We start from the raw sequence: 60,320 nt of genomic DNA, 5'->3' as shown, positions 1-60,320 counted from the left end.
CAATGCCGTCGCTGTGAGTTCAAGTCCATCTCATGCTGGCTTCCTCTCTGGCCGTACGTGGGAAGGTCTGTCAGCAACCTGCGGATGGTCGGGTTTCCCCCGGGCTGTGCCCGGTTTCCGCCAACCATAATGTTGGCCGCCGTCGTATAAGTGAAATATTCTTGAGTACGGGGTAAAACACCAATTATATAAGTAAATAAATAAATAAATAAATAAATAATCGGCGAGGTTCCATTTCTCGTAGGTTCACGCCTGAAAAACTAACCTCACCTTACGTCATAGTAGCTGTCATGTAACAAGGGAGATAATTCAGATCAGGCCTATTATGAAACTGTCATTTATTTCTATGCCACCGACCAAAGAAGTCCAGCTGGGTTGACTAACTGTGAAACTGTCATTTATTTCTAAAAAACTTCAAAACTAATCTCATTTTACTTCATCGTAGCTGTCATGTAACAAGGGAGATAATTCAGAGCAGGCCTATTGTGAAATTGTTATTTATTTCTATGCCTCTGGCCAAAGAAGTCTAGTTTGGTTGACCAACTCTGAAACCGTCATTTCATTCTATGCTACCGGCCAAAGAAGTTCAGCATTGTTGACTAACTGTGAAACTGTCATTTATTTCTATGCCTCTGGCCAAAGAAGTCTAGTTTGGCTGACCAATTGTGAAACTGTCATTTCATTCTATGCTATCGGCCAAAAAAGTCCAGCTGGGTTTACCAACTGTGGAACTGTCATTTATTTCTATACCATCAGTCAAAGAGCAGCAGTCGAGTTAACGAAGTGTGAAATTATTATTTTTTTCCCTACTACTCACCAAAGAGAGGATCTGTTGAGCTGACGCTGACGAATCGTGAAAAAGTATGATTTTTGTGTCAGTTGAACACTAAACTGCAAGGGATCAATATGTCATCACTGATAAGTTATTACACGGTATTCCACAAGTCACGATCCCCCCCAGATCCCAAACAAGTCAGCTTAATGCATGTTGTGTTCTGGATGATAGAATTTCATGTGGAATTTATGCTGATCCACTCAGCCAGCACCATATTCAAACCTCAATTTATTTTATTTATTTCATTGGTGTTTTACGCCGTACTCAAGAATATTTCACTTATGCGACGGCGGCCAGCATTATGGTGGGAGGAAACCGGGCAGAGCCCGGGGGAAACCCACGACCGTCAGCCAAACTAGACTTCTTTGGAGAGGAAGTTCAAACCTCTAACAATAATAACAAATCAAAATGAAATACTTTATTCGGCATATTGTACCAAGGAAAACCAAGACAAGAGCTGGACTTGGATATACTAAACACTGATAGTATTCCTAGACTAAACTTAACGGAATCTGAATCAATAAGGAGATCTAGTAAAAGGGAAATGCTGAAAGCACTCAAAAAGTCTAAAAGAGGGAAACGTCCAGGATCTGATGGGTTCATCGCTGATTTTCCCCAATTTTTCGGGTTAGATTTAAATTATATTTTTTAATAAAAGTTGCTAATTATGTTTACAAAAATGGTGAACTCTCTTCAAATCAAGACAGGGTTTCATAACCTGTATTCTCAAAGGTGAAAAAAAACCTCCAGTTATCTAGTATAAAATTAATTCCTTTTGGATAGCGGACAGAATAGAAAGATACTTGGATAATTTAAATAAAAAAGTATTCAGACCTCCCGAGAGGTAGCTTACCGGGAAGGAAAACTGAAACCTACATTCGGATAAAAGGGATGTTCAAGTAGAGAAGCGAATAATAACGAGTATCAAGTAACACGTAACCCGGGTACATTGACACTTACACTACCATAGTGACATGAATACGTGCATCATTCGGTGTTTACCATGTAATACAGGCCTATCTAACAGATTTCGTGGAAATAATAAACAGGCTGATGGAAAACTACATACCTTATAGTGTATGTTGGAAATGTGTGGTCTTCAAACATTTTAGCGGAAATTTCGACTTGGGCCATACAAAGAAAGAATGAAAGATTCTGAAGGCGTGTGTCATGGACGTGCTTCAATCGACGATTGCGACGTATCTCTGTCTTGTTATACATGGACTGACATTAAGTGGATTTTATGCTCCTGTTTAAACGTACCTGTACATAACGCCCCGTATGGAACCACCGACCCAAATACCATGATATGGGCCATGAACACACTCCACAAGGCTAGCGTTTGGGTTTGGGCAAAATTTAAATTCTACACAGAGTTTTATAATATTTTATTCGTTTATTTGCAACATACATTTATCTGTCCATGTATTTGATTGGCTCAGTAATTCAAGAATGTTTCACATCAACGTCTGCGGTCAGATTTTTATAGATGAAAAAAAAAAATAGGCAAACCCCTGGGGAAACCTCGGTATACCTGGTCGTGCACGAAACAAACGAGTTTCCTGAAGAAACCCGGAATAAAGGTTTAGTGTCAAATATATGCGGTATAGAAAAACTTTAGGTAAAAGTACATTTTCACAATATTGTATAATTATTGCCGAACATAAATTTATTCAGTTGATAAATGTTTTCTGTCATATATTTCAATTGAGTGAAGAGGGTGAGGTTTACTGATGGACGTTTACCGGGGAGAAACCTCTGCACTTCACGTCACGTCTTGAACCTCACAAATCCCGTGAGCTAACCGAAATTACAGGTTTATTTTTAATTTTTTATCGTATTCACGGCGTGCCTTTAATAAGTGTGTGCCCAAAATGGTAAAAGTCTGCAGTCTTCAAACTGCGTCTTGTGGGTAAATTAAAACTGCATAAAAATAGAAGTCCATACATGTATTCAAGCGAGGAACGTGTACAGACTGAAGATTTCCATGAGATGATAACGATGGTTTGTTTGAATGTCGGCTCCATTCTAGTGAGCGATGTGCGAAAGGGCTAGACGTAAGTTTAATAAACTTAAAGAGAGAAACATTTTAAAGGACAGAAACTGTAAACATCTACCAGTGAAGTACATCACATAGTTACTAACGCGCTAAAACCGCAGAATTTTGTCATTTACTTGGCTAAAGCTTAAAGGCGGTGATTACATATATTGGTCCACGCGTTCTGTCTCTAATGGAAGGGTGCTACAGCCGTTAAATATGATCATGCTCACAGACGTCTCAGATGTCAGTTTCAGCTAGGTATCCCCATGTGTCATCACTGGTAAATCTGTACTGATATTGATATCGCTTGTATTCGTGGTTCCCTCATTGTGAGGGGTTTACCTTCAAACACGGTGGATTGAAATTTGTCATATTTTAAAAGAGGTTTAAGCTCGTGCAGATTTTTTTTTTTGTGGTCTCATTCAGTGGAGACAGCACGCGAAGTACACAGGTGTTCAAGGTAAGCATATGAAACGGACAAAGCTGTGATAATATATGTAATCATAGCTCAACAGAGCTATTAGTAACATAGCCTAGGCACAGGCCGAAGCGTCACCACACAAGGGTCTTTAAAGGACAAGACCAACGAACTAGGTAATTTATAATCAGATGACAAAAAAAGGCCTATAAAATAATACGGCGCACTGGAAGCGAGATTTCCAACAGGTGGGCGATTAGTACTCATCGGCACAGTTTCAGGACACGGTATAGTACAGAAAAAGACGACAAACTTCCAATACACAGAATGACGTAACCTCAAGGTTTGATATCTCACATACATCAATGGATTTAAATATATGCATTTTTTAATTTATTTTTCAGTACGTTTGTGGATTTTAGTACGGTATCGTCTGATTATGTATTTAATCTATCTGGGACAAACTTTTTTTTAAGATTTAATTTTGTCGCACATCATTCATTATAATTGAGCTGCCATCAAAAGAAATCATCTTCATCACTGAAGATATCATATATATATATATATATATATATCATGATAATTTAAAAATTGTAGGTGAAATAGTATTAAAACAGCTGCATTTTTTATCACTTGAGTGACAGATTGACAAGAGAATTGATTTATTTTTTTCATTGCTGTTCTACCCTTTAATATTTCACTTATCCGACGACAGATGACCAATCAACCGATTGATTTCTTTCTGCCTGACAGTGTACATTTCAGACATGCATTTTTATCGTTGTGGATTCTCTAACAATATATTTCACCTGTGACTATAAATTTTTCTTTAGAAATGGTGCGTAACATCCAGTAAATAATAGTTGTACAATATCAAACTTTTTTTACTATAGCAAGGGAAGCAACACATCACAGAGAACTTTCAGAACTGTGGTTACAGTCCATGGACATTTCACAAGGTGTTCAAATCGTTCATACCAACTACACCCCGAACCGATCATAAAACCAAAGTCTCCACCCTTAATACATTTATGAAAAGTCAGAAAAACTGAAGCGCATCTTTCAACAATATGAAACACAGACCTTATTAAAACCAGTCTTGGTAAAAATCGGCAGGCCGTTGCACATGTAAATGAAAAACTAGCACAAACCAAACAGAACAATGTTTGTATGAAATTTATTTATTTATTTATTTATTTATTTGATTGATGTTTTATGCTGTACTCAAGAATATTTCATTTCATACGACGGCGGCCAGTATTATAGTGGGAGGAAACTCGACCATCCCGCGAAACCCGCGACCATCCGCAGGTTGTGTATGAAATTAAGTATGGAAATGTTAACTATGAAGAAATTTACATTGGGTGAAACACAACAGCCGCTACATTTGCGTGTTTGCCAACATACAAGGCCGGGCAGTAACGGAAATGATTCTGCTGTGTTCTCACACCTCAGTCAGAGTGGCCATGATATAAAGAAAATAGATGTTTCAAGGAGAGCTCATACCTTTGAGAGCCGCCTGAAGTAAGTCATACTGGTGAAGGCTATGAGGCTAAAGAGATGGTGGTCTGCGATTTAACCCCCCCCCCCCCCCACACACACACAAGGGGCAAAAATATCAAAACGCTAAACAATAGTCAGAAAACTTAAACTGCATGGTTTCACCTTGAACTCTACACGAGTTTGTGCCCTTGATTTTTACTCATTGATTGTTATTATACTCATATATACCGTGTCTGTACTGTCACCTCACTCCCTGTTGAGAACACTTTGGTGAGTCTCGCAGTTGTTTAAACATTTATCCGGTTGACCACACTCAGTGTTTCTTTTCATAATTTTAAATTATGGCGTACTTATATAACAGGCCGGATATAGATATTTCTTGTCCATTCGATATAGCTGTATAATTATACCTCTGTGACTTCGTACTATATATATACCAGTACATCCGGGTCGACGTCTCATAGGTGGGTTGACAATAAGTGGATTTTCGTCCCGCACCTGTTGCGAATCTCCTCGTCCCGTATGGAGACTCCGACCCAAATACCTTGAGAGCCATACCTGCTATAATCCACGTACACGCTCCACAAGGCTAGCAATTGAGTGAGCTTTCATGTATAATGTATTTTCATGTATATATAATCAGATATATTTTTTGATTTGTATCGTACGCCCTTTTCAAGAATTTTTCGATCAGGTTTGTGACAGGGCAAAACCCGGGGGAAACTTCTTTATACCTAGTCATGTACGAAACAAACGAGTTTCCTGAGCAAAGCCAAAATAAAGACTTAGTTTTAAATAGTTACGCTATAGAAAAACTTTTGGTAAAATGTATATTTTCACAATATTGTATGATTATTTCCGAAAATAAATTTATTTATGGAATAAATTTTTTCAGTCTGTTATTTTTATTTTAGTGAGACCAGTGCGGTTTATGGATGGAAGAAAGCCCGGGCGAAACCTCTGCACTTCACGCCACGTCGTCAACCGAACATATCCCGTAAATGAGTAGAAAATACAGGTTTATTTTCCAATTTTCCTCCTTTTGCGCGGTCTACCTTTAACAAGTGTGTACCTAAAATGGTATAAGTCTAGTCTTCAAATTGCTTCTTGTGGGAAAATTTAAACTGCATATATGTACGAAATATAAGTCTGGACGTACGTTTAAACACACTAGCATGAAATACATGTCACACCGACGTGTGAGCTGTCAATTCCGGTTGGGTATCCTCAAAAGAGGAAAAGCCATCGCTCACATCCGGTCGGTCGTCACATAGGAAAACCATCGTCGCAATGTGATCGAAATACATGTAATAATGGAAATAAACATAATAGCCCACTTAAGCATTACATCCGATTACCGAACATAACGTAAGATGGGAGAGGAAGGGATCTAGTTTTGAATACATCTGACACAAATACTAAGTATGTTCTTATGGGCAAACGCTCAGACGGTACTCTACTGGTACAACTAGGAACTCCTGCAACCTGGTCCCTTGGCATTGTTTTGAATACATCTGACACAAATACTAAGTATGTTCTTATGGACAAACGCTCATACGGTATTCTACTGGTACAACTAGGAACTCCTGCAACCTGGTCCCTTGGCATTTTTTTGAATACATCTGACACAAATAGTAAGTATGTTCTTATGGACAAACGCCCAGACGGTTTTCTACTGGTACAACCAGGAACTCCTGCAACCTGGTCCCTTGGCATTGTTTTGAATACATCTGACACAAATAGTAAGTATGCTCTTATGGACGAACGCTCAGACGGTATTCTACTGGTACAACTAGGAACTCCCGCAACCTGGTCCCTTGGCATTGTTTTGAATACATCTGACACAAATAGTAAGTATGTTCTTATGGACAAACGCCCAGACGGTTTTCTACTGGTACAACTAGGAACTCCCGCAACCTGGTCCCTTGGCATTGTTTTGAATACATCTGACACAAATAGTAAGTATGTTCTTATGGACAAACGCTCAGACGGTGTTCTACTGGTACAACTATGAACTCCCGCAACCTGGTCCCTTGGCATTGTTTTGAATACGTCTGACACAAATAGTAAGTATGTTCTTATGGACAAACGCTCAGACGGTTTTCTACTGGTACAACTAGGAACTCCCGCAACCTGGTCCCTTGGCATTGTTTTGAATACATCTGACACAAATAGTAAGTATGTTCTTATGGACAAACGCTCAGACGGTACTCTACTGGTACAACTATGAACTCCCGCAACCTGGTCCCTTGGCATTGTTTTGAATACATCTGACACAAATAGTAAGTATGTTCTTATGGACAAACGCTCAGACGGTACTCTACTGGTACAACTATGAACTCCCGCAACCTGGTCCCTTGGCATTGTTTTAATGTTATTGTTTGTCAAATGTGGCCAGAACACAGCAGTTTATTCTAGATTAGTGGTATATAATACATTGCTATTAAAATGCCTCCTAAGGTTTTTTTACCTTATCGTGTAACCATAATTCTAGGGTTTGTATACGTTACTACTGCATCAACACTTACATAAACTGTTAGAATAAAACTTTGACTGAAGTAAATTGTCAAGAGGCGTATTTCAGCTGTTATTAGTAACCATATGGCAGTTATCACGCTGGTCTTACTCTATAAACTGTAGTGTTTTTATGTTTGTATTATGGTTTCGCCTTTTAACCGTGCGTTATAAACCAGTTATAAACCAGAACGCTTTCGCTTTCTCTCGGAATATGATATGACTCATGTTGACTCTGAGTGAAATCTTCGAGAGCTGGTTTGATAATGTGAATGCATCACAAATCAAGGTGTCGTGACATATATTTTAATGGTACTCCTGTCGTTATTTATTTATTTGATTGGTGTTTTTACGCTGTACTCAAGAATGTTTCACTTCAACGAAGTTGGCCAGCTTTATGGTGGGAGGAAACCGGGAAGAGCCCGTGGGAAACCCAGGTTGCTGTCAGACCTTCCCATGTACGGCCGGTGGCTGTTATACCTTTTATAATCTCAAGTTATACGCAAAGCCTTTATACGGTATGTTGAGGTGGATTTGTTATAGCTGCGAACAACCAGATCTCATATGCTTTTGCGCATAATGGAATAACTGACGCCTACATCATTTGTTATTCTTGCATTTCGGTAGTACAGTTAAGAAGGTTCTTCCGTGTTTGTAGTAATTATATAAATTCGTGAATTTCTCTTCCTGTTGAAACTTTCCTAGATGATTGTGATGGAAACAATTTTCAAAGTTGCGTGGTACACAAAACTTACGTATCAAGTAGACTAAAAGAAAACTGTCAGCAGGTGTTAGTTTGTTTAAATGGGGATTATTTCGGTCCTGATATGATCACATAATGTCCATTTGGGCTAGAAACTGTATATTCACGTAGGAACATTTGCAATCAAAGCGCAAGTTAGATACATATTTTATTATTGACCACTTACATACTAACATGGTACACCATTTAAGTACTGATTTCAATCATTGCCTGGAAACTACCGCCTTCCAACTTCAGTGAAACTGTTGACTGCTTCTGATTGCATGACCCCGTCCTATTTTCGTACTTTATATACTTTCTTAGTTCTTTGGTGGTTTGTCATAAACGTCGTTTTTGGGAATAGGCCTTGCGATTATCGACCTGGAACTTGAATAATGATTGAGAGCTGGTAGACGAATTTTCTGTTTCGACGCATAAATTTATAACTTTCTTAGTTCTACTGTTGAAAACTATATCACATAACATCGCGAATTCCGCCCACAGTTTTCGGCCTTTCGCACACAGCCACAAGGCTATACCACACAGCTTCAGGACACACGCCCACAGTGTACTGCTTTCAGTTTTCGTCTTAATCGCGCTTTCCAGGAAACAGAACCCAAGGACACTACCCAATAAATACAATGTACTGATACCATGGCCGAACTCTGCATGACTTTTTCTCCTCCTAATAAGGGGTACATTGACATGTCGCCACCGGCCCGGATAGCACAGTTGGTAGAGCGTCCGCTTCGGGACCGGTAGATCCAGGATCAATCCTTGATCGAGTCACACCTAAGACTTTAAAAGAGGAAGTTGTAATTCTTCGCTTAGCGTTCAGCATGAAGGGGATAGTGCAACGACTGGTTGATCCGTATCAGTATAATGGCTCGGGTGGGGCGAGCAAGACTTACTTGCCTTCGGTCGTCTCAGTGAAGCAGCACTAAATAAAAGAGCGATGGAAATCCGTCCTGCAACAAGGAGGCACATTACACGTACATGCACCCTAACGATTCCTTCGTCGTCATATGACTGATAAATTGTTGAGCACGACGTTAACCCCCAAGCACTCACTCACTCACTCACTCAGTGACATGTCCTATTGCCTGAGTGGAACGGGGTACCTGCATGTCGAACCAATCGAAATCAGAGATTACAACATTGCACTTAAACAATTGAAGGTAATGGCAACTTCTGACTAAATGTATATGTTCTTCGTTAAAATATTCTACATAAAGCATAAAAAGCCTAATTTTCTGTCTTTGTGACGTTGCCTAACCGAGATATCGCAGTTTCAATGTAGGAAAAATTGAGAATTCGAAAGCGCCGGCATATCATAGTTTTATTTATTTATTCATTTTTTTATGGTGTTTCAAACCCTTACTCAAGAATATTTAACTTATACGATGGCGGTCAGGATTGTAATGGGAGGAAACCGAGCAGAACACTTGGAAAACCACGTCCATCTGCAGGCTGCTGGAAAATCTTCTCATGTGCTGCTGGAGAGGAAGCCAGCAAGCATGACTTGAACTCACAGTGGCTGCATTGACGAGAGGCTCCTGCATCTTTGCACCGCGCTGGCCCGCTAACCACTTCGGCCATGGAGGCCTCAGTTATCAGTTCTGATCAGTCAGGGCGTGAGTTATCTCTATAGCCCAAGAACGGAAACCCGACCCTAGTTTGCATTTTAACCATATGTGCGTGGGGTATGCGAGTGCATGACGCGACATGTTGATTTCGGTTGCCTTAACATAAATTGTTATATAAATTGTTGTATTGGGGTCCTGGAATGTCCGAAATAATTTTGCAAAGTAAACACTCAAACGTCAATAAATTAATATTACTGAAAGGAAATGTGTTATATTCATATACCAGCATTAATGATCAAGGCGTATCTGATCAAAGCATTTCTCCTCAGGAAATACCATACCATGCATACCAATCTAGCCATGCATACCATGCTAAAACTTTTACCACATTTAAAATCTTCGTCATTGGGTTTGTAAATCCAGTTTATTACAGGAAATTACTTTGTGCGCACGCGCTGTTTCAGCAATCCTCGATCAGAACATGCAAACAGAGAGTGACTATCATCTACAAATATGGGGTAGATTTTGGCAAACATGCCCAGTTACCATTGCCTAGGTATTTTTGAGAATTTTAAGCCTATATAGGCCTAGCTATTACAACATTTTTTGCGATGAACTGTTTCGTGGGGATTTGTTGCTGAAGTCGTCGACACATTGCTCTCACTACTGATTTATGTTATACGAGAACTTCCTCTGCAGACGGTTGCTCACTGTCGTACAGTTGAGGCATATCTGATAAAAGAACTTTTCCTATTATGTGTTACGTCCGACGAAGATTCCACGTAGCCATTTCTGATTTCAGTCAGTGGACCTAAGCATTCGTCATTACCATAACGTTGTGGCATTGCGCTTAATTTGCGAAATGGACGTGTTTATGCGCAGCTCTATTTACAGACATATCGCCGTCATATCGTCGTCTGCTCTTACGGTTTGTTTGTAACTTTGTTTGACAAGCTGGGTCGGAAAGGCAAACAGCACAGTATGGGTGAGAAAGAAATGATCGTAAAACCTCATCTCATACTCCATGTAAGTCAGAGCTGGCGCGTGTGGTGGGTTTCCAAGGACTACAATTTCATGTAAATTTCCGAGCAGAGGGTAACGTTGAAAAAAAAAAAAGCCTCGAAGCGGAAGGGAAAAATGTTCACAGTAAGCGATCACGCATCTTTTATTCGGCTTGTGAAATGTAGCAGAAGATTAAGTTGACATACGTGACCAACAAGTTAAATGAGGGGAAGGCTCGTCAATTTTGTCAGAAAACTGTCAAGAAAATTACAGGAAGCGGGTACACAAGAAAATGACGGTTCGCGGGCTGAACAAGCAAAAGCGTGTAAATGGAGTAAAGAAAAGAGGAAGTGGACGAATGATCGAGAGCGGAAAAATTATGATATTTTCTGATCAGAGTCAAGTTGTGATAGGGACGGATAATCGCGTGTATGTATGGAGAAATTATACTGGGAGTCAACAGTCCCATCTTGTCTGCCCTCCATCTCAGAGGAAAATAGCTTTGATGGTATGGGGCTGTGTCTGTTATAATGGTGTTGGAAGATCAGTGGCGGTAGATGGTACCATAAATGGTCAGGAATATATTGATATGATTGATAATAATTTATGGTCTGTTATAGCCCGCCATTTTCCTAATAATGATTACGTTTTCATGGATGATAACGCACCTGCACACAGAGCTCGCGTAGCCGTGAATTTATGGAAGAAAATGAAATTGAAAACTACTGAAAGGCCAGCACAATGAGCGATCCTCGATCCAAATATCATCGAAAATTTTTGGCTTAGACTAAACGAGACCTTCAAGCAGTGGGTACACACATCGTCAATGGAGACCAGCTGTTCGATGAAATCTACCGGCTGTGGCAAAACATACCTCTTGAGTACGTCAGAAATTCATTTTCAAGTATCACAGGTCGAATTCAGGAAGTGATACACATGAAAGGCAATCTGACTAAATACAGAGACTGAAGTTACCGATAAACTGAAACTGAAGTTACCGATAAAAATTTCATGCAGCGAGACGTCATGTTTGAAGTGGTGAAATACTTATGTCCATTGACTGTAAATTACAAAATTTGAAATACATTAACTTTAGGCGCGTATTTTAGAAAATTCAGAAATAAAAATTTTGACCTTCTCGTAAATTCTATTTTAAGATAAATGAGTCAGTCAATTTTAGTGCCAAAAACTAAGCATTGTGACAAGCACTTTAATTTTCACCAAAATCAGAAATTATTTTATGAAATCGGATGATGTTCTTTGATACAAAGAACATCAAGTCACTCGTGTTACGAGCTAACGCCATGTCAGGTTGCGTTTCATGCAGTATGTGTTTTACACCCATGGGAACCCTCACAAAGTTCTCGGTCACAACGACCTGTCGCGCGTGCACAGCTGGCCGTCACACGTCTACCTGCAGAACTTTATATCCATGGATACATCGATCCTAGGTCTATTTCTTAGAATTCATGGAGCAGAAATCCAAAGACTCGTGGAGTCACAGCTGCATGTATGTTATGCAGGTTTACGTGAAAGCCCCCAAGATGTCAGTAACGCATATCGATGCAGCTTTCAAGTGTGACCTAGTTTTTGTGTCTATAACTACCTATAAATAGAGCTTGAAACGTTGAAACTTCAGAGATTCCCTGCATGCCGACGGACTATCCAGAGGCCTTCATATTCCAACCCACCAGTAAGTATATCCATGCTTTCCGATATTCGTGACACTGTTTGTAATGAGGCCCTACTTGTTCTGAAATTATTGATTTCAGTAGTCATGTTTTTTCATCTTATTATTTAAACACATATTGGCAAGAATTTGTGAAATGGCCTCAACTGGAAAGCACAGCTCAGAAAAAATTAAAATTGAAAGGTTGGAGAAGTTTTACAACGGACATGCTGCATTCTGCGGTAGGCCTAAGCCAGGTTAAAGGATAGCTTGTAACATTTTTGTCTTCCAAACGTTTTTAAAACTCGAAAATATCAAATCTATAGATCTCAGAGCAAACTTTTGCGAATATAACAGAAGTTAACCTAAACTAGACTTTTTGAGTTAATAATCTCATGTCCAATTTACGAAAATAACAAGCATCCCTCGGCGACTCGTTTACCTCTGTCATTAAAAGCTTAAAGCAGTGGATCAAACTGACCCATATTATGATATAGCCTATACACTAAAATGATGTGGATATAATTCCTCCTTATGCCAAAAAAGAAGAAGGAAAAAAAAACCCAACAAATTTGTGAAACCTTATTTTCAAGTAAGTCAAAGTACTTTTAAATGTATTCCAGCTAATATAATGTCGTACATGGTTTAAGACACGTTACCTGTCTAAATTTAGGAATTTTTTTCCAGTTTCGGCTATAAGGGTTGTCGTTTTACAAATGCTGTTGAGCTAAAACGTAAAGCCTATCCCAACTGGAGCATAAACTGGCACAGTTTTGCTTGATAAGTAATGTAACAAGCCTAGAAAGCGGTACATGCATGCACGTGCAGGAGAATGGACGGGTGGCCCATACTCCCTTACAGGGCAGTTGGAGGCTTAGCACTGGTGTCCTCGCGCGGAACTATTTAATCAGCAGTTACCAATAAAACTGGTTAATTTGTTGGTTAGAATCATAGTGTGCTTGTTACAGAGAAAGAGAATTTAGGCGTATCAATAGTTAATAGAAATACAAGGATGACCCCAGTCACCCCATTGACCTTGGGGTTGTTCATGATTGGTAACAGTGATCTAAGGCGAAAGTAGAGAGCGGCACGTGCTCTGTCTGTGTGTGGCCTAAAATCGCAATTGAGGACACGTATGGAAGCCGATAGATGACTTTTCGCTACATCGCTACCCCTACCACTATATATTAAAGCACGGCAACGCGGGTAACGAAGTAGAGATGTAGCCGGACAGCCAGGTAACGAAGTGAGGTAGCAAGGCGAATCATTTCCCCACCTCACTACCTCGAACGCTGTAGAAAGCTAACCATCGAGGTAACGAGGAAGCGATGTAGCCAGACAGCCAGGTAGCGAAGTGAGGTAGCAAGGCGAATCATTTCCCCCACCTCGCTACCTCGCTATGTATACCACTGTGGAACAAAGCAAGGGGTCAAGGTAACAAGGCAGCAATGTAGCCAGTCAGTCAGGTAACGAAGTGAGGTAACGAGGTCACAAGGCTGCCGGCTGCCCGATTACCCCGTAGGCGATGAGTCATACACTGTGAAGAAAAAGGGGATGAAGTTGAAATTTGTGGAAATCAAGACAAACCAAAAGGGAATGACAAAAAGCATAAGCTACCAAAAGCCATCTACACGCATTAAAACTGCCAGCAGGAGTATTTACGAGTGTGTCAGACAGAATTGGGATAAAATTCAGTATGATATAATCATTTTATTGGTATCGGTGAAGTGTTTGTGTCAGTTGTTGGCCTGCGTACCATTATTTCATCCGATCATCCGTGGAACACTACACGCTAAAAAAGAACCTAATGACTTGCCGACTAACAACAAAATCGCATGACGAGATAAGCTGAATGTTTTCAGACCTGCAACACAACATATAACATAATACTGTGTCATATTCAACATAATATTCTGTTAGGCTATATCACAGAATCTTTATTTTGAAGTAGTAAAATATGTGTGGTATATTTAACAGAATAATCGGTTGCAATAGTAGAATACATTCAAGCATCACTTAGACAAAATACTTTCTGTTAAAACTGACTGATTAATTTTTTTCAGTGTGTATCCGGCTACAACAAGACATGGTTGTTTTGTAACCGGTATCGTGTTGAAGGAGACGGCAAAACTAAATCAACGGACAGATGGTCTGTTTCAACACGACTCGGAACTTTGACTGAACTTTATGCTTTTGTCATGACAATACGTACAAAATTTTAAGTAGGTCTGGACCAGTTGACGTTTATTGATTTGCATTTAACATCATTGCATTTCTTTAACTATAATGCTTCTTAAGCTGTGATGCTAGGGGGTTATATAATACTATTATATAATCATGTGCGTGAAAGGTTAGAATAAAATTGAGGTAAATCGACAAAGGGTTGTATTTCACCGGTTTCGTATGACCAAATTGCCATCTGTCACACTGCCGTCGCTGCGCTGGCTTTACCCGCTTTCATATTTACTCTAGCTTTGTATTTACTTTTGTATTTAGCAGCTTAAGTATATTTTTGCTTCCTGTAGACGGCCTAACGCTCCTTCGTCGATAAGCTTGCTAACCACTGGAGCCTTTCACGTTCGTGACACAAAAGTCCATATAGAGGAGGACCTTTTGGAAAAACGACAACAATAAACCTAGCCGCCATCGTATGAAAAAATTTAAGCAAAGGTGAATAGTTGGATGAAGTATGAAAGCGTGCTGATAAAGAACCAGAGATGAGTGTTCATGTGTATTGTGTAGGAATTGATAAATAACTATCCCCCAAAGAGCATAATTTTTCAGGTATACATTAGTGAAATATTATTCAGATTTTTTTGGTTGAGTTTGATATTTATGTGATTCATGTGGCTTTCATAGAGTTGAATCAGAGGCGGATACTAGAGTTCTGTGTCCAGACGGCATAACGCATGCGTGGGTTTTGTAATTTGTTGGGAAGTTGCGCGACACCGTTCAGTTATAATGGCGGCCTACACTTCTTAGCTACACTCTACATATACTCAAAAAATTAATCTATTAGTTGTTATCTGAGTGATGTTAGAATGTAATCTGCTATTTGCAGCAGATTGTTCTGTTAAATATAACACATTTAACATAAAGATTCTATTAGAGGAACAGGATATTATGTTGAATATTACAGAATGTTGTGTTATAATACATAATATATAACAACAGACAATAACAATAAAATAAACAGATTAACTTTTACAGTGTGGTGAAATGACCTGACAGTGTTTACCTAGTTCTTGTTATCTACAGGTTTTTTGAATAAGCGCAACCGTCTGGCTTACCTTCTACCCTCTCCTACCCACGCAAGACTGCTAAACAACGTTGTATATACTCTTGCGTTATATATATATATATATATATATATATATATATATATATATATATATATATATATATATATATATATATATATATATATATATATATATATATATATGGCAGTTCTATCTGTTTACAATTACTTAGTACTTTTTGTGTGACTACTCACTATAGGAATAGGCTAGATTAGATTACTTGTGAGTTACATCCCTATCAGTAGAAAGCGTAAGTTCTCTCTAACCACAATGTATTTGCAGCGTTAAGGCAGACTTATTTTGTCCAATAAACCCACAAGGGCCTTCTCTTCTGTTTTCAAGTGTATATTTGCATGTAACAAACTATGTAGCACTGATTGTATGCTAAATATTTGTTATGTATATAAATGGTTACCTGAAAGTCCAAATGTGTCACGTGATGGTGAAATGTTTAATCTGAATTATGTGACTTTATTACGATAAATGTCATGATGTGTTGCCACTCACATTTGTCTGTTTCTTCGGTTGTCATGATAACCTGATTGCCATGGTAACCAGATTTCCCTTTCTCTGATATCTGCTGTATACAGCTCGACGTGAACTTCGTGTCCAGGCTACAACTCCAATTGTTTTGCAGTTTTGATTTTTGGTTGATGCATTGGCACGGATGTGATGTGTCGCGCCTCACGTTGATCCATTTTTATGCACCCGGTGCTATTAGGTAGATCAGATTATGGTACAATAATTTTGTCCATCTGTTCGTCCCCTATTTGTGTCCAGTATAATTATTTATACTGTCATAATGACGTCACATTTATGATGCTGCCTCACTAAAGCAAATGATCGAGTCATTAATCTCAACGGTATAGTTTTTCTATATGGACATAACCATGTGAGCACCGAAAAAATGATAGCAACTGACGCGAAGCTCTGATATAAACATCTGTAGTTCTTCCCATTTTATGTAGCCACAGCATTGATGAAATACAGCGAAATATTACTAAAACACAGCACAATTTGCTCAAATACATCACAGTATTACTGAAATACAGCTCTATATTGCTGAAATACAGTACAATATTCCTGAAATACAAAACCTCAAACATTCAAAACTCCAAACATTCATTCAGTAACATTCAATATCCAAAACAGTTATCTTCCTGTCAGCAAGGTTGATACTTGCTATAGGTTTCGTAACCATGTCGGACATCGTTACCTTTGATTAAGTGAAGATGAAAATAATGAGCAATATGTACACTAGGAACATTTCTTTTAATTTAAAGAAACCATTTGTCTGGCGGTGCAAGGCATGTTGATTGAAGGTTCGTTAAAAGTGAAAATGAAAGTATTTATACCTGCAAATTGCAGTTTGTATTTATAGTAACTACCGTTACGACGTACGTCGTTATTACTTGTGTTTCAAATGTGTTGGTTGCTAGGGCATTTACAATCGATACTCGAACATAAATGCTTCCATTTAGGCCGTGCGTGGGAAGGTCTGGCAGTCGTTTGTTCATCAGGGTTTCCCCCCATCTCCCAGTGTAATGCTGGCTACCGTTGTAGAAGTGAAATATTCATGAGTACGGCGTAAAACACTAATCAAATAAATAAATAAATAAAAGCAGTACAACATAAATGTAATACAAAAAGCTGCATCATATGGAGTAAATCCATAACATCGGCCATACTGTGATTGCTGGCAAATTGTCTCACGCAACCTCTGAAACACGGCCTCTTGTAAGCTTTTCAGAAAAAAACAGAATTTTGACAGGAGGCCGTATTCCAGAATTACTGTTTTATTCTAATTGCTTATGTAAACTTAAGGTAGTAACTTAAGCAACACGACAACATCTCTATTTCACTGATTTGGTAAAACTATGCTCTTCTGAAACGAAAATAATAGATTATCAACATTTTCTGTGTGTGAAAATGATAAATGTTAAATGTTATAAAATGTGAGTGTCAACATTTTAAAATGTTGCGCCGCGTAATGGTTACAAGTTGTAACATAGTACATTGCACGACTTTAACGTTAACAGACTACTACCTAACACAACATCTAAAGGTGTTAATTTATGTGACATAGTACATTGCAGAATTTTAACATTTATAGACTACTACCTAACACAACATCTAAAGGCGTTAATTTGTGTAACATAGTACATTGCAGGATTTTAACATTTACTGTCTAACACAACATCTAAAGGTGTTAATTTGTGTAACAGTGAATTACAGGATTTTAACATTTGCTGCCTAACACAACATCTAAAAGTGTTAATTTGTGTAACATAGTATATTACAGAATTTTAACATTTACTACCTAACAAAACATCTAGAAGTGTTAATTTTTGTGACAAAGTACATTGCAGGATTTTAACATTAATAGATTACTACATAACACAACGCCTAAAAGTGTTCATTTTGTAACATAGTGTATTACAGAATTTTAAGATTTACTGCCTAACACAACAGCTAAAAATGTTAACTTTTGTAATATAGTACATAGCAGAATTTTAACATTAATAGATTACTACATAACACAACGCCTAAAAGTGTTCATTTTGTAACATAGTGTATTACAGAATTTTAAAATTTACTGCCTAACACAACAGCTAAAAATGTTAACTTTTGTAATATAGTACATTGCAGAATTTTAACATTTATGGATTACTACCTAACAAAACATCTAGGAGTGTTAATTTGTCCTAAAATTATGTTAAGACAACATCTTTTAACCATTTTGTAAAGTGCTGAAATTCAAACACTTCAGGAAGTGGTAATCAAACATTATAAATGCTTGTACTATCTTCACGACTGCCAGAAATTTGGATTTAACATATTTAATGTTATACATATACCAGCCGTGTTTTTGTCATCTATCTGTGTGTAATTCTACAGGGAATCACATGTATGTGAATACAGACATACACAGGGTTGACATACATAGGGTTGACATATATAGGTTGTAAACATCCAGACATATATAGGGTTGCACTGTGAATGTACGGTTAAGGCCAGACTATAATTGATGTCCCTCGCCTTTTTCGCCTTAATCGTGGGCCGGCTAAATTCCAGATTCTTCGGTATATGTTTACCCTCCCTCCGTACCGCCACCACCACTTAACTACCACAGCCAATGAGATAGCCTACTGATACGCACTCGGGTTCAGTGTGAGTAGTGTATACCCAGTGAATCACTTAACACCCGCACGCATACAGGGACGGCAAGGGGGAGTTGTTCAGTAACGATTCACGTTCAAGCCTCGTCCAGATCACCCAACATCACTCAACTTTTGTTGACTCAACAAAACAAAAGTGTTGTAAATAACACAACCCAACACAGCTGAACACACGGCAGCAGTGTTGGACAAAATTGACCTATCTGATTTGTAGTTTGGACGTGACACTCAACTTACCTCAACAGCATTTAACTTGCTGTTAAGTCAACAACAGTTGAACGATGTTGGATAGTCTGGACGGGTATTTACGCAGAGCAGCGACGACAGTGTGATATCTCGCAAATGATCACACGTAAACCGTGAAATGCAGGCTCTTGTCTGTTGACCTGAATCAGGCTTATGTTATATCTGTTAATGTAAATGTAATTGAAGACCTCCGGCGTAGAGAGTCAAACCACAGCAGCAGCAACAGCGGCAGTCCGATAGTTGGCAAATGGTTACACACCATGTACCTGTGGAATACGGCTTCCTGTCAGTTAACCTTATGCTTTTATTCTATCTGTTCTTGAATGTAAACGTTTGCATTATGGCTTAAGTAGAGTTAGTCCAAATTAAACAAACCGAGACTCAAAATTGATTTTATTTTTACCAAATTGAGCTAAAAAAAAACCCGACCAATTTGGAGTCCGTATTGAGTTAAATTATATTTTACAAACCGAGCTAATTTTTATGTTGTATTGTACCATTATCTGTATAGATATCTATTTTAAATACAGCTATTTAATTCCACAGTTCTGTTGTAAATATATTTCTTCTGCTTTATTTTCCATGAGAAAATGGCAGTTTGTTAAGCTTAACCTTCTCAGTTCTGTATTTTTTTTTTTGCCGGATTTTAGAACGCAGTCTCATTACATTATATTCTTCCTTCAAAGTTCTATTGTTTATTTGACAGACAAAATAGTAAAAATGTATAATAAAATATTTGCTTCACTAGATTTCTTTCCTGTTCCCCCCAGCTGAATGAACTTATGAATTCTAATGTGAATGGAATTTCTTATCAATATGCTGATTTGACACGTGACACAGCTAGATCTTAATTATCACTGACGGACCAAGCATTCGCAATTTGGGGACTACTGCAAATAGTGCCATGTACGATGTCACTTCCATAATAGGCCTACTTAGATATACTGCTTTCTTGCTAACTGAGAAAGTACAACACTACTATTATAATGATTGAAAGCCAAGACACCATCTCTGTTCGATACATAATGACCGAATCTATTGTTAAAAGCCTCAGTAACCTGTGGATGTGCAGTGGCCAGGTAGCGGAAATTGGACCATGTACAATCCTGCGACGGCCGATCGCCTGAGAAACCTTTTTTTGTACGTTAGCGCTGCGAAATCAGTTTTCTCACATTGAGTTATCATCAACTAAACTGAGTGTAGTTAATTTTGTGTTTAATCAAAAAATTCAGTTTCCGAAGCCAAAATTGAGTTTAAACCCAATTTTACGAATCGAATATGGGTTCATGAAATCAATAGGGCCTATGTATGAATCCCTGAGACATGTTAGCCTCCTATGTTTAACTATTAAATACTCAGCTAACAAGCACTGCTGGTCGAAACTTGGGATATTTTATTTAACCTTAAGTATAGCTGTTTTATTTAAGGTATAGGTTGTATAAATATGTCATTTCTTTTAAAGACCTGAGTCAATCCTGTCAAATGCTACGCGAAACATGAAGTGTTGGCCATTCCTGAACTATTTGTTCTGTACGTGAGATTCCTCTTTTCTCTATCTTCAGAACCGTTAGGAACGTTGAGATAAAGGTAGAGAACAAGGCACGTCGGGTGTCACATGTCACGCGGGATAAGAGGTCGCCATGGCAACCAGGTAGGGAAACAAGCCGTTTTTTTCAAGCTGTATGAAAAATGAAAAAGACTTGGTGCTCAGCACTGAGAGCTTAGAGCAAGGAAACAGGACTGGTTGGTCCGGTGTCAGTATAATGTGTCTAAGTGGGGTGTTATGCCTGGTGTCTTCGGCATGGTACTTCAGTGGCTGCAGCACTTTGGCGACATGGACTCTAACTGCCACAAAAAGACAATGTAGACTCCAGCTCTGCTTAAAAGCATACGTACGCTGTGGTGATGCATGTATGGTAGACTTCCGCTTTGGTTTATGAGTACAGCAGTACAGAAACAGTGGCGCATTACAGGGAAGGTCTGTCAGTAACCTGCGGATAATCCTGGGTTTCTCTCGGTTTCCTCCCACCATAATGCTAGCCGTCGTCGTATGAGTGAAATAATCTTGAGTACGGCATAAAACACGAGTCAAAACCAAATCCTCTATCATTGTTTAATTCAGCATGTGTGAATACAGTTTAATGCTATTTTGCCGGTATTAACTACAGCCTTTTCGCGGAGAAATAATGCATCTTATTCCAGTTTCATGTTTCACAACACCCCCCCCCCCCCCCCACCCCCGCCCCGCCGAGCTGAATACTTTATTTTATGCAGATTGTATTATTAACTGCTTGGATTTATTTTTGCCCATTAAGATTTCTTTTTACCTATAGCCTGTGTAGCTCACAGTGTTGGACTTGTTCTTTTTAGTGGAAGTTTTGTAACGGACGAGCCCCATGAAGGACGTAAACTAAAGGAAGGTTTTGAGCGCCATGTTTTCATCACTCACTGCGAAGCGGACAACGAGTTTGCCAAGAATCTGTATCGGAAACTTCAGGCTAAAGGCTTTCAGTGCGGGATGGCTTCACAGGACTTCATGGGGGGCGTTCAGATTTTCGACCAGATTATCACTTTCATTGAGACATCCGAGAAAATCCTTTCCTTGATCTCAAGACAATCCCTGAAGAGCTACTGGTGCACACTGGAGCTCTCCTTGACACTGGAACGCTCCATTGACAACGACAGACTGGCTATTGTCCCAGTGCTCTTGGATGTGGAGACAAAGGAGCTTCCCGATGTGCTGAGACAGCTCGAGTGCATTGATGGGAAGGTGGACGGCTTCCTGGACGATGTCATGAACATGATAATTGGTTGGTTTTGGCGGTTTATTTATTACGCCACCAGTATAACTCCATACCTTTTCTGAAGCTCGTACATTCTGTCAATGATGCAAAAAAAGAGGTCTTCTCATTGTTTTTATGTTATTGGATGTTAAATATGATGACAACTCAGCATTTTAAGTAATTCCACACCAGTGACGTCTAATAAATTGCAATTGACATCACTGCATCTTTTTTAAATAATTCTGCTAAAACCATGATGCTAGGAGCGTGTAATTTTCAACTATTTATGCATTTACATGAACAGTTAGAATAAAACCATAACTGCGGTAAATTGGCAAGGGGACAAATTTCACCAATTACGCGTGACCATACATGCCATCTGTCAGCTGTCGTCGCTGCTGTGGTTTGTCTCTCTATATTGTACACGTTAATTATATTCGTTGTCGTTTTTAACTCTTGTCTGTTTTTGGCTACACTACAGCCGTAGGTGGGGCTGCTAAACACATCCTAATGGTAGATCCTTGTAGGTATAGCTGCTAATAATGTTAACTCTCGTTGATAGAAATACGGTATCATGTCGGATATTAATATTAATGTAAAATTTTGTTAGGTTACATATTTCTTATGTCTTACTAAAATTAACGTATCTCGTCTCCAATAATTTCCTGACATCCGCTTGACTTTGTTTGAAGTGTCTTTCTTCAGTGTCTCGTAAATTCGTTTGTGCAGGTCCGGATGTGTCTGTAGAGTCCTTACTTCCCGTGGGTAATGTGGGTCATGGCTTCGCGTGGTCGTACTACTACAGCTTCCTCAAAATCCTTTTACCAAGTAAGTGGACATCACAGGACACCACAGAACACCACGTGTGTATAAGCATACCTGCGTATATTTCTTTCGGAACACCACAGAACACCACGTGTGTATAAGCTTACCTGCGTATATTTCTTTCGGAACACTACAGAACACCACGTGTGTATAAGCTTACCTGCGTATATTTCTTTCGGAACGAGGGTCACTTTAAGAAAACTGTTTTCGTGAAAGACGTTGTCTAGGTTATATTAAGGCGAGGTCATTTACGAGAAAAGTTACGCAAAATTTATTTACAAAGTTTTGTGAAAGTAAGGTGAATGTCAGTAGGGTGTATTCGGTGTAATGCTTAATTGAGGCAGCATAAGAGTCTCAATGATACAATGAAACCGGCCCCGATGGCTCAGTTCGGAGAGCGTGGGCTTCGAGGGAGGAGGGGAGGAGGAGGGGGGGGGGGTAGATCCAAGGTCAATCCTGGGTCACACCTAAGACCTTAAAAGAGAAAGCTGTAGCTTCCTTGGTTGGACTTCAGCACTAAGGGATTGTACAACGACTGACTGACCCGTATGAGTATGATGGCTTGGGTGGGGTGGCTTACTTGCCTTCGGTAAGTCGTCTCAGTGAAGCAGCACTAGATATAAGAGCGGCAGAATATCAGTCCTGCAACTAGGAGGCACATTACCTTCATTTTAAGGACTCTTTCGTCGTCATATGACTGAAATTTTGTTACGACGTTTGACCCTAAGTACGCACTCACTCAATGGTACAATGGCATTAAAACAGAAACATATGGAGCAGGCCATGGCCGGCTGGTTAATATGCTTGTTTCTCAATCGCGGGTTCAAACCTGGGACAGGAAATGTATGGAATCACCAACATTGACTGTTCATGGACCTTCGTGATAGTAACCATGATCAAACATTCTATGTGCATCATGATAGTTTTTGTTCGCTTCTTTCAAGTTCTTAATGAACGGATTCAAAAGTGTCCCCACTGGCAATCCGACCCTAAACGCCGGTGTATACCACGAAGGATGTACCTCCTATTACCGGAAAGCTGTATATGTCCTGGGAAACTGACGGATTGGGACAAGAGAATCGTGGCTGACACGCCACTAGAACCCGTGATAAGGTGGAGAGCTGGCAAGGAACGTACATATAAGAACTCTGTTTACAAAATACAAGATGACAAGGTACGAGTCTTTAAATACTTCAAAACTAATCTCTTAAGTTAATTTTGTCTTAGTGATGTATTCTGTTATTATAACATATTATATATATTTTGTCAAATTTGACATAATATCCTTTTAATGTAATAGAATCTTTTTGAATTCATAGAATATATGTGTCATATTTAACGGTATCATCTGCTACAATAAGAGAATACACTCTAGAGTACAACATTCTGTTAAATTTATTTTTTTGGAATGAATTGAAAGTCAAATTCGGCGTGTATGTACGCTGTCAATGTATTTGTTTGTTTATCTGATTTGAGTTTGGTGTCGCTCGCAAGAATTATTCACTTGCACGACGGTGTTTTTGATTAGAGGATTTAGGCGTTGAAACAAATATTCGTATGCCTATACGTATCGTGACACCGTCATAATAGACGATCCGGGTCAGTAATCCCAGGACAAGTTTCCAAAACAAAAGTTCATTCAAAACAAAACAAAAAACCATTAAAGAACTAAGAAACTACAAGTAAAGAGATTGGTACGTAATTACGGAAACAGATGCAATCAACAGGTTTCAGGAAAGACGCAAAGAATGTTCTAGGCGCGGCTAGGAATAATGCAGCTTTATTCTACAAATAACAGTCGATACAAAGAACCCCTTCGATAAATTATTATTTAACATAACCGAAAACCAGCCTCATTACAGCTACGAGTATCGGTAACTCCATATTACACGATGCCTCCATTGTTTGCCGCGGGTCATTCGTCCTACGTACCCACCAGTTTGCTCGCGGATCACAGGTGGTCAAGGGATGCTTACTAATTTCGCTGCTTCACTCATCGGGATTTGAGCTCTCTACTATCTGAGCTGTTAGGTATTTCTTGTTTGCTATTGCTAGTATAAGCACTGGAAAGCAGGTTCCGTTACACCGTTTTGTGGAAGCCGGGGTGAGGCCATCATCATATCATCGTATTATGTTTTCTCGGTATTGATACTTTTCAACAACAACACAACCTCGTCGAACATAACGCCCTGTGTCCCAACTATTTAAAACAACTAAAGACAAATATGTTTCCAATTTCAGAAAAGCCGATTAATTATTACATGCCACTGGATTTTTTTTTTCAAGGAAATTTATTATTTGCATAAATCAGAAAATATTAAAGCTTCTGAATGAGTTCTTCCATGTATCTGCACAAATTTATTTATTTAAAACACTATTTATTTATTGATTATTATTTATTTATTTAAAGTGGTACATAGTACATTGCTGGGGATTTTCTTTAGAATTTTTAGAATTTAGATTTTTTTTAGAAATTGCCGTGTTGAGAAATATCATTTTCCTTGAGTCCAGGTCAAGCTCTGCTGGTAAAAAGTGTTTGAAGGCTATCAAAACATAGAAATTTGCTGCATTCTTTTCAGGCTAACGTGAGTTTGGTAGCTTCTTGTATACCTTAAAAAAATTACTAAATTGGTTAATGCGAACATAAACGATAATACGAAGTAAACGTACATGGTAAACCTATGCAGTTTGTCACTGCACCATGTGTAATGGATAACATCTTAAGGGCTTCATATAAGACCACATCAATATAGCTAATACATTACTGAATTATATAATTTTCCAACCTATACATGTGCGTCACAGTAATTAAGATGAATTTTAATAATTAGAAAAATTCGTCCGAATTTAGTCACTAAAACGGCGATTTCATGAAACGAATGATTCTTGCAAAACAATGGAACCATTGTGTAGGTCAGTTACCGACTTTGGTTTCGGTGTCCAAGCTAGATGATCACCCAGTCTTGGCCGTCTTTTGTCAGGTAGGTCGCTTCGCGACCTCTGTGATAAAAGGCGGTCTGGATTGGATGATTATCTAGCTTGAAGACCTCAACCTCAGGCGGTAACTGTGACTTACTGCATAGGCCAGAATTAGTCCATCAACAAACACATCACAAAAACATGACCAGTTTTCATTTCTTATGTGAGAACAACTAACACGATAATTTATAGAGGAATGGCTTCTTCTGTGGACCAAATAGTGTAGAATGATAAATGAACGTTTCAGGTTTAACATTGTACTTAACAATTGTTCAGTCATGTGACGACGAGGAGTTATTAGGTAGAGCAAATCACTGAAGTATCGTGCAGGAGACACTCAGTCACATTATACAGACACCGAGGCAACCAGTCCTGTTTCCTTGCTCTAAGCTCTTAGTGCTGAGCGCCAAGCATGGCAACAACAAGTACAATTTTTAAACTCGTTGGTATTTGGCCTTGCGATTATTGACCTGGAACGTCCTTTTTGGTTAACAGATGGTATAAGAAAGTCTGATTTCGAACTATAAATTAACAATTTTTCAGTCATAAGGTGTGTGTACATGTTCTGTGTCTTCTTGTGGCAGAGCGAGTCCATTCAGCCAAAGTGCTTCTGCATTGCACTGAAGTATCATGCCGAAGACACTAGACATGACACCTCGCGCAGTCACATTATACTGACGGGCCAATCAGTCCTGTTTCCTTGCTCTCCCCTCTCAGTGCTGAGCGCAAGCGAGGAAGCAACAAGTACCATTTTTAAAGTCTCGACCGGGGTTTGATCCCGGGGCCTCTCCACGTCGAGGCGGATACTCCAAATACTGTACGTAAGTCAGTTAGAAATTTAATTCCTTTATTGTTTTCAGACGTTTTACTTTCTTGGCGAGTTTTGTTCGGTGGTTCAACCTATGAACGACATGGAGGTAGGCGGAATCGCCCGGATGAGCGCTGACGAAAAGAAACGTCAGCTGTACCGCTTTAAATGTACCCTGGAAGATATACTTGGGTATTACCACTCAAACAAGTACAGACTCATTCTGTTTAATGACACTGATGGTAAGTGTAAAGCGTACCCACTCTGTATAATGACACTGATGGTAGGTGTAAAGCGTATCCATTCTGTATAATGACACTGATGGTAAGTGTAAAGCGTACCCATTCTGTATAATGACACTGATGGTAAGTGTAAAGCGTGCCCATTCTGTATAATGATACTGATGGTAAGTGTAAAGCGTACCCATTCTGTATAATGATACTGATGGTAAGTGTAAAGCGTACCCATTCTGTATAATGACACTGATGGTAAATGTAAAGCGTACCCATTCTGTATAATGATACTGATGGTAAGTGTAAAGCGTACTCATTCTGTATAATGACACTGATGGTAAGTGTAAAGTGTACCCATTCTGTATAATGACACTGATGGTAAGTGTAAAGCGTACCCATTCTGTATAATGACACTGATGGTAAGTGTAAAGCGTGCCCATTCTGTATAATGATACTGATGGTAAGTGTAAAGCGTACCCATTCTGTATAATGATACTGATGGTAAGTGTAAAGCGTACCCATTCTGTATAATGATACTGACGGTAAGTGTAAAGCGTACCCATTCTGTATAATGATACTGATGGTAAGTGTAAAGCGTACCCATTCTGTATAATGACACTGATGGTAAGTGTAAAGCGTGCCCATTCTGTATAATGATACTGATGGTAAGTGTAAAGCGTACCCATTCTGCATAATGATACTGACGGTAAGCGTAAAGCGTACCCATTCTGTATAATGACAGTGATTTGTCCCCCTATTTTCCCCCATCAATAAACCAGACAGTTATGGTATAACTGAAAAGGCCATGGGTATGGAATAAATAAATAAATAAATAAATAAATGCCTTATGAAGTAACAATCTAATAAAGAGATGAATAAATGGGAAAAAATTCATGTGACTTTGATCCTGTTTATATTTAGGTAACATTGATGATGGCAGAGTGTCCCAAGAACTTCTCAAGCTGATCAGGGAGGATATACGTGCCGACATTGAGGCGGAGAAACTGAATGGTAGGTTTCCGGAGAATAAAACATGTGTGTTGTTTTCGATACTTTCGTATTTTGGACTATAACATGTTTTCTTGCGTCACAATTGATTACATACCTATCTGTCTACGGCATCCGATACAGCCATGTGATACAAAGTCTTGTCTCAGATGATGACGTCAGCACTCTTTCTGGGGCTACTTTGAACTCCCTGACCTTGCTTGTGCCCTCTGCTTGTGCCTCTACTGGAAATCCCTGGACTATTTATTTATATTTAGGATATGCAGTGCCGACTAACATCCGAGCAATATAATGTTACCGGCGAATTCTTTCCACGCTGAAATTTCAGTGTTGTTGAGAACTGCAGTAGGCCTAATTATGTGTTTTATTCAAGTAAGTATGTAAGTTATTTCAGTTATGTTCCATTTTGACATTTGATTTGTTTTGTGTTGTTGCTGTGAATCACAGAGTGGTGACATTTTGACGTAACCTCCACGATGACGTCAGCCCTGTTTCTGGAATTCCCGTGTGGCGTAGGGATACGGAATGAAAACGTGATGATATTGCTTAAAACTTGTTATTATTCGTCAGGCATCATGGAGTAGAAAATCTAGGATTATTTTCGAATAAGTTTCAATCAGTTTTAAGGTTTGCATTCACATTTTGTTGAGTGATTTAATATGTATTAAGAACTATGTTTGTTTGCGGGTTAACTAGAGGCTTAATCAGCTACTTCATTGCCATGGTTGAACTTGTGAGTTTGTCGTTTCATTCCCGTTCGTTTCGTTGAATAACGAGATATATGATAAAAAATCATCAAGACTGTGCGTGTTCTGCGAAGTTGTATCAATATCTCGTGATCGGAAGTCGGGTTGTCACATCAGACTCGACCTCAGACATATCGATCTGTCATGATCTCTATTTATGAACGACATTAGAATTCATGACGAAAGAATCTATTCACAGGAAAGAACGAATAGACTGCGTCATTTGAACCAGAATTCCTTTGGAGGCTTTCCATCGGCTGGTGTAGATTACAACATCACGTGATCCACACACTATCTGTGATATGTTTTAAAGATCACGTAAGCGCCAAGCGAGGCAGCAACAAGTACCATTTTTAAACTCTGTGGTATGGCCCGACCGGGTTTGATCACGGGGTCTTCCGGCTTCGAGGTGGACTTTCTAAACCACTGGGCCGCCGAAGCGGTCTAGACTGGTGAAAGCCTTAATGTTGTGTGGCATGTTGTAATGGCATTTAAAAGTTAAAAGGTATAGATAGCATGAGATTATTTGAAACAATTTCTAAAAGCTAACTCTTTGTGACAGCAAACATGTTAAACATTGCTTAGTACCTACATCGAAACTTCACCAAATGCTAACCAGAAGCTGTCGTCTGTTGAACCTTGTCTTGATAAAATCTTGCTGAAAAACGGGTGACATGACATTTAAATGTCAGAGTTATTCCCCTTTTTGTGATGCCTTGGTTTTCATTTCACCACGACATCTGAGGGAATACTTCACTTGAACTCTCTCTGTTCACGTTAATTCTGACGGCGTTGTCTTGCTATTTACATCAATTCTGACGCATTGTCTGCTATTTACATCAATTCTGACAAGCATTGTCTGCTATTCACATCAATTCTGGACGGCATTGTCTGCTATTTACATCAATTCTGGCGGCATTGTCTGCTATTTACATCAAATTCTGGCGGCATTGTCTGCTATTTACATCAATTCTGGCATTGTCTGCTATTCCCATCAATTCTGACATCATTGTCTGCTGTTCACATCAATTCCTGACGGCATTGTCTGCTATTCACATCAATTCTGACGGCATTGTCTGCTATTCACATCAATTCTGACATCATTGTCTGCTATTTAACATCAATTTTTGACGGCATTGTCTGCTATTTACATCAATTCTGACAGCATTGTCTGCTATTTACATCAAATCTGACAGCATTGTCTGCAGTTCACATCAGTTCTGGACGCGTTGTCTGCTGTTCACATAAAATCTGACGGCGTTGTCTGCTGTTCACATCAAATCTAACGGCATTGTCTGCTATTCACATCAATTCTGACAGCATTGTCTGCTGTTTACATCAATTCTGACGGCATTGACTGCTATTCACATCAATTCTGACATCATTGTCTGCTATTTACATCAATTCTGAACATCATTATCTGCTATTTACATCAATTCTGACAGCATTGTCTGCTATTTACATCAATTCTGACATCATTGTCTGCTATTCACATCAATTCTGACAGCATTGTCTGCTAATTCACATCAATTCTGACGGCATTGTCTGCTATTCACATCAATTCTGACATCATTGTCTGCTATTTACATCAATTCTGACGGCATTGTCTGCTATTTACATCAATTCTGACATCAAGTCTGCTATTCACATCAATTCTGACGGCATTGTCTGCTATTTACATCAATTCTGACGGCATTGTCTGCTTATATTCACATCAATTCTGACATCATTGTCTGCTGTTTACATCAATTCTGACGGCATTGTCTGCTATTTACATCAATTCTGACATCATTGTCTGCTATTCACATCAATTCTGACAGCATTGTCTGCTATTTACATCAATTCTGACAGCATTGTCTGCTGTTCACATCAATTCTGACGGCGTTGTCCTGCTGTTCACATAAAATCTGACGGCGTTGTCTGCTGTTCACATCAAATCTAACGGCATTGTCTGCTATTCACATCAATTCTGACGGCATTGTCTACTATTCACTCTGTATCTTATGAACGTCTTGGGTAATTAACTTTACCTTTTCTTAAACAAATCTTAACAGAAATCCTGAATGTGCAAAATTGTGTTTCAAGTGAAACTCGTATAAGATTTTAAGAGTGGAATTTAAACTAAATATATTTCTGTGTTTTTAGTTTTAGAGTGTTCCATTTATTACTACATGTGACATTGGTTGAACTATAAGTCAGATCGCATTTAAAAGGTTTGACAAAAGGCAGAAGTATTTGATAAGCGCTTGCGCGATAAACAGGACACTGGCTTTGCCAGAGAAAAAGGTCAGCATTTTTACTGTGCTGAAAATGGGTGTTGTATGTATACACGAGCTTATTTAATACTTGCAAATACTATTTTTTTTTTTATTTTACAAAGACTGTCTCACCTATCTCATTTCAGCTTGTGAACCATCTTACCTAAGGCAAAATACCTGTCAGGATAGGTTTGTATTATTTCACTTATATCCTAATTTGTTTATTGCATCTTAATTTCTTACTTTATATATACTCGGGCCTCCGTGATCGTGTGGTTAGTGCTAGTGTCGAGTGCTTGCACAGCACAAACACAGATCCTCTCGCCAGTGCGGTCACTGTGAGTTCAAGTCCAGCCAGTGTTGGGTGAATCTCCGGTCTTTTTGTGGGACGACCTGCCCGTAATCTGCGGATGGCCTCGAGTGACTATAAGTGACATATCCTTGTGTATGCGTAAAACACCAATCAAATGAGTCAATAAATACTTAACATAATTTTTGTTCCTTTGGCATTTTATTGTGGAAAGTTGACTCCGAAATTGGTTTTGAAATGATTGACCTTGTACGTTCTGATATGGTTGACGGGTGGTTTACAAATGTCTGTTGCCATGGATATGTAGAAATATTGCCGAGTAGTCTGTAAGACAGCCCGTTTGTATGAAATCATTTGTTTTACAAGCTTCTCTGTCAAGAATATACTAACGATTTCAATATAACGACTTCAGGATGAAGAGTAAAAGCAGATCTGCGACAGCGGTGTGATAGTTTATTTATATGATAGATGCTTTACGCCGTACTCAAGAATATTTCACTTATGCGGCGGCTACCAGCATTATAGTGGCAGGAAAGTGTGATAGCTGATAAATGGTCACAAAGTACCCGCAGTGAAAACTGGGCATTTGTCAATTTACTTGAGTTATAGGGTTTTGTTCTAGTTGACTCTTCATGTTAATGCCTAAATGTGAAATGGTGAATGTGAACTTTTTTGTGGCTATCAAGCTTTTTGACAGAGTTTAAAGGCTCATTATGCTTGAAACAAGGCATTCGCTAATTAGACACCAACTTCCCAACCACCGGATTTTCATGAAAGTGTGACCGAAATTACAACTGTTCAAACATAAATCGTGCACTGTGCAATAGCAACGAAAACGTGGACAGATTCAGCAGGCTTGTGACCATCGTACTTCCATGTCCATATTTCTTGGCAAGCAAGATTGGATATATTCCGTGTATTGCCATTGGCTTTTCGTTTTGGTTTCGGTTGTGGCTTCAAATCAGGAGGTTCATCATATACCTTGCGATGGGCGGTGGTTACAGGTAACTCTACTGATACTCCGGTATCCTCGCTTCATTTGTATGATGGCATCGTAGAAGCCATAAACCCACCACCACCACCACCGTCATGAAACTACGTTTCACAGTGCAACATTAGGCAGCAATCGAATAAACACATGTTTAGCTTAAAATAGATCATCGTCGATGGGTCATTATTGTATACGGAAATCCTAGTTTTGTCCAGTCTACACTGTTCTCGTGGCTAGCTTTATAGACGGGTCTTACACCACTTTCTGTGGAGGTGGCTTACTTTCAGCTAATATGGCATAAACTTTGAACTCGCAGATGTCAGAAGTGGTAAAATTCGTCCGTGAGTACAAATCTGAATGGTTTACTCATTATATTCGCCCTTTATAATCACATAAGTTGTTACTGTTGTGGTTTCAGCTCTCAAAATGACGAATTCCGCCATGGAAACTGGCAATGGCGGCGTTGGTATGGAAACTGAAAATGGCGGTGTTACTATGGAAATTGACCATCACCCGAAAACAGGGGAACCGGAAGCCAGCCGGAGTCTGGGTTTTAATGAACACTGGAAATATCATGCTTTTATCATGTACGGTGAGGAGAAGAAGACCGGAAGTTTGCGATAGCATTAACAAATTTTCTTGAGAAAGAAAAACACATGAAATGCGCTGTAAAAAGATCGCGACCTGAGCGCCAATAAGCAGATGTTAGAGGAAATGCGGGAAATGACGAGGCGATCCAAGAGAACGATCTTGATCCTGTCTGATGAAACGTCTGAAAACGTTCTAACGATCTTCCACATGCTGAGAGTGCCGAATAAGGACGAACTTGAGCAATCGGTCCAGCCAATACCAGTGCTACGAGGAACGCCCAAAGCTAAATATATTCATGATTTTTGTAAAAATCTAACTTACGTCCAAAGCAAAGAAGAGAACTACAAAGAACAGTTGTTTCAAGCTTTAACAGGTGAGAGCTCTTAACATAGCGTTAATGAATATTTATTTTTTTGATTGGTGTTTTACGCCGAACTCAAGAATATTTCACTTAAACAACGGCGACCAGCATTATGGTGGGAGGAAACCGGGCAGAGCCCGTTGGAAACCCACGACCATCCGCAGGGTTGCTGATACACCTTCATTTATGAATATTTATTTAATTATTTGATTGGTGTTTTACGCCGTACTCAAGAATATTTCACTTATACGACGGCGGCCAGCATTGTGGTGGGAGGAAATGTTTACGAATAAACACTACAGTACTTGTTTATTGGGTGTAACAGAAATGTGTTTATTTATCCATTCACAAACTAAGCATTCATTTTTAGTGTGTATCAGATCACCTTCACCTTTGTATGTGTCCCTGGCTCATAACCCCGCCGTGTCGCTCTCGCGGCAGCTGACCAGTATCCAATCTAGTACAGGAAGCTCTAGGTTGGCTACGCATTTCAGTCAGGAGTTTCCACAGGCTCTTCGTGAAGGGTTGTGTATTAGCTGGGATCTATATTCGGTTTTCTCCACACATAAATCGGATCGCCGCCGTAAGTGAAATGTTCTTTATTACACACATGTATGTGAGAATGCATTCCAGTGTTTGCTTACATTATTTTTAGCGTTGTTTGTGTCTTTTCATTCACTATCTAGAACAGACAGTTAGGGTAAGAACTTGCGTGACCACCTGTGCAGCATTTTTCTGCTGGTTTATGACAGAGACAAACATATGTCCAGTAAGAGATATTGGTTTTTTATTTGCAGTTGAAGTCAAGGTGCCTCGTCTTCCGGCTGGTAACGTCGCGGAAGGATTTGTGTGGAGCTACTTTTACAATTATTTGAAGAAGGTGCTCCCAGGTAACCATGTGCAAACACCAATTAAATAATCATCCGCATGGTATAAAATGGCAGCTAAAGTCATTGTTCGTCAGTGAGTGACAATCATGTATCAGTATTGTAATTCTACAACAGGTGCTTGTATTTCTACAGTAATTTTTGTAGATCTACTTCGTTTGGTATTAAGTATTTACAGTACTTATATGTGCCACAAAATACAGCAAAAAGCTGGTTTATACACAGGCACTTTATAGAGTGAACGTTTAATGCAAACAAGAAAGAAACTGTAGTATATTTCTTTTAGCCAGTCGCCTAAATCAGTCGTACCGCCGACCAAAATTGCCTTTCGTTAGTGATACGTAACACCACAAGCTCTACACATTGATATGTTGTAGGTCTATCTTGTTGCAAGGAATCGCAGACAGCATAAAGAGAGCTGAATATAGGCGATTGCAAAAAGATATAGATTATAGAATGCGCATGTGGGGAAGTATCCACTATTTTTGCCTTTTGTGTGTCTATGTGAAAAGGCATCATTATGCTTAGTACCTGAATGGGTAACTTTGTAAAAATCGAGCCCTTTGTCAAATTAATGTAGTGTAAGTATAGTTCACAGGAAAGATGTATACAGCTTGTGCGGGCAAAATCACATCTGTGTAGCTCTTAATTATTTAAATTGGGATAATTTTATAAATTATGAATCGAGAGGCATGAAAATTATAGGTATAGGGTTTGACATAATGGAAAAGATGTATGCAAATTTTCATGGAAAACGCGACAGGACTTTGAGCGGAACAAAGTCGGTGGTGCATTCGGACATGCAGGACGTATAAAGTGATTCCAGTATACCCTCTCACTTAACTTCGTTGCAGGGGGAATAATAAGCGATGCTATACTCCCTCCCTTTTTTAATCAGATCTGAAGAGGCGAATGGAACACAGCGACTGGTATTCGGAGTACAGCAGAACGATCTCACACAAGATGTTTGTGTTTATGCCGGACAGTGGTCGAATGCTGGAAAAATTGGAAGCAATCCCGGGTGTGATTTTGGCCGGAACTGTCGACTGTGAGAAAGATGAAGCCGGAAACATCAAAAGGAGATATGATAGTACTGTTTACAGGGTGCAAGACACAGAAAACGGACAGGTAAGAATGGCGCTTATGTTAGTAGTACGCTTGTTTGTAAGAAAAGCATGTTTTTATGTCAGTAGTTTGTTCCCAACGTGTAAATCAAAGACAGCTCCTATATAAAGGAATGCGCCATACTGCATTCTTTTATATTTTAACATTAAACATGGTGGTTGCTAGTTGCTTGATCATTCTTGTTGATTGGTTATAAGTGTAACATGTAGAACGGGATTGATCGTAATGGTAATGATAATGCCTGTTTAGTGTTATATATTACGTGTATGGTTATACTCGTAGGTATAATACACGTAAAGTCAAACACGTGTAGACAACACGGCTGCTCAGCGATAGTTGATGGCAAGTGCCCTGTGCACAAGTAGCTAATACCTACCCATGATCACTGACATATTGTACACATGTAGCTAATACCTGCCCATGATCACTGAAAGATTGTACACAAGTAGCTAATACCTGCCCATGATCACTGACATATTGTACATAAGTAGCTAATATCTGCCCATGATCACTGACATATTGTACACATGTAGTCATCACACATCCTTGGCTAGCTTTCTACTGTGCACAAAATGTCTGCAGATATACACGATCAGTGACTGAGCACACTGTCAAGAAATAGCCACGATCAGTTGTTGAGCGTACACAAGTTGTCAACACCTATCCACGATCAGTGGCTAAGCGTACAAAAGTTGTCAACACCTATCCACGATCAGTGGCTGAGCATACACAAGTTGTCAACAGCTATCTATGATTAACGGCTGAGCCTACACGAGTTTTAGCAGCTATCCACGATCAGCGGCTGAGCGTACACAAGTTGTCAACAGCTATCCATGGTCAGTGCTCTATAGCCAATAAAGTGGTCAACGAATGAGATAAGTGTACAAAAGTAGTTGACTATCAACACCTATCCACGACCAATGCGCAGGTGTATATACATGTTGTCAAAAGCTATGTATGGTCAGTGCGCAAGTGTACACATGTTGTCAACAGCTATCCACCATCAGTGTGCAAGTGTACACAAGTAGTACACACCTGTTCCAGATAAGTGCTTCAGTGAATAAGTCGTTTTAATGAACCAGCACTAGATATAAGAGGGGCGGAAATCTGTGTTGCATTAAGGAGCACATTCCACCTGCATGCACTCTAAAGACTCACTCGTCGTCATATAACTGAAAAATTGCTAAGTTCGACGTTCAAATCTAAGAATGCACTCACTCACCAAGTTGCACAGAAGCAGCCAGCGCCCATGCAATGTCGCCCGTCTGTAATATGTGACTCGTACTTTTCGTGCAACCAGGCGTATTACTTTGTTGGGGAGTACCTCACCCCTCTGGCGGTGATTCAGGACATGGAGAGTGGGCAAGAGGCGGGACTGAGCACAGATGCGCATGCCAAACAGGTCAGCTGGCTGTACAGGCGATTGGAAGAAATCCTGAATCACGAGCATGCGCACGAACTCAACGGAACATGGCGACTCTTCCGGCATGATAGTAAGTTGAAAAACTTTAGGTCATGGGGTAAGCAGAGTAATCATGAGAAGAAAGAAGGAAGATAAAAATATTATGTTTGTTTATTGCTTCAAGTTACTGTGAGGTGCTGACCATACGAACCATATCTTGATTTTTCTTTAACTAAAAGAGCTAAATTTATCAGAAGCAGTACCTATAATCAACGGTCACAATAACTGTTTAGGTGTATTTTAAACAAGTTATTCTAAAGATTACCAATATTAAAGGCCGTTCATTTATAGGTTACCACTATTAATAAGCTGGAGGGCCTCCGTGGCTCAGTTGGTTAGCGCGCTACCGCAGCGTAATGGTCCTGAAGCCTCTCACCAATGCGGTCGCTCATACTGGTTTCCTCTCCGGCCGTACGTGGGAAGATGTTCAGCAACCTGCGGATGGTCGTGGATATCCTCCGGGCTCTGCCCGGTTTCCTCCCACTAAAATGCTGGCTGCCATCGTATAAGTGAAATATTCTTGAGTACGGCGTAAAACACCAAATAAATAAATAAATAAATATTTATGAGGTTACGTCATCCACTCTATTGATGCCTCAGTGACCTAGTGGTGAGCGATAGCTGCGAATTCAAGTTCAGATTATCCTGCTGGCTTCCTCTCCAACTGTACATCGGAAGGCCTACGAGTTACTTTCGCATGGTCGTGGGTTTTCCCCGGTCTCTGCCTTGTTTCCTCCTACCATAATGCTGGTAGCTGTCATATACGTGAAATTTTCTTCGGGAGGAGCGTAAAACTCAATGATTAAAGTCAGTCAATTCAGCGAACGTAAGATGCACATGTACTCCGTCGAACGCTTATAAGCGAAATAACTATTTCGTCTGCGCATGACCGAAATTTCCTCCATGTGGGATAAGCAAACCCAAGAAGCCTGTCATTATCCATGTTAAAATATTGCAACCCTTATCATTCTAAGGGAATATGGCAAATTTCGAGGATTTAATGTGAATAATGTGAATTTGTTACACCTAATACTTTACTTGGGTTCAAAAGAAGTTTCGAGTCACATTAAAAATTACACAATAAAAACTAGAAAGGCTTCATGTGTCTTCAATATTGTAGTATATGCATACATCGCAGTCACGTACTTTTGTTTACAGAACGCTTGACGCGTTCTGCCTTGCGCTCAGATGCACCGCTCCAAAGCTAGCTGGCTTTTTGTCCCCATTTCAGGACCCAAGAACAGTGCAAATGAGGGAATCTAAAAATTCCCCTGCCCAAGGCTGAATCCCGTACCTCGCATCCCGTACCTCGGGAGCCGTGCTTTTTACCACTGAGCCGCAGCGCATTCCTGTATTTCAGTCCATACCTGTTTATTTCTCACTTTGTTTGTGATTTGTTTTCCAGATTCTCCAAAGAAAATCTCCGACATATCAAGACAGCTTGTGGAGCTCATAAAAGAAGACATCGAGGAGGACTCAGCGTGAATGGTCTCCAATTTTTAACGTGATGACATTCACATCGTACTGGAATTAGCTTTATCATATTTATTTTATCAATCCAAAATCAGGTCTTTTGGGCGGACATGTTTAAAGCCATTGAGTAAATATTAGAGAAAACTTAATATTACGATAATTCTTATTTATCCCGAAATCGATTAATACAATTTAATCGGCCCATGGCTTTGATCTCTGATTTTATGTGACAAGACATCCTTTATCATATTGTCATATAGCTGCTTTGGTCTCCGCTTATGTGTGACAGGATATACATTGTCACATCATGTAGCTGCTTTGGTCTCCGGTTTTATGTGTGACAGGATATACATTATCACATCATGTAGCTGCTTTGGTCTCCGCTTATGTGTGACAGGATATCCATTGTCACATCATGTAGCTGCTTTGCTCTCCGGTTTATGTGACAATGATCAGTTATCACAGTCATGTAGCTGCTTTGGTCTTCGCGTATGTATGACAAGATGCCCATTATCACATCATGTAGCTGCTTTGGTCTCCGGTTTTATGTGACAATGATCAGTTATCACAGTCATGTAGCTGCTTTGGTCTCCGCTTATGTATGACAAGATGCCCATTATCACATCATGTAGCTGCTTTGGTCTCCGGTTTTATGTGACAATGATCAGTTATCACAGTCATGTAGCTGCTTTGGTCTCCGCTTATGTATGACAAGATGCCCATTGTCACATCATGTAGCTGCTTTGGTTTCCGGTTTATGTGACAATGATCAGTTATCACAGTCATATAGCTGCTTTGGTCTCCGCGTATGTATGACACGATGCCCATTATCATATCATGTAGCTGCTTTGGTCTCCGATTTTATGTGACAATGATCAGTTATCACAGTCATGTAGCTGCTTTGGTCTCCGCTTATGTATGACAAGATGCCCATTATCACATCATGTAGCTGCTTTGGTCTCCGGTTTTATGTGACAATGATCAGTTATCACAGTCATGTAGCTGCTTTGGTCTCCGCGTATGTATGACAAGATGCCCATTATCACAGTCATGTAGCTGCTTTGGTCTCCGCTAATGTGTGACAAAATTCCCATTATCACATCATGTAGCTGCTTTGGTTTCCGGTTTTATGTGACAATGATCATATTATTGATTTGATATTTGTGGCGAGATCTTAATCATCACATGGTCACATGGCTACTTTAGCTTCAATCACTTCTACCATGGTTCCCGCAATAAATGTACAAATATCGAATTTGTACATTTCGAATTCAGATATTCGATATTCACAATATCGGATTGAGTTAGGTTTAAATTAGGTGAAACCATGACGTTCTGAAATAATCAGGAATAAATGAGCTGCCTTTTTTTCTTTATTGGCATATTAAAGAATTTTTAGGGAGTTTCTTAAATTACCTCAAAGCAATACATAGTCACTCAGTACTGCAAGTAAGACTGGAGGAACACTGGCGTTGTTAAACTTTATGTTTTATTCTTTATCATAAATCTGACTGAAAATAAGTATTGGTGTGATAATTTCTTTTTCGTAACAGGTTTATTATTGATGTTCAGTGAATTGATATTGGTCCCGATTCGTATCATATAGGCAAAATGTATATTGCTGACTGTGTGTATGGCAAAGCTATATGCCAGCTTCACCCCGTATACGAGGTATACGTTTAGGGGCCTATTCCCCCCGTGATAAAACTGATCAACGGCCAAATTGAAAACGCTTTATAGTTACCAAACATTTTAAAGGAACATTGCCCAAACATTTAAATGTTCGAATATCAATAGATTTCGCTGCTATCATATTCGACAGCAGGATTTCGGTTTAACACCGCCATGACGGTAACTGAAGTCTCGTATGTATGGAGAAAATTCGAAGGGAAGTAACTCTTCCTGGCATTAGACTTACCCGTCATTATATTCGCGAGATCTAAGGGAGGACGGCCTTGCTGTTGTTGTTGTTATTTATTTATTTTTGTTTTGTTTTTGTTTGTTTTACGGTGAATGAAATTCAAATAAAGATTGCGTGTCTAGCATGGACGTTTTGGACCATATTGAACAAACTGGAAGTTCATTGACATCACCGTTTTGTTTAACTACTAAACATTCCCGGATTGCTTTGTCTCAACGTCCAACGTGATTAAACATGTAGTACTGTATCTGTATATGTATTTAATGTGGGAACATAGTAGTTAATAGTGTGTTTAACAGCAAAATGAATATTTGACTTCGCTGTTCACAGTCCTGTGCAATATGTCACAAACTGCTCACCGTAGAACAGCAATGTTTATGAACAAAAACAAAGAATAAAATAAGAAAACCCTATTTGGAATCTCCAGGTAATGGTTTTTCAGGTGATAGTACTTTATTTAAAGGTTGTCTATGCGTTTATGGACAGAGGAATAGTCGATTTATCTTAAGATGTAAAAATGTCATTGCGGTGATGTTAAATTATTTTCACCTATTTGATACTGAAGTGGACACAGCTATAAAATGACGACCGCTTCTAAAATTTTAAAATCATATTTTATAATTATGTATTACTGTCATCTGTAAATTTTAAATATATACTAGATTCCCTATGGTATAATTTTACTTTGTTTTATTCATCTATTTATTCTTTGCTGATTTCTTTCCTGTTCAAAATATATTTATATATATTATTTAAATAACGACTTTGTTCTGTTGTATAAATGCTTCATCCCGGTGAGTCATATTGTATTATTTTGAGATTTCGGACTGATAATGTATCAATCTTTGACACATTTTTTCGATATGGATTTTTAATGTATGAATTCATGATGTATCTTATAACAGTTGAATTGCTTTAAGGTACTAAATCGTGTAAGTTTAGCAGTATAACCTAGTAGGCCTATGCCTAGATAAAATTGAATTACTATTTTCTTAATATATTAATTTTAATTATATATTATATTAAGTAATTATGTATAATAATTATTTAATAATCATAGGTAATGTAAAGTTGTGTTTGATATTTTTCTCTTTATAAATGGACGATTGTTGTAAACTCAGTACTTTGCATAGTAAATGGTCCATTTAGTGTTATGTGCACGACTGCCGTCAGTTTCTAAATTTAGCTTCCACTGTTTACATACGCTGAGTTCGGCGCCTGCTGTCTGCCTCTCTGCCTTAGAGTGTTCCAGAATGCGCTCAGTTCGGTGCCTGTTTGTTTACATCAAGTGTTCAGGAATTTTCTTATTCGAGACAATTCCACCAGGCTATTTAAGACCTATGAAAGCAGGTCAAACGGAGAGAACAGAGAACGGAGAATTATTGAGAGTTTTGGATGCTTTCGCTGTGTATTACCTTAGTAGGCCTTTTGTGCTGAATTTTGGTGTCTTTATAGCCTCTGGCTTTGTTATGTCTCCACCGAGCACTTGTTCAGTCCGAGCTTGTATATTTGATTCGTGCTCTTGTGTACACAGTGCTTATTAGTACACGGACCCTGCCTGTGGAGTTTTGTGTATATTTCGTCATACACGTTATACTGTGGATTTTCCCTCTTATTTCTGCATTTATGCCTGTATGGTTTTCCGCATTGTGGAATATATGCGTCCGTTTGGACTTGACACCGTTGTACATGTAAGTACTTTAGTATTTGTATAGATACTGCTATCCTTTCTTGTTAAACTTAAGTACTTTAGTATTTGTATAAGTCTTATTATCTGTTCTTGTTAAAGCTAATAACTTGTTGTAAAATAAAATCTGCTGGTTTTTGGTTACTTTTTTGTGCGGCTAAACTGTCGTGTATTTCGAACAAGCCATCTCTTTATAATACAGACAGTTTGGTCCGTAACATTAGTATATCGGCTATTAAACTATTAAATTCTGACTAAGAGAATGTGGCGAGAAGGAGGTTCGGTGTTGAGTTAAGTAGGCATTCACGTAACATAGCCTTTTTAAATCTTGTTTTTTTTTCTTGTTATTTTATAAAACAAGGAATTTGAAACAAAACTTTGCCATGTGATAATACGGTAGTGTGAGACGTAAGGACAACTGAACATCACTGCTGTGATGGCAAAAGAGACCTCTGTATTCCTTATGGTAATACGGCAGAGTGGGACGTTCTGGCAGTTGCAAATCACTACTGTACTGGCAGAAGTAGCCTCTATATGCTGTGTGGGAATACGGTAGAGTGGGACTTTTTGTCAATGCCCATGACTGCTGTACTGACAGAAGTAGCCTACTTAACATGTCGTGAAGATATTTAGAGGCCACTTCTGCCAGTACAGCAGTGATGGGCAACGGTCAGAACGCCCCACGCTACCGTACTACGGCATTGTTTATAGAGTACATAGTATTAAAGGTGTACACTGTGCAATACCAAAATTCTGCACTGCTGGAGTTGTAAGCTGCAAAAGTTATACAGCTGTACTCTGACAGTCTTGTATATTACCAAAGTTGTACATGACCAAAGTTGCACAACACCAAAGTAGTACGCCACCAAGCTTGTACTTGACCAGAGTTGTACAATACCAATGTGGTACGCCATGAAACTTGTACGTGATCAACATTGTACAGTACCAAAGTAGTACACCACCAAACTTGTACGTGACCAAGGCTGTACAATACCAAAGTAGTACACACTAAAATAATTTTCAGCAATGTTGTATACCCTCAAAAGTTAATTTACTTGGGCATTTAAAATAATTAGAAATATTATAACACATATAATATTGTGACCAATTTGAAGCATTAACTATAAATAACTATTTTGCTATATATACATTTCGATTACTTATATAAATGTGTAAAATATTGAAAAATAATAAAGAAAAAGTAATTAATTTGACATGTAATGTTACCTTTGCTATTGCACTTATGTTATTACAATTTCGTTATTGCACTTTAGTCATTACACTTAATTTATTATTACACTCCTGTTATACACTTAGCTTGGTATACATTGACATTTGATCGATACATTTTGTTATATTAACCCGACAATATTGTAACTTATATATATGTTATTAGACGTGTGTTATTAGACTTATGCCATTAAACGTATGGTATTAGACCTGTTTCATTAGACTTATGTTATTAGACAGCTGGAAGATAGTTTATGTGATTATCACTGAACAGTTTGAAATGCCATAACTCTTATTACACTTCTAGTGTTACACAAACAGGTTTCATTACACTTATATTATCGGATTTATGTTATTTCAGTTTGTTATTACATTTTGTTATTAAACATATGGGTATATTGACGTGTGATCCAAATATGATTTCTTATGTGTTATTAAATTTATGTTGTTACACTTATTGCACGTGTGTTGTCAACCTTACGTTACAAACAAAGCTCTTTGTAGACCCACCTTGACCTGTAATCCCCGCCCTGTTGAAAAAGTTTTCACTTCTGAAGATCACTTGAAGAAACTTGATTCTCGTCAGATCGCTAAGGTGAAGAATTCGAAGCCCACGACAAGCTTTTCTTTATATCTAACGTACATTCTTGATGCGAACACGGGCCTAGGGGCTGTCTGATCATCGTGTTGACATAGATCGCCACGTTGAACGTATGAAGAGTTGCAGCCAAAGCGCAACTAAGATACATATTGTTTATCGACAACTGATACCCCAGCGATTAGGCCTACACGATTTCAATACTGATTTCACTCATTCATCTATAACATACCTTGCGTCTTCCCAACATCATTGTAAACTGTTGACTGCTTCTTTTTGCGTGATTCTGACCTAATTTCATACATTATATACTTTCTTAGTTCTTTGGTGGTTTGTATTATATCTCGTTTTGGAAATTGGGCTGGAACCTTCTTATCTCTGCCGACGCAAAGATAAATACTGCTGGGTCAGTATATATATATATGCACTCTCATTGTTCACTCTTATTATTTATCAGATAACATGTAGCCCAATTAAATTAATTTATTTATTTGATTGGTGTTTTATGCCGTACCCAGGGATATTTCACTTATACTACGGAGGCCAGCATTATGGTGGGAGGAAACCGGGCAGCGCCCGGAGGAAACCCACGACCATCCGCAGGTTGCTAGCACGCTTGTAGCCCAATTAAAATACAAGTGTGAAAGAGAAGCTTTTCTTGACTAAACAACACTACAGGCAAGTTACTGCATTCTGATATCTGAAAAAGTGGATCTAGACCAATTGGACATTTTTTCCACGAAGTCAGGTGGAGCGTTGTAAAAACACACCCACAGTTACAGTGTGAGGTTCACGTGAAATAACACTGCTTTATATAAAGATAAGTGCACGAAAAGAGCTTCAAGACAAAAATCGGTATTAACATCACTGCGTAGTTTTTGGAGGCGTATAAGTTGATATTAGTTAAACATTTACATGAACAGCTAGACTAAAACCCCCATTGGGCAAAATCAGGAGAGGCAAGATTTCAATGCTTGCGTGTGTGCCCATTCGCAAATAGTAACACTGTTGCCACTGCTCTGGTTTTACTCTTTCTGCAGTATAGTATAGTAATGAGTGACTATTTACCATTTGCAAATGCATTCTTTTTTTCGCATGGTAACGGAAGACGTTAATTTGGAGTGCTGTGAGCATTGATTGGTATTGTATGGAAAAATTTACTTTATTGTATATACTTTATTTGACTGGGGTTTTACGCCATACTGAAAAATATTTCACTTATTACACAATGGCGGCCACCATTGTGGTTGGGGGAACCCGGGCAGAACCCAGCGAAAACCCACGACCTTCTGTAGAAAAAGAGAAGGAGTGATCGATGGAGAGTAATCCGAGAAATAATTAAACCTGTCCCATAAATGAGCACCGCGTCGAGTTAGGGACAGAGCGTGGGGTGAGACATGAACATGAGAGCACAGGTGCGGGAAGCAATGCTACATATTCATATATGCTAGTCTTTCATGGGACACAATCTACTTTCATCTATCACCCCTTTAAATGCTTTGGTGACTCTTCTATTGTTTGACAACTGCCTATTTAAGTTACATTTTTTTACGTTAGATTAATGTGGGTTTTTTTTCGTGTTTAATGTGTTTTTTCTTTTTATAGATTTTACTCAATCTATAAAAAAAATCCACGTGCCTGCCTTAAAATGGGGTAACATATAACAATTTTTATTCTTTTCCACGACTTGTCAGATGCTAGCCAAACAAACAAACTAACAAACAACTCGATCATCGAGATAATTATGAGTTATTTATGATAGCCACATCATAGAGGTAGAGTCCCATTTTTTTCGAGGACTCTGTCTGTGCGGTCTGATGAAAACTCTTGTTATCTGTCTTATCAAGATGTCCCTGGCATAAATCTAATTCAAGCGTGACGCCCTTAGTTCTCTCTGACGGGGATAATACGTACAACACGGAGTATATGTGTTCAAGCTCTATTTAGCCTATGTAAGGCAACATTCAGCTATTCCTGTAGTCACATTTCACGTATACACCACACTGTCAGGGATCTGTGGCACACAACGTCACGTTAACATCCGTAGAGGTGTACTGAGCCTGTATAAGGCGCATTCAGCTAATCCTGTAGTCACATCTCACGTGTACACCACGCTGTAAGGGACCTGTGGCAAGTTTCACGTTGAATCAATCTGCCAAATTAGAGTTTATGAACTATGAATTACGTCGCCTCATATCTATCCGGATGGACAGGTAAAATGACATAGTCCAAATGGAGAGGTAGTGTAACCTCCATTCCGTACGAGTAGGCAGAATGAACCTCAATCCGGACGGATATGTAAAATGGATTTCAATTCACGGAGGCGCTAGAGTAATCTTAATCCGGACGGACAGGTAGGATAAGTCTCATTTCAAACGGGCAAACAGAGCAAGCCTCAATCCAGGCGGACAGGTAGAGTAAACCTGTATGCGGACAGACAGGTAGAGCACAAATCACACCTGACACACCCAAAGGGACAGACAGAGTAAGTGTCAATCCGGACGAACAGGTGCAGTAAGTCTCAATCCGGATGGACAGTTAGGGTAATCCTCAATCTGAATGGACAGGTGGAGTAAGCCTCAATCCAAACTGACGGAGAGAGAAAGCCTCAATCCGGACGGACAGGTAGAGTAAGGCCCAGTCCGAATGGACAATTAGAGTAATCCTCAATCTGAATGGACAGGTGAAGTAAACCTAAATGCAAATGTACGGGCAGAATTATCCGGACAGAGTAAGCCTCAGTCCTGACGAACAGGTAGAGTAAGCCTCAATTCAAATAGACTGGTGAGCTAAGCCTCAATTCGGACGGACAGATAGAGTGAACCACATTCCTAATGGACAGGTATGGACGGGTAGAATAAGCCTCAATCGAAAGGGACAAGTAGAGTAAGCCTCAGTCCGAATGGACGGGTAGAGTAAGCCTGAATCTGAATGGGCAGGTAGAGTAAGCTTCAATCCAAAAGGCCGGGCAGAATTAGCCGCAGTCCGTATGGTCAAATGGAATAAGCCTCAATCCAGGTAGCGTAAGTCGCAGTCCGAATCGACAAATGGAGTAAGCCTTAATCCAGACGGACAGGTAGAGTAAGCCTCAATCCGAATGGACAGGTAGAGTACGCCTCAATCCGGATGGACAGGTAGAGTAAGCCTCAATCGGGACGGACAGGTAGAGTAAGTCTCAATCCGGACGGACAGGTAGAGTAATCCTCAATCCGGACGAATAGGTAGAGTAAATTCAATCCGGACGGACAGGTAGAGTAAGCCTTAATCCGGACGGACAGGTAGAGTAAGCCTCAATCCGGACGGACAGGTAGAGTAAGCCTCAATCCAGACGGACGGGTAAAATGAGACTTAATGCAAGATCAAGGGTATACATGTTCCCAGAAACTTGCCTGAAGGTGAAAAGCTATATATCGGGTGGGCATAAAAAAAATGGGCCGTACTTTGATGCTGCATTGCGCCATTATCCTTTGTTCAAACCCTTTCAAGGTCATAGTTTGAGTTGTCTGTACACAGGGTTAAAATGAAAACATAGCCTCAAAAACGCACGTTCCGGTGACCCACATTGTATCACCTGTCAGGTGTGATGAGTAGAGCGCGTGAATGAGTAGAACATCATTTTGAAATGTCCTGAACATGCGTTTTGACTATTTTGATTTTGGTCCCATGAACAGAAATCTTAAAGGATGCAAATTGGCCATTATCAACAATCAAAATAAACTGTTATTCATAAAAGTAAAAAGCTAAAGAAAAAACAAAAGAATTAAAATAAACAAACAAAAAAACAAAAAAAAAACAACAAAAAACAACAAAGCAATTACCACACAATAGTTATAGGCCCTTTTCTTCCCTGAGCTTTTTTTATAATTATGTTCCATTTTCAGCTTGATTTGTATGACCACTAATAAACCGAATTCTGCGGCTTGAAAATTCAGGGCCTACTGTACATTATTTATCAATTTCATGTTGAACGATGACCACGAAGCAATATTGGACAGGGTTGGTCATACATGGTACTGACTTTGTCTTTGGACATCTTGTGTGTTCCATTTCCTCTACATTACAATTGTACACTTTTCAATGACACTTTGTCATTACCAATGCGTAACTGACTCATCTTATTGAATGTTATACACATCCGACACCAAATATAATTTGGTTTTGCTTCAATTTTACCTTTTCCCTCTGGTACGATTTTAATGCGTTTCAGTACATAAGATCGCTTTGTAATGTCTCCAACATAATTTTAGACGCAAAGAGATCGACAACGGGAAAATTTTTGCGCCTTTTTCCATGGGAAATTGAACTACGAACTTAACTCTTTTCAAATCAAACTGCCGCAAAACGGATATCTGTAACACTGTAAAAATCATGTTTGTCACAAAATGAAGTCCAGATGTCTTTTGGCTTTGTGTTTTCTGTCAAAAACTCGTAAAGAAAATTTTCCGTCTGAAGGAGTTCACCTTAGATAAATTATAAGGCCTATGCATTGTATACGCAGGGTGAAAAAACCCCGCAGAACCCAGGACTCTCACCACGGCGATGCTCATGCGGACTGGAAGATTTGTCAGCAGCCTCCGAATGGTCGTGGTTTTCCTCCGGGCTCTGCCCAGTTTCCTCGTCTATAATGCTGACCGCCGTCATATGAGTGAAATAATCTTGAGTATGGCGTAAAGCACCTGTGAAATAAATAAATAATAAAAAACGCACAGTGTATAGTTTAATGGAACCGCTCAGGTGTTAAATAAATGGACCTGTTGTTGCTTTTCAGCTTTGGATTGACTGGGGAAAGGGACAGAAGTTGTTGTTTGCTTTATATTCCACAAACCTTAAGTCATAGCTCAGACATGCAGCGTTTAAATGATAATACTATACAGGCCTATACCCTTAATGGTTTATACAAACAAAGCACAAGGTATAATTTGTTGTAATACAAGGATTAAATAACAACCGCTAGCTGTAAGATGTAATAACACCTTCTCATTTCATTTCATTTAATAACCTAAGTGTAGCTCATTTATTCATTATCTCACTCTCTCGCTCCATTGCGCTGGTTCACGCGTAATCAGATAAATCTCTCCCGTTACACAACAAACGCCCATGTGTTTTTCATTCATTCTTTCATTACGCATTTCCTCACGCATGAATGCACATGATCCAACAACAGCATGACCATAGTGTTCACGGAACACATATTAGAGCGCAGGTACCCATGTTTAAGGCTTTATTTTTATGCTTTCAAGCGGAAAGCTGCAAACCTACTGTTTTGGCTAAGATTATTTTTTTTCTTCTCTGAGCTGTTCTTATTGTTTTTCGTTTTGCGTATCACACGTGTTAACTTCTTGTGAATGTGCGTCACCAAATCGCTTTGTGTACCTGCTGGACTATAAAGCTTTACCCACCTTTGACGCACTTTAATTCCGGCCATATTGGAGAAGTTTGGAAATCTTAAAATTACTTTTTCCCCAGGGCCCGTATTTACCAAACGCCTTAAGACTTACGTCCAAAATTCAAACGCAGTTACAAACAAAATATTTTGCTCAAGAAAATTTAAAACTGATGTTCTGATTCTTCACTGCAGTAGAAGGTACTAACTATAATTAGGGTTGTTTCCTGTTCGGAGTCTGTTTTTTTACGAACTTGCAAGTTATGACTTAAGATTTAAGTTGCTTGATAAAATAGAAACGCTGATCGAATTGCAGTGAGAATTGATACGCATATGCAAAGATTAGTGGAGGTATCGGGTTTGCAAATATCATTCAAATCGAAATTGGTGGTTTATGTCACGTGGCCATTTACTTCTGAATATTGAAAAAAAAATGTATTGGTAGCACTTAGATGTAGTTTGGTCTGCCGGAGGTGAACCTGGTCTTATTGCTTTCCTAAAATGTATAGTTTTCCTGCAAATTGTCATTTACAGGCGGCGGTTTGGTCATTTCCGGAGGCCATGTGACCCGAAGCCACAGGCGCTACATGTGCAGCTGAAAATTTGTCTGTAGATAAGACCAGCTGCTGTCCTTCATTATTTTTGGGGAACCATATCGTCACAAGTGATAGTTTTTTTTGTACTAAACTGTGTGTAAAAAACTTGTTATATTTAGTGCCACGTGACAAATGCTACCTACCATAGCTGAAGCCAGCTAACCTTTTACTGTGTACGAAGAGCTGAGAGCTAAGCTAGCATTGGCAGTCATTACTCTTATGAAGCAGAATGTTGGTGACGGTCAAGATCTATGTGTGATTTTCCTTTTAGCTGTAACTCCTGTAGCTCTTTGTAATTTCAGCACTAGGAGGATAGTGCAACGACTGGTTGATGCGTATCAGTATAATGGCTCAGGTGCCGAGGTGGTTAACGTGCCAGCACGGCGCAATCACATAGGAGGACGATTTCCTTCTACCATAGTCCTAACTGAGTACGGCGTAAAACATCAGTCAGATAAATAAATGAAATATTACTTTCGGAAGTGTAACAATATATCTGTCAGAAAAAGGCTTATGTATCTTAAAGTATTGTAATTATTTCTGTATGGAAAACTTTAGCAATACGCGCAGTAAAATTTCCCGCTATGACGTGACTTGGAATTTTCCCGGAACTGTGGAATTAGATATATGACCAAACATGCGCATTGGGAACATGCGCCTTCCTTTTTCAGTTTGCAGTCGGCCATTGACTGCACAAATGGAAATTGGTTAATGGTGACGATACCTGTTTAGTTAAAATAATTAGATGTTTTTCCAAACAAATATCTGCTTTGAACAGACGATAATATTTAACTGTTGGAATATTAGCTCATTTTTATAGGTTCTGATCAGTGTGTAGTTGATGTTATACCAACAAATATTACCCATGTACTTTTTCTCAACTCCCAGAGCTTGGTTTATCCCTCTGGGTTGAGGGTCAAGCTAAGAAAGTGCGGATAGTACTGCTTTAAAATTGTATGGCTGACTCATGCTTGAACATGGGCTCATGTGAGGCGGACGCTTTTCACCTCTCGGTCACTATAGTATCTTCGGATTCCTTTGGGACAAGTACACACATTAAATAATTCCACTACGTAGTACATCAGATCTATCGTGAGGTATCCCTATGTTCTGGGTTACGGTTTGCAGTAGTAGCGAACTCAGACCCATCCATGCAACTTCAGCATGTGTTAAAAAAAAGTCCGCCATAGTGAATCGTATAATGTTCAATTCAAAAGTGAACTCTAAAGAGGAAATGACTGTATGAACGGTGGATTGTACTAATGAAACAAAGGATATTACATCTGAAACAGTAATAATACTTGTACAGTTTTTTGCCGTGGTTATAGTTTCAAACCTACCCCAGAATAAATCATCCAGGATGGGTTTACACTCATAAGTTAACTTGAATTACAGCTGATATGCCAATGGAATGCTAAAATGCTGACGATTAGATTATAAATGTCACGATGAATAAAAAACATACCTTGAACATTTTTTGTTCAGATGCTTTTACAGATACGGGAGCTTTTAACAAAATCGACTTCTGCATGTTTCACGCTTCGATTTACACTGGCTTTGAAATGGAATGGACACTTAAGTATTTGACGATGAAGCATATCAGTTCAGAAAGTTTTCCTGAACATCTGTGACGTTAGTGGATTTTATCGACGTAAATCGGCTGGTCATCGGGCCAGAATCGGCCTCAGGATGCAGGTTCTCACGCTTCGATTCCTGACGTTATCGAAACCATTCTCATGTACAGCGAAGCCACGTACCATGATGAAACACACGTATCCAGTTTAATCTCTATTAAAAATGCATTTAGAAATTGAATTTGCGTAAAAGGCATCGAACAGTAACAGTAAGAGCTTTTTAGGCGTTTTGAAAATTCCAGAACCACTTACCTGATTGTTTTGCAATTTGATATCAGTGTGCACATATAGGGCAAAAAAACTAGGTTTGAAAAAGTTATTTGGCTGACGATTGTCTAAGCTCCCCAATGGTCGAATATATCACCCGATGGCCTGGTTTTTAATATTAAAAAGTATGTATTTATATGTTGTTTGGTAAATCTGGTCTTACTTTTTTCCCTCCGATGTACAGTATTCCGTTAAATTGCTCTTAAAAGTAGCAAATAGGCTTTTCTCCACAATTGACAAACGTCATGTTTCAGAAAACTGTTATAGCTGTAAAACTAAATATCAATTACGGTGAGGAGAAAAGGCGAGAAACTGTACATTCCTGGATAAGACTGTACAAGGCACGAAGCGCCGACGGCCGTGTGTTATCCAAGAATGTACAGTTACGAGATCTTTCTCTCACTTAAACGTTTGCATTAGTGTTACATGATAAACGATTCGTGTATTTAGCCGTGAGAAGGAGTGGTGATGAGAAGTGCCCAGATAGCACGGGGCTATGTTTTCATCCTGATGCTTTATTTATGGCGACCTGGCCAAAACGTTCTTTGTTAGACAATTCAGATCTGCCAGACGAATTTAGGAAAGTACGGCTGCTGTACTTGTCTGACGGTTTTCTGGCGTCACAACAAGCGTTTAACATGAAGCATTACATATACGTGAGAAAAAATTACTGAGCTATGTTGAAAATACAAGACTTATATATATATATATAAGACTTATATATATACAAGATAAGAGTGCGAGCTACATGTGGTGGTATGGCATGGTACCACTTGAAAGTTAGGGGATATACACTTCTAAGGCTGAGGTTCACAAATTTATTACATAAATAGTAAGCAAAATCAGCGCTCGTGTAACCTAAAATGACACGCATGTGCAAGGCTACTAGAGGTATCATACATACATACATAAATAAATTACTTTACATGGCGACTCCATTCCATGGGATCATTTGCGCCACGGCAGTAAGATGTGTTTCCTACCGGAGGTATCAGGGTTGTATATTTTATTCAAATCGGTCGAGAAGTGTGGAAGCGCGATATTACACGTCTAAGTCACGTGATTAATTATCATTGACAAAACAAAGATAGAAGGTAGATTTAGTTTGGGCTGCTGAAGAGGACTCTGGTTTTGCTTTTCCCTACGGAGTATAGTCTCTCTGTAAATTGCCATTAAATCTCGTTTTAATGTCATTGGTGATGGTCTTCATTTTTTGTTGGAAAGGCGAGATTGGGTAGTCGAGACGCTGCCTCTGTGTAAGTTATGTGAATATTAATGAACACAGCCCTCCATTTAGACCATTGAAAATTCGTACTGGTTTGTCACTTTAGTTTGCACTATGGACAGTTCCGTCCCTGTCTAATAAGGATTACGTCTTTTTGATTCCTATCAGAAAAACCTGGGGTCTTTCCTTCGACAGAGCATAGAGTCGATAGATTTGAATGGTCTGTCGAGAAGAGAGTCTGAAACACATTCAAAAACTTGTGTAAAGACCACTTGGAAGCCTTAAAGCTGCATGCAGTTCGAGTTTTATTATATTTTTGTAACTGGGACGAGGGCTTGTGTACTGTACATCGCTATATAGTTAACCCAGGACGATGTATCTAATCATATTTACGACCATACTTGAGCGTATGTGACAGGGCGTTTACTTATACAGTCTAATCTCTTCCTTCGGGCTATGTAAGCCTCATCAGACCTAGGTATAGGCCTGTACTTTGATATCAATATGTCAGATCAACAAGCCAGTTGATTGGCTGCATGAACGACGGCAGCTCGTGGTGGCCGTGGTAACTCCGGGCTCTGTCCCTGTTAGGAGGGCGGTAACAAAAAGGGACTCTCTTGAGCTCGGTGAACGCGACAGCACGGATCCTGGAGCGGCAATGAGGAGGCACTGGACGCTCTTGGTAGTCACTTTGCTCATGTACCTGGTTATCTGGACAAAGATTGTCGGCAAAACCAGGACTTCAGGAAACACCAAAGGTAAGATTTATACTGAAGGTTTAGTTTTTATCATATGATCGAGTCGCTCTACAAGACTCAGTGTAGTCAAGCGTGATTTTATGGCAATGCGACTGATTATGTATGTGTTCATAAAGCAAAACTTGTACACATGATCGACTTAGTTAGATTTTCGACTGTTATACAGAATGACGAGAACAGTTATGAATGTCTCATTTGCACCTGAAAATATGCACTCATGTGTCCATCCAACAACTGATAACAAGACCGCTTTATAATGTTGATCATATTCACTGAAAGTTTATTTAATAAAGCCACAAAATTTACTACATAAATGATTGCATTTGTACAAAAAATCCATGTGTTTATGAAACAAAGACCTGCATAATAAGCTCACCTTGAACTTGTTAAACGTTAGCCTTTATTACAGTTCAGTGTGATGCTGCAACACCAATTACCGGACGCCGCTTTAAGCATTGCGGCCCCACCTTTGCCGAGTTTTTTTCACCAAGCCTCAATAAACCTATTTCAGAAGGATATTTCATAAGACACCACAAGGACCAGTGAAAGTCATCTAACTTATATACGAATGGTGCTAAAACTCCTTTTTGATTTTTCGTTAAAAATTACGACAAATTATTCACTACATTATTCACAAATGAAGTTTTTTTTTCCAATTTAATTTATTAAATACTTACGCCAGAATCAAGGTGACATAAACATTAATTATTTTTATTTGAATGCTGTTTTACAAAGTACTCAAGAATGTTTCACTTAAACAACGGCGACCAGCATTAGGGTGGGTGGAAACCGGGCACGTACGGCCGGAGAGGAAGCCAGCATTAGCTGTATACGTTAATAAGCAAGCTCTCTTGTCGTCCCACGGCCGGATTGTCAAGCTATGCTAATCAATCTATGTCATACACAATACCAATTCTCTCACATTACTAACCACTATGATCATATCGTACTAATTGATCACGTGATGTGGCATAATGGTTGGTCAGTTTCTATGTATACACACCCGTTTTTGTCTTCTTTTAGAGTAATCAACACACCTGTGTGATTCTCTAATGTTCGTACATCGCTTGGACAGCGAAGTGTTGCTATGTTCATATTGAAACTATTTTATGTTTCATATTTTGAGCAAAAAAAAAACGTCATTGAAGGACCCATGATTGTGGACCGTAATTAAGGACAAATTACGCGTGACAAAAAGAAACGAGATTTGATTTCCCTATTTGTGGACATGTACAAACGTATATAGTATGAATGAACCGTGATATAATTGTGACACACCTTCTTATTGCTGTTCCAATCCTCGCTTGGCGCTCAACACTGAGAGATAAAAGCAAGGAAACGACTGGTGGCCCGGCGTTAGCACAATGTGACTGGGTGGGGGTGTAATGTCTGTTGTCTTTGGCGTGATACCTCATTGGCGGTAGCACTTACTCGTCATGGACTCGCCCTGACACTATATACACTCAAAAAAATTATCTGTTAATTTTAACAGAAAGTCTGTTGTCTGAGTGATGCTAGAATGTATTCTGTTAGTATAATATAACAGTGTGTCGTATTCAACATAATATTCTGTTAGTCTGATAGAATCTTTATGTTTGAATAATAGAATATGAGTGTTATATTTAATAGAATAATCTGTTGCAATAGCAGAATACAATCTAGCACAGACTCTGTTAAAAATTAACAGATGAATTTTTTGAGTGTATGTAGCCCATACTTAATGATTCCTTGTCGTCATATCACTGAAAAATTGTTAGATGCGGCGTTTGAATCCAAGGATACCTTTACATGCATATATTATTACTTGCACTGCTCAAACAATGAACTTGGTAGCGGCATATCTGGTGTATGTACACACCAAATAAAAGTGTTATTAAAACAACACTGTTAATAACACTTTTCTGTAACACTTATACGCGTTGAAATAGGATGTGTTGATTAATTAACGCACGAAATTATACGCGTAAACATGTTTAGATGTTAAATCAACAACACCAATTTCTACTATCATTTTAAAGGCCAATTACTATCACACATACATGATTGTAATGTTTGTGTTCACGTTCTCCTCATTGTAAACAATAAACAATATTTAAAGACTTACCCACGGATGTGTCCCATCATGGTAAGAAAGTGCAGGGAACTTCTTGATGATGCCCTTGCAAATTTCCTTATAATATGAGGCATTCTTCATGTCTGGATACATCTGGATGTAATAGATAGTAGTCTCCAACACTGCAGAATTGAACATCCTGGACGAGCGATTCCCCATTTTCCAGAGCCAAGGTGATCGATGGAGACAATGACGGCAAGGTTATACGACATGATGGAGGAAGTCCTGTTGGTAGGCTTCTGCTCGTTCCCAATGAGCCTTCTTCCATACTGGATGAAAGAAACATAAACATATTTAAAGCAAAACAACAGAAGCTTAAACAGTACCACATGGTTATTAACTCAGAACTTAAAATCAGTGAAACCATCAAAATACAAAAGCAGCAGTCAAATACATTATACAGAATTAAACATATGACCTAAAACCAATCTCACCAGTTCACATACTGATTGATTGTTGTTTGGTATCATACTCAAGAATTTTTAAAATGTGGATGGAGGAACCTGGTGGCAAGCAGACAAGTTATACAGGTGAACTTTTTCATATGTGACACAAATACTATTTATTTAGACGAAACATTCAAAGCACGCATGTGATTGAATGGTTAGAGCTGAACGCGTTTGCCTGAAGGTTTACGCAAAATCATCGACAAAACAAATGAAAATTTTGTATGCTGTATATCCGTCGTATTATGAAGATTTAAGTAGAACCTACAGGTGAAAATGAAAACGTGAAAATTTTCAAGATGTTTTCGATGCCAGAACTCTGTAAAGTCTCTCAGCTAATAATCAGTAAAGGTAGTATCCGAGATTCTACCGGAAAATGACAAAGACATGGACAGAAGAGGTGTCATCTAGTTGAATCAAATTACGTGTACGTCAATGAGGTTTTTCGAGGGGCCGGGCAGCCTGAAGCAGTCGTTGAATTTTGTTTTTATGATAGTTTCGTTCGCGCAAAATTCCGTGACCTGTATTGCAAATAACGCGGAAGTTAGAACGGCAAGTTTACATAAAACACAACAACCACGATTGAACTAGATTAATCCAACAACATTTGGATGAAAAAAATATTCCACTTAAGTTAGGTTCTCTGCAAACTGCTGAGATCATTATAGATGTAGGTTCTTGAGGTCAGGCAATGCCCCGCTGAGCAGCGACCAGTACCTGTTTTCATACGGGGCCAGCTGAGATTAAATTCACCCCAGGCGGGACATGTATATCTCCATTATTCCGGTGGTCAAAGTTTTGAGTTCATAGTTCATAACGGTATTTGTTACACTTCATACCAAAAGATATGAGAAAGTTATCTCTTCGTTTATTTTTTGTTGCATTATTCTTTGTTGATCTTAACTCTGTAAATAAAAACTGTAGTATTTAGCTTTCAAACTTCATGTTTTAGATCTAGGTTACCAGGAATTGCAGGGCTCACCACTGAAAATGTATGGCAGCCCAATAGGTTACAATAAATTTTCAAGGTAACCCAATGGGTTGCCATAAATTTTCAGTGGCGAGACCTACAATGGGTTACCATACGTAAATTTACGAGACTCAACATGGGTTACGTAGAAAGAAATTCACACCCTTGTAAATGTAACACATATCATAAGAATATGTTTCTAATCTGTTAAAGTACTATCGCAGAGAGCAATATACCTTGTGAGGCTGAGTTGACAAGTCCATGGGTTTATGTTGAGGATTCAGCTCTCGGAGAGTCTTGAGAACCTTCAGATGACTTTCCACTGTTCTGGTTTACGGACATCCACACCTCTCCATCTTCCAATGCAATCAAGGTTTTGGTTTGGTACTCGAGCAATACTTCGTCCTCATCTATATCAGTGCCATCTTCTTCCAATACGAGCTTTGTAGAAGTCGAACCCAGCTTAAGGCTAGCTGCAGGTGGACATAGAAAAAAAAATCAGATCATTTTAAACACAGATGTGGTGTAATTTGTGTACATCTGTCTCTAATTCTTCCCTGAATGTCATCTAAATATTATAATAATACATTTAAAAACAATATTGTTAAACCAATTCTTGAGAATGGGACACGTTAGGAAAAAAATTTAAAATAATACAAATCCTGTTAGTATTTTTAATCTGACCACAACTAAAAAGCAAGGCTTGAAATTTAACATGCACTGGATCATGGGCTAAGCACTGAATTAGATCAAAATTAGGAAGAGAACACAAAACACTTTTATTATTGATCCCCCAAAAGGTGCTCCAATACTGTTTAGCTTGTTTAGATAGATTTCCATTCTCAAGTTTATCATAACACTGTAGATGCTCATCATAATTCCTTTGATGCATTTTTTCGTCAGTGAAGATAACATTCAAACTACCTGCTGATATGTGACATGTGCGACATTTTTTGTAAGCAAATGACACCCTTTATTGAAACCACCAAGTGCATTAGCAGCAGGAGTGTCAGCTGAGAACATAATTAGTGTTCCTTCAATCAGAACATAATTAGTGTTCCTTCAATCAGTTTGTCTTGTCCATCCACTTTAATGGTCACTCCTCCACTTGAAAGCTTAGTAACCGTGTCTATAAAGTCTTTAAAAAGACGAAAACTGCCATGCGTTTGAAGCAGGACAGACTTTGCTGTACAAATGAGATACATTGAGTTTTGATCCATATTATGGTGGTATATTTCCAAAAGTCGCACAGAGCATGGTCAGCTTGTGTTTCTCAACATGTGCACCCAATGGATGCACAACTTCTATATCATCTGTATAAAATATGATTTGTAAGGCCTGAGGATTCCATTGAAACAAAGGAAGAGATTGAATATATTTCCCATCACAAATATCAAACATTACATTTTCATTTGAGGTTTTATGAGGATTTTCCACCCAGTATTTAAACTGGGGACTGGAATATAGCACTTGTAAAAGCTCTAAAAAAGGTACAATATAACCATATTTTCTTATAGATCTAACTTTGCCGCAGATGCTGTTTTAGTGTTGTTCCCAATTCTCTACTGCAACAGGTGGTACCATCTTACTATAATATTCTGTATCAAATGAGTTCATCAAGCACGCAGAAGGTACAGTGTCCAACAGGTGCTCATAACAACCCCTTTTTCTTAAGGCAAGCCTCACCTGATGTTTATACAATTCCAAAATGTTGTTTTAGCATATCATTCGTATTTCTTGCAATAGCATTTAAAGCAGTTTGAGACAAGTGATGATGAGCTTCCAGTCTCAGAAAGTAACTTGCTCTTAAATACTGTTCAGGTAGAGCTGACCGAGATCCACAATCACTGACATGATCATAAATTTGCTCATCAGTTTCATTATTGATATCCTGACCATCAAAATCTATATGGGTTTGTTTATGTTTCCGACTTACATGGGTTTTGAAACAAGACCATTTATTTGTGCTATACTCACATCCTTCAAACTGACAATAAAATAAAAACCTGGGGACATGTTTGTGTACCCTAAAAATGGTTTTGAAACAAGACCATTTATTTGTGCTATACTCACATCCTTCAAACTGACAATACACTAAGAACCTGGGGTCATGTTTGTGTACCCTAAAAATGGTTTTGAAACAAGACCATAATTATTTGTGCTATACTCACATCCTTCAAACTGACAGTACACTAAGAACCTGGGGTCATGTTTGTGTACCCTAAAAATGGTTTTGAAACAAGACCATTTATTTGTGCTATACTCACATCCTTCAAACTGACAATAAAATAAAAACCTGGGGACATGTTTGTGTACCCTAAAATGGTTTTGAAACAAGACCATTTATTTGTGCTATACTCACATCCTTCAAACTGACAATACACTAAGAACCTGGGGTCATGTTTGTGTACCCAAAAATGGTTTTGAAACAAGACCATTTATTTGTGCTATACTCACATCCTTCAAACTGACAATACACTAAGAACCTGGGGTCATGTTTGTGTACCCTAAAAATGGTTTTGAAACAAGACCATTTATTTGTGCTATACTCACATCCTTCAAACTGACAATAAAATAAAAACCTGGGGACATGTTTGTGTACCCTAATTACATGGTTAGTAAGAGCTGCAAAATCTTCAATACAGAAAGGGCACATTGGACATTGATGTTCCATGGCAATGTATGCCAAAAAAGCAGTGAACAAAGGTGAAATTTCCGCGCCAATCATTTATGTATGAATGTATGTATGTATGTAAGGGTAAGCGATAAAGTTGTGTTAAAGAACTGGTTAGTTTCGATGGAAACATAAGATGCTGTTGTATGTATTGGTACTTCTGAACTAAAGGCACTTAAAATGTGTTTTTTTTCACATACAAATAGCAGCCTGAAATGCAAGAACACACATTTTTATAAACACAGTAAACCATGTAGATAAATAATAAATATTGTATTTCAATTCAACATATCGTTAATTATACTGTTTAAATTGAAACTGAAGTAAGTGTGTATTACAAGAAATGATGGTGACTTCTGATGTCGGTTGGAAAATAATTTCTAATATAATTTGGAATATTTATTCATAAAGACGTTTTTGAAGGAGCTCTTTTTGTTGACCGTTTCAATTTACATACGCTTCGCAGATTGTATTGGCATCTAACATACGATATAATTCCCGATTATTATTTATCAGCCACAATTATGAGAATATATCTAATTTTTGTTGACTTCCCTGTACATTTTAATGTTAAGATATCTTTCATTTTTAAGACACTGTCGCAAGCCACTAAAGTGCCCTTTAAAGTGTGTCTTTCATAAGCCTACATTTCTACCGAGCGAATTTCTACTAGGACCAGGCTTAAGTATTAAATGCAATAAATATACATCAGACAGTTTCATTTCATGCTTATATAATGCGTTACGCTAATATGGTATTAAATGTTTAATGGAAAATTGCTAATAAGCATGTATTCTTCTTCAACTTTGAGATAGTATCACAACAACATCAACATATATTTATATTTTCCGATGGCCGAATTGAGGTTAATCATTTCTTACTGACTAACAAAATGTACAAACATCTCTGTTAGATGTTGTAATGGCACAAAACTATGCAGA

General features: G+C 38.8%; 2 protein-coding genes across 4 annotated transcripts; both read left to right on the top strand.

Annotated features, from left to right (window-relative positions):
* The first annotated feature begins 12,193 nt into the window (after positions 1-12,193).
* On the top strand, positions 12,194-32,849 carry LOC135479104 (stimulator of interferon genes protein-like). Of its 3 annotated transcripts, none has more exons than XM_064758825.1 (9): positions 12,194-12,334; positions 20,600-20,688; positions 21,408-21,847; positions 22,550-22,648; positions 23,590-23,819; positions 26,485-26,674; positions 27,587-27,676; positions 30,824-30,866; positions 32,397-32,849. In XM_064758825.1, exons 2-9 carry the CDS (start codon positions 20,678-20,680, stop codon positions 32,455-32,457), a joined length of 1,164 nt encoding a protein of 387 aa, XP_064614895.1. In that variant the 5' UTR covers positions 12,194-12,334; positions 20,600-20,677; the 3' UTR covers positions 32,458-32,849. The 3 variants fall into 3 exon arrangements, with proteins under 3 accessions (XP_064614895.1, XP_064614898.1, XP_064614897.1); XM_064758827.1 differs by lacking the exon at positions 12,194-12,334 and adding an exon at positions 18,970-19,322; XM_064758828.1 differs by lacking the exons at positions 27,587-27,676; positions 30,824-30,866; positions 32,397-32,849 and adding an exon at positions 26,720-27,468 and having other exon boundaries at positions 26,485-26,678.
* Positions 32,850-33,847: 998 nt separating this feature from the next.
* Positions 33,848-43,130, top strand: LOC135479105 (stimulator of interferon genes protein-like). The gene is made up of 3 exons (XM_064758829.1): positions 33,848-34,945; positions 36,243-36,435; positions 37,810-43,130. Exons 1-3 carry the CDS (start codon positions 34,730-34,732, stop codon positions 37,887-37,889), a joined length of 489 nt encoding a protein of 162 aa, XP_064614899.1. The 5' UTR covers positions 33,848-34,729; the 3' UTR covers positions 37,890-43,130.
* The last annotated feature ends 17,190 nt before the right edge of the window (positions 43,131-60,320 follow it).

This window comes from Liolophura sinensis, chromosome 12, assembly GCF_032854445.1.
Source record: "Liolophura sinensis isolate JHLJ2023 chromosome 12, CUHK_Ljap_v2, whole genome shotgun sequence".
Lineage (NCBI taxonomy): Eukaryota > Metazoa > Mollusca > Polyplacophora > Chitonida > Chitonidae > Liolophura > Liolophura sinensis.
Note: the sequence above shows the minus strand (reverse complement) of the source record. Positions and strands in the feature narration are given on the sequence as shown.

Bases quoted from the DNA above. Each gene is read 5' to 3' on its own strand.
- LOC135479105 (XM_064758829.1), top strand. From the start codon at position 34,730: ATGGAACACAGCGACTGGTATTCGGAGTACAGCAGAACGATCTCACAC. The intron at 34,946-36,242 runs GTAAGAATGGCG...TCGTGCAACCAG, and splicing joins AAGACACAGAAAACGGACAG to GCGTATTACTTTGTTGGGGA. The intron at 36,436-37,809 runs GTAAGTTGAAAA...TTTGTTTTCCAG, and splicing joins GCGACTCTTCCGGCATGATA to ATTCTCCAAAGAAAATCTCC.
- LOC135479104 (XM_064758825.1), top strand. The intron at 22,649-23,589 runs GTAAGTGGACAT...GCTTCTTTCAAG, and splicing joins CCTCAAAATCCTTTTACCAA to TTCTTAATGAACGGATTCAA. The intron at 27,677-30,823 runs GTAGGTTTCCGG...ATCTCATTTCAG, and splicing joins TGAGGCGGAGAAACTGAATG to CTTGTGAACCATCTTACCTA.